Genomic DNA, 72,089 nt, shown 5'->3' with positions numbered 1-72,089 from the left:
TATGGAAGTTATGGGTGTGGCCCTTGAGGGGGCACATTTCCTAGCTTCCGGTCTCTCAACTGAGGTTGTCGAGACCATCCTCCAATCCAGAGCTCCCTCTACGGGGAAAATGTACATTGGGAAGTGGAATACGTTTATCCTTTGGTGCAATCAGCACCATATTGACCCAGTTCACTGCCCAGTAGGTTCAGTGCTGGACTTTTTACAAGCCCGCCTTACGGCCGGTAACGCACACTCTGCGTTTAAGGGCTACATGGCGGCCATAGATGCTTTCCATGCTCCCTTCGGTGCTACCTCCCTCGGGAGACTTCCCCTGGTGTCACGTTTCCTCCGTGGTGCGCTGAGGCTGAGGCCCCCGGTGCGCTCAAGCGTCCCCATGTGGGATTTGGCCGTGGTGTTAGAGGCTCTATGTAATCCTCCTTTCGAGCCCATTGAAGAAATCTCGGACAGACTTTTGTCTTTTAAAACTGCCTTTCTTTTAGCTATTTCCTCTCTAAAGAGAGTTGGTGATTTACAGGCCCTCTCAGTGGCCCCTTCCTACTTAGACTTTGCCCCTGGCATGGTCAAAGCTTTTCTGCACCCTAAATCGGGTTACCCGTTGAGCTCCAGGCCTTTTGTCCTCCTCCCTACACTGAACCGGGACAACATACGCACTGGACACATACGTCCACAGAGCTGCCCTGTGGAGGAAGACGGACCAGTTATTTGTTTGCTTTGGTCCCAATAATAAAGGTCTTCCAGCTTCTAAGCAATCTCTAAGTCGGTGGATTTCGGATGCCATTTCTCTCTCCTACAAGTCCTTTGGTCTTCCATCTCCCTTGGAAGCCAAGGCTCACCCTACCCGCAAAGTTGCGGCTACGAAGGCTTTCCTGGCAGGTTTTTCCCTGCAGGATATCTGTAACGCTGCGGGATGGTCCACGCCACTTACATTTGCGAGGTTCTATGAGTTTAGACCTCCCTCATACCCCGGGCTCTCAGGCCCTTCACTCTGACGCTCCTACTACCAGTAGGACTCTTTAACCGGGGCTCTTGCCCCCTTTTTTCTCTGCTTTACCAGCAGTTACTTCCCTGGGCTAATTTCGCCCTTTCTATGAGTAGGCTGAGGCCGCTCTTTTAACTCGGGCTACTTCGCCCCTCTACTAGTGGGTTGATCCCCCCCTCTTTCCTGCATAACAAGCAGTCACTACTCCTGGGCTACTTTCGCCACTTTCTACAAGTCGGCTGAGGCCGCAGGTACTCTGGGCTACTTTCGCCACTTTCTACAAGTCGGCTGAGGCCGCAGTTACCCTGGGCTACTTTCGCCCTTTTTACGAGTGGGCTGAGGCCGCTCGTTTCACTCAAGCTACTTTTGCCCTTTTTCTCTACCTGCTTCACACATAGCAGGGCTTTGATTCTGGTGGCGTGGGTATATCATTCCCAAAGCGTTCCGACGCAGCTCGACGTTCCCAAAGGTGAACGCCTCGGGTTTCGCATGAAACCCTAGTTCCTCGAGGGAACGAGAGGCTGCGTCGCCTTCCACAATTTCGGCATCCCTGCAGCGCTCCTGGTGGCAGAAGCTGCCGGCTGCATTCACCGCATGTGCTTTATAGCTTCCTGGTTCCTGACGTCACCCCGTCCGTGACGTCACACACGCTTCTCTATTGGACTGATTACACACGTGATTCAGAGCGTGGTCAAGCTGGAGGCGTTCCCAAAGCGTTCTGACGCAGCGTCTTGTTCCCTCGAGGAACTAGGGTTTCATACGAAACCCGAGGCGTTTCTGATGTTATCAGATCTTTGTGTAAAAGTATCATAAACAGATCTATGTAACTTTTTTTCTGTTAAATAAATGCCTTGGATACCAGTTGATATTTTTTAAGCTCCACCTCTTTATTAATCATAGATGTTCTGTTTTCAAAGGTATATTTTCTTAAAGTGTCCAAAATAGGCAAAAATTAAATAGTGTTCCTCAGGTCATGTGATCTCAACATGACAGCCACCATGAAGAATTCATTTTTCCTAGGCCACTGATGACACAAGTCTTCATGTACATGAATGTACATAATTTGAAACATATTTGTACTAATCATTTTTTATAAGTGTAATCTTTTTTCTTCATAATAACAAACATAAAGAAAATACAAAATAATTCATTGTTTAGTATTTAATCAGAATAACAATGGAGCTACTTTGAATGCCTATTTTTATGTGCAGAACTACTTCCTTTTGCCACGGATTCAAATCTAAAGTTGACAGTTTAACAGCTGAGCCCAAGCCTCTGTTATTAATTCGAAAACACAAAGGAACATAGAGTTGCTACATTAAAAGTTTATTGTATTACTTTTTTTTAAGATTTATTTTTGGTTTTATTATGATAGGACAGATCAGTAATGACAAGAAGTTAAGTGGGAGAGAGATAGGGGGCGGGATCGGAAAAGGTCCTTGAGTCAGGATTTGAACACAGGATGCCATCTAATGGCATAACAATGTAACAAAAGTCACCATCACGAACACACATACACTGTTTCCCAAACACTATTATTAATTACTACAATTATTTATATAAAATATTATTCATTGAAGAATAATATTTAATAAACAACAACAACATTGAATTTTCCTAAACATGATGAGATTTTGCCAAAACGTTTTGCTCTGGAACAAATAATAGATTAATGAGACAAAAGACTACCCATTAGATTCACCCAAAAAGAAACTTATCTCATGTTTAACCACTATAGAGACATTAGAACCAGTGGTAAATTCCAGAAGATCTGGCCAAGGTGAGGCGCTCTCGGGCGGATTCATGAGCCTTGAATGGCCACTGTGCTCTGGAGCTCACATGTCCGAAAACGTCCAAGCAAATTTATAAATAGACGTTATCTTTATTAACAAACTGCATATTTAAAATCCAAAAAAGGACATTCTTGCCTAAAAGGCTTTTAAAACTACATTCGGTGACACAAAACATTTTTATTTTTACAATTATAGTGGATTTGTGTGTCCACCATGACACTTACTGTCAGCAATTTCGGCAAGCAGATTGATACAAATGGTGAAATGGCTGTTGGACTATGATATCAACACTCTTACAAATTTGTGGACCAAAAAGAACTGTTGTATAAATTGATTGAAACCATGATGTTATAGCATTTAATATCCCATTTGCAGACTGTTTAAATAGATAGTTCAAATAAAAATTTTAATGTTCTGAAAATGTACTCATCTTCAGGTCATCCAAGATGTAGATGTGTTTCTTAATCTACACAGATTTGAAGAAATTTGCATTACATCCCTTGCTCATCAATAGATCCTCTGCAACAGAGTACTAAATTAAAATATATTTTATCAGTACTAAAATTAAATGATATTTAGGGAAAATAAAAAAATATAGGGTACAACAGGGCCAAAGGTGCCCCGGAGTAAAAGGTGCCTTTGACTTTATTTTAATCTAAACCACTAAATGGCAATCTAAGATAATTAAATCAACAGTTTTTAAATAACAAAAGAATATGCAAAAGTATGGTATTTTGTGTAAAAAGCACCCCTGCTGTTGGTGCTACAAGGCACAAAAATTAACATGATAATTAATAGATGGCTGACTTTTCCTTTTATTGACTTGAAATGGTTACTGGCAGCAGTGGTTGCCAGAATTTTACCGTAAAAAAATACGGTATCAATGTTTTACAGTTTTCACTTAAATTTACAGGTAAATACCGTAATTTCATTAACTGATATAATGGTAATGTACCAACCTTTTGAAGTACTAAAATGTGTTTTGTACCTTTGTAATACACTTATAACCACCAAAAGCAGGTGGTGATGACAACATCACATGATGAACCAAAGCCCATCACAAGGAGGTTTTAAATAATAACATATATAGAAGATGCACAGTGTCATTCACACAAACACTAAACACCATCATCATGGTCACACACATAAAACTGAAATAATGCAAAATACATTAATTTAACAACATTAGGGCCCGGTTTCACAAACAGGGCTTAGACTAAGCCAGGACTAGGCCATAGTTCAATTAGGACATTTAAGTAATTTTTTTTATAAATGTGCTTAGAAAAAAAAAACATTACTGGTGTGCATCCTGAGACAAAACAAAGGCACTGACATATTTTAAGATCAATCTGTCACGAATTGAGTCGTCCTGTCATCATAAACTCTTGCACTACACATCATGGACTTCATTCCCCACAAGCCACTGCACTAATCACTGCATTCACCTGCTCCTTGTTTCTCACTGCACTGATTACCGCTCACACCTGCACCTCATTTCTAGGACTGCATATAAACCACTCTCACACCTAGCTCTTGGCGAAGTCTTGTATTGCCCCGGCTGCATTTCTGAGCGTTTCTTCCCGTGTTTGATTCCTGGACTCCCTCCCGTGCTTGATTCTCGCTGCCAGCCCCGACCTTTCTGCCTGTGTTTTGACTACGATTTCTGCCTGCCCCTGTGTGTTTGTTTTGTTTATTCTTAATAAATGCTGCGAATGGATCCGCTAGTCTCTGACCGTCCTTGTGACACAATCAGTGCAAGTTTCTTTCAGCTGAAACAGCTCAGACTTAGGCCCCGTTTACACAAAGGGAAGACGCAGATATTTCCCTGCGGTTTGGCCTCTCATTTACATGAAAACCCTGTTTTTATCACAGAAAACAATTATTTCTAAAAACTCCGGCCAAAGTGGATAAATTTGAAAACGCCGCTTTCACGTTGTAGTGTGGATGTGAAAACTGAGGCTTTTGAAAATGATGACACATATTTATAGTCATGTGACGCATATTTAAACCAATAGATATCTATGTTTACACCAGCAATTGTGCCTGTGCTATTCACTGTCACACTGCTGCTAAAGAAATTTACCTTGTACACTCTTCAAATTACAGTCCTAAAATGATGACAGAAAATTTACTCACAGTGGCTGTAAGGCAAAATATGACGACAACTGCTTTTCAGATAAAATATGAATGAGCGCGATATAGACACGTCAGTTGATGATGAGATATTTCTGTAAATTATCCCGCCAGAAGAATTGCGTGAAAACTTATGTCTGTATAATTTTGGAGGCTTTATGCATGTGCACTAAGGCGAATTTGATGTTTTCCTACGTTTCAATGTGGATGAGAAACTTTTGGAAAACGCTTGGAAACGCTACTGTGGACGGAGAGCGTTTTAAAATGAAAACTCCGTTTTTAAATGTATGTGGATTAATGTAAACATAGCCTTACATTTTAGTTTAGGACTAGGCTTAAGCCCTGTCTGTGAAACCGGAGGTAGATGTAACATACAACCCTAATGTACAAAACTACCAAGAAAAAACTAAGAAGAAAAACTTATTTCAACAAAAAAACATCAAATAAAAAAAAAAAAAGCTAACACAGGGGATTCTGGGAACGTCAATTTACGGTTATTCACTGTAAAATGACATGCTATGTCCAACACAGTTTTCCACCGTATATAGAAGGGAAACTTACCGTTAACCATTTCACAGGTTTTTAACGTAGCATTTTTACAGTTTTTTACCGTTAAATTCACGGCCATTTGTTCAGATGGTAAATATCATATATTATGTTTGGTGTCCTTATTAGAGATAATCACGATTTTTAGAATGAAACCATCAAATTTAAAAACGTGATATTAATCATATCGTATAATAAAACATCATTTGTTGTTACTACTGTAAATCTATATTATATTACTATGGGATCTCCTTCAGTACTTTCAGAAATTTATTTTGTTTCTGTATTTAAAAACTTTTGACTTAAACTGTACATTGTAGCAGGTCCGCTGATTAATGATCCACGTTTGTTTAATTAAATTTTAACTAACGCTAATGAAAAACATTATCAACTATGGTTTTGTGATAAATGTTTCAAATAATGCTTGATTTTTCAATACTGACTATAGATGAATAAAAATGAATGTATAGTGACTGAAAACAATAACTGTCTGTGAGGAAGAGGCTCTGAATAATAAAATATTATCAAAAAAGTTTTATTATGTCATCTTTACACAAGTATTTTCAGATACTATTTATCTTACTCTTGAAACAGGTGAGGATTTTCTGTCTGATCTCTTGAGTTTTAAAACCATACACAAGTGGATTTACAAGGGGAGGAAACACAAAAACTGTTATAGAAAACAGCCTGCGTATGTAAGCAGGAACACTTTCAGATCGATGTGCAACTAGAGGAAAAAGAGTGTTGAATTCCAAGAAAAGAAAGACGACCAAATGAGTACCACATGTCTGTAGTGCCTTATTCTTTGCATCCGATTGCTTATTAGTAACACAGGTGATTAATATATGAATGTATGTAAATGCCACAACAGACAATGCAAGAACATGGTACAAAACCAGGGTAAACAATCCATAGATATTGTTCACTCTTGTGTCTTCACACATGAGTTTCATTATCGATGGATTATAGCAGATGAGATCTGTCATGTGCGTCTGGCAAATCTTATAATTCAGAAAAAGAGAGAAAAGAACAATTATGACAGTAAAATGAGAAAGCCACATCCCAGTTATGATTTTCACCAAGTTATTGGTATTCATGATGGCTCCATATCTCAGCGGAGAGCAGATAGCGATATATCTGTCAAAGGCCATAGCAGTAAGAATAACATACGATGCACCACCATACAAATGTACAATAAAGCCTTGAAGCAAACACGCAGGATATGATATTGATGTGTCCTGAGACCATATACTATACAGCAGCTGAGAAAAAAGATTTGTAGCACCCATTGCATCATTGATAGGCATGTTAAGCAACAGTAGGTACATTGGTTTGTGAAGATTCCTGCTCAAGCAAATGGTGACAACAATTGTGAGATTGCAGAGTAAAATGAACAAGTATGTTGTTAATCCAATTATGAACGCAGGGTACATACTCATCTCAGTCAATTCCAAAGAGTGCAAAGTCAGGACCAGTGAGACGTCAGATCCATTTGGATACATGGTGAATGTTGCTGATTGATGGCCTGTTTAAAAAAAAAATTAAACTAAGAGAAAAAAAATTGAATATAGAATAATTTACATTTTCAATTTAAATATACAATAATTCATCATTTAGATTAAATCTAAATCTTACCAAACCGTTCAATCTATGTTGTTGTCCAAACTTGAGCTGTCATTTTTCATTTTGCCTTGATGCATCTCATACATCCTTGAAAACTCTACATTTGATTCTTCACAACATATTACAATAAGATAAAATGATCGAAAAACATCAGAAGCTAGTTAAAGACGGCAGCTTATGTGGTGTTGGAAAGCACTTCTTGCAATCTGATTTATACTTGTGCTGTTTACTATGGGAATGGGTGATGGTATTTAGCATGCGCACATTAGATTCTAATCAAGTGACATGCTCTACAAATTAAAATTTTCACGAGACAGAAGTATATTGCCCTCTGCTGCCTATATTGTAAAGTGCAGTTATATATCCAAATAATGTATTTAATTTTCAAATGCATAATTTTAAACTATTAAATATTTGTTTTGGTTCTCATTAATGAATAGTTTAATTTATTAATTTAATTATAATTGATTATTATTTCATGAATATTGTTTTGTGTTGTTCAGCTAACTACAGTTGTAGTTAACAAAAGTCAAAAGTTTACATAAACTTTGCAGAATCTGCAAAATGTTAATTATTTTTACTAAAATAAGAGGGATCATACAGCATTTTATTTTTTATTTAGTACTGACCTGAATAAAGTCTACAAGAGAAAAAAAAATAGTTGAATTTATAAAAACGACCCCATTCAAAAGTTTACATACACTTGATTCGTAATACTGTGTTGTTACCTGAATGACACAGCTGTGCGGTTTTTTTTGTTTTTTTTTACTGATCATGAGAACCTTATTGATACCGAACAGTTAAACTGCCTGCTGTTCTTTAAAAAATCTGTCAGGTTCCACAAATTTTGTGGTTTTTCAGCATTTTTGTGTATTTGAACCCTTTTCAGTAATGACTGTATGCTTTTGAGATCCATCTTTTCACACTGAGGACAACTGAGGGAGTCATATGCAACTATTACAGGTTCAAACGCTCACTGATTGTCTAGAACGAAAAACAATTCATTAAGACCTGGGTGGTGGAAAATTTTGGAATTTTTATGATCAGGGTCACTTTAACTTATTCTGTCTTCTGGGAATCATGTAAGTATCTTCTGTAGCTTCTGAAGGGCAGTACCAAATGAAAAAAAAAAGATTCTGAGGCAAAATAAGACAAATGTACACATCTTTATTCTGTTTAAAAGTTTACACCCCTGGATCTTAATGCATCGTTTTTTCTTTCTGCAGCATCAGTGAGTGTTTGAACCTTTTGTAATTGTTGCATATGAGTCCCTCAGTTGTCCTCAGTGTAATGCTGTAGGACTTGAAGGATTTTTCTGAAGTACAGCAGGCAGTTTAAATATTCAGGACAAACAAGGGACTCATGAACAACTATCACTAAACAAAAAAAAGAATCAATCAATTAAGAATCAAGTGTATGTAAACTTTTTATAAATTAAACTGTTATTTTCTCTTGTGGACTACATGTAAATGTCTTTTATCTTATTCAGATATTTCTGATCTTTTATGGGAAATACCTTCGTCAGGTCATTAATAAATAAAAAAATAACATGCATTTTGTATGATCCCTCTTGTTTCAGTAGAAAAATTTACATTTTGCAGATTCTGCAAGGTGTATGCAAACTTATGCCTTTAACTGTATAGTCCTATTTTATAGTCACATTATTTTTCAGATAATCAGTCATTATACTCAACAAACACTGCAGATGTCATCATGGGTGGAACATGTCTCTTGTGACAAATTTACACTGCAGAAGTGGCACAGAAACACGTTTAAAGTGACATTTTGGTGACTTTAGTTTTCAATTAATATACATTTATTTTTAAGGATCTAGTCAGTAGTCAAAAATGCTACATTATATGAAATCCCGCAAAACAGTTAGTATATGAATTTTTTTTAGTATTAATTATTAAAATTAAATTACTTTAAAGTAATGAGGATGATTAATCTGCTGACCTGTATACAGTATAGTGTACATCTGGTACATTCTGTTATGGATTTATATTTTCCTTTTCTTTTTCTTTCTTTCTTTCTTTCTTTCTTTCTTTCTTTCTTTCTTTCTTTCTTTCTTTCTTTCTTTCTTTCTTTCTTTTTGTGTGTGTCATGTGTCATTAAGAATCTAATCTTTTGTTGATAAAAATTGTGAAAAAATATTAAATAATTTAGCTGGTGTCAAGCCAAGACACCATACCACACCCTAAGTCAAGTCAAGACTCAATAGCACTCCCAGAGACACATCAAGACACAGCAGCACCTCCTGAATCACGCCAAGCCACTGCTGTTCCAGCTAAGTCAAGCCAAGTTGCAGCTGTCCCAGCAAGGTCAAGTCAAGTCACAGCTGTTCCTTCAAAGCCAAGTCAAGCCACAGCTGCTTTTCCAACGTCAAGTCAAGCCACAGCTGCTCCCTCAAAGCCAAGCCAAGCCGCAGCTGCTCCCTCAAAGCCAAGTCAAGTCACAGCTGTCCCCTCAAGGTCAAGTCTAGTCACAGCTGTCTCTTCAAGGTCAAGTCAAGTCACAGCTGCTCCCTCAAAGCCAAGTCAAGTCACAACTGTCCCTTCCAAGCCAAGTCAAGTCACAGCCGTTCCAGCCAAGCCAAGTCAAGTCACAGCCGCTCCAGCCAAGCCAACTCAAGTCACAGCCGTTCCAGCAAAACCAAGTCACAGTCGTTCCTTCAAGGCTAGGCAAGGTCTCACCAAAGCGTCCGGAGCCAAGTCATGTCTCACCCGAGCGTCCAGGGGCAAGTCACGTCTCGGCCGAGCGTCCAGAGCCAATTCACGTCTCGCCTGAGCGTCCTGAGCCACGCCACGCTTCGTCTGATCTGCCAGAGCATTTCTTGATTGCCAGTATAATGGACCCTCCTTTAATGTCAGCGCGGGCTGCAGGCATACCAGTAGAACCTACGCTCCCAAGCCTTACACCCTCAAGCCTCATGTGCATCCCATAAACCACCGTACTGCCCATGATGGCCATTGCCATTTTAACTGTGTGGGCTGCACACTGTGCTCCAGAGGCCTCATCTGCCTACGAGTTTGATCCGGAGGCCTCGTCTGTCCACGAGTCTGCTGCGCCAATGCTTCTCATCGAGGTGGCGTCCATGGCGGAATTCCCTGCTCTGCCTGCACCGCCAAGGCTCCCTGTCTGGAGGCCGTTCCTGAAATCCCTGTCTGCCCTGTCACGGCTATGGAGGCCGTTCCTGAAGTTCCTGTCTGCCATGTCACAGCTATGGAGGCCGTACCTGAAGTTCCTGTCTGCCCTGTCATGGCTATGGAGGCCGTTCCTAAAGTCCCTGTCTGCCCTGTCACGGCTATGGAGGCCATTCCTAAAGTTCCTGTCTGCCCTGTCACGGCTATGGAGGCCGTACCTGAAGTTCCTGTCTGCCCTGTCATGGCTATGGAGGCCGTTCCTAAAGTTCCTGTCTGCCCTGTCACGGCTATGGAGGCCGTTCCTGAAGTTCCTGTCTGCCCTGTCACAGCTATGGAGGCCGCTCCTAAAGTCCCAGTCTGCCCTGTCACGGCTATGGAGGCCATTCCTAAAGTTCCTGTCTGCCCTGTCACGGCTATGGAGGCCGTACCTGAAGTTCCTGTCTGCCCTGTCATGGCTATGGAGGCCGTTCCTAAAGTTCCTGTCTGCCCTGTCACGGCTATGGAGGCCGTTCCTGAAGTTCCTGTCTGCCCTGTCACAGCTATGGAGGCCGCTCCTAAAGTCCCAGTCTGCCCTGTCACGGCTATGGAGGCCGTTCCTGAAGTTCCTGTCTGCCCTGTCACGGCTACGGAGGCCGTTCCTGAAGTTCCTGTCTGCCCTGTCACGGCTACGGAGGCCGTTCCTGAAGTTCCTGTCTGCCCTGTCATGGCTACGGAGGCCGTTCCTAAAGTCCCTGTCTGCCCTGTCACGGCTATGGAGGCCATTCCTAAAGTCCCTGTCTGCCCTGTCACGGCTATGGAGGCCATTTCTAAAGTCCCTGTCTGCCCTGTCACGGCTATGGTGGCCGTTTCTGAAGTTCCTGTCTGCCCTGTCACGGCTATGGAGGTCGTTCCTAAAGTCCCAGTCTGCCCTGTCACGGCTATGGAGGCCATTCCTGAAGTTCCTGTCTGCCCTGTTATGGACATGGAGGCCGCGTGTGATCCTTTATGTTATGTGTTGTCTCAATCCACCATGTTTCACTCTTGTCTGTGTGTCTTGTTCTGATTGGTTCCCCTGTTTCATGTGTCAGTTTCCCATTCGTTGGTTTTATCATGGCCACTCCTCCCCCACTGTGTTTGCTGATTGTTGTTTAGCTGTACTTTTTGCCTTGTTCCATGTTTATTTTTCCTAGCCTTGCCCGTGTGTTTTAATCTTGGAATGTTCTTTGTAGTTTTTGAACCTTGCCACCTGCCCTGACCATTTTGCCTGTTATTTCGGATTACGCTTTGGACTTTCTCTGTTGTTTCTGTTTGCCATCTCTGACCCTGCCTGTTTGACCATGTCTTTAAATAAAGCTAGCATTTGGATCCACACCTCTGTCATCCAGACTTCCATCATTACAGGCTGCATATGCCAGGATGAAATTATTCATTTTGGAAAGCAACAAACCATCTAATGACATTTAAATAATTTATTTTATTTTTTAAAAAACAATTTATAATAATGTAATTACTGTTTTTTGTTTATGCAAACAAATTCATGGATTAAAAAAATTAATTATTTATTTGAAATAATATTCCAATCTTTATATACATTTGAAAAGGAAGATCATTTCCAAAGACTTAGCAATTTATTGCAGTTTGATGAAAACAAAGAAAAGTGTTTGTTCACAAACATAAAAACAATCTTTAACAAACATTAATTCTCATACTGATCTTCATTCATAAACAATTTTGCCCAATTTGTTTATATCACGTACTCGTCTGAGAGCTAGAGCATAATCAATAGCCTGAAGCTTGGAAATGTACTTTCTCGCTTCTGCCAGTGTGCACGACTGTTTTTTCATGAAATTACAGAGTTATCAGTAACCTATGGGAACCTGTACACATGTACAAACATTTTTCTTCATAAAAAATGTGCAGCATGTCCTCTGAGCAGCAATAAACAGTCTGTGAAAACAATAACTATCCGTGAGGAAGAAACTCTGAAGTATAATAATAATTAATAATAATAAATAATAACAATTTAAATCATATGAAATATTTTTCAGACACTATTTATCTTACTCTTGAAACGTGAGAATATTCTGTCTGATTTCTTTAGATTTAAAACCATAAATGAGTGGATTTACAAGGGGAGGAAACACAAAAACTGTTATGGAAAACATCCTGCGTATGTAAGCTGGAATAATTTCAGATCGATGTGCAACTAGAAGAAAAAGAGTGTTGAATTCCAAGAAAAGATGACCAAATGAGTGCCACATGTCTGTAGTGCCTTATTCTTTGCATCAGATTGCTTATTAGTAACATAAGTGATTAATATATGAATGTATGTAAATGCCACAACAGAAAAATGCAAGAACATGGTACAAAACCAGGGTAAACAATCCATAGATATTGTTCACTCTTTTGTCTTCACACATGAGTTTCATTATAGATGGATTATAGCAGATGAGATCTGTCATGTGCGTCTGGCAAATCTTGTAATTCAGAAAAAGAGAGAAAAGTAAAATTAAAAAGCCACATCCCAGGCAAGCACCAGCCTGACCTGCTGCCATGTATTCCTTAACCACAAGCCCCAATGTTGTTCTTAGGGGCTTTGAGGGCAAGTTAGGAGCCTTCAAGGATGATGCCACATCAGGGGACAGATAGCTGGCCAATGTCTGTTCCACCCGGGGCATCATTATATCCCCTCTCAGTCAGCCCCGCCACGTTCCCATAATAGTCAGAGGTGGGGACAAAGATCCGAGAGGAGAAAGGTCTATTCCATGACCTCTCTACCTCAGTATGGAGGTCGGGGAAGAAGGGAAGGCTCCTACGTGGAGGTGGCGTTTTAGTCTGCAGAAAGCGTTCACCTAATTTGCTTTTCTGCGGCTCATGATGTTTCTTGGGGGCCATTTGATGTTCAGTTTAGACACCACCTCCAAAATCTCCTCGTACTGGGGCGACTAAGGGGGCGGATCCTCAGCGGCGCCTGCCACATCCTCCTCCTCAGAGGAAGATAGGCGGAGCACCGAGCCCATTTCCTGAGGGGAAAAAAACGCAGAGCGGGCTTCCGTACCCTGAGAACGGGATGTGGATCTGGCGGGTGAGGAAGGAGATAGGGGGTTACCCATCTCCAATCCCTCCATCAGATCCAACTGCAAACGCCACAAATGCAGTCGCCACTCTGCCTCAATGGAAGCGGGACCAGCACCGTGGGGAATGCTAGTGAAGGCTCCCTTCTCAAAGAGAGCCTTCCAGGATCGGAGCACTCGCACTGGAAAGGACTCACAAGAGCTGACTGAGCATGCTCCGATCCCAGGCAGACCACGCGCAGACTGTGTGTATCCCCATCAGTAATGTAACGTAGTGTTGGGCGATATGCTCAATTTTCATATCGTCCTATCGTCAGCCTGAGAGATCACGGATACATGATACTATCGTGCTATTTAACTATCTATGTACTAAATTCCTTATTCGTTTTGTAAAGGTAGACTTGCTACTGGGCATGTGACTAAGTTGTGTTTGTACAGAGCGCTGACGGTAGTTCTGCCAGAGAGGTTCAAGTTTACTTTCGGTTTCATTCTCTGCTATCTTCAGTGAGCGGTAAATGTACGTGCATGAATGTAAATGAATGTATCTTTCTATAGGCTACCCGTCATATTGCGATAATGTTACCACTGTATGTCTGACAGTTGTCATCAGGTGATGTTGTAGTTCAGTTCATATAGAATGTGGAGAAGTGATGCCCGTGTAATTCATGTGCATATGTTTAGCGCCATTTGATCGCATCGTAATTCTAATTAACGCATGTAGATGTTATTGAGGTGAATGTTGCACTGTACACGACGTGGCCACTCTATGTTTGTGTTTATACCGCGGCAAGTTTCTGAAGCATCCTAGAAACTGACTATCTGCGCTGCATCGCTAAAGTTAGGTGCCTTGTTGACGGATAATAATAATCGGCTTCTTATCATCAAAGGCATCAGCAACAGGCGATATCTCTGACTATCGTCGATACACGATAATATTGTCTATTGGCACAACCCTAATGTTACGCTGACAGGGAGGAACCCACAGTCTGTAACGCGTTCTGCCCTCACTCACACTTTTGCCCTCACTCTTTCTAAAAGACATGTTTTACAGTGAAAAGAAAGCTTGTGCAAACTAGCACAAAAACGTGAAACATCAGACACAGAGCACTTCGCTAAATGACAGAAGCTGACGCCGTTGCCGGCGCACGTGCTTTTATAGCTTCCTGGTCTATTGTTATCTACCAAAGAAGATGGGGCAGTCCCATCTTTTATACAGCACCCTTACAAGCCTTCATGTAGGCGGGGGTTCACATATCATTTAAGAGAATACTTCTACATATGGGAAGGAAAATTACAGATGATCCAGGGTAACTATAAGGAAGAGAGGAAGATAGTGCAGCCGCACTGAACTGGTTTCCTGCCGAGAGATAACCCTGAAACAGACAGACAAAACATTCCAAGACAGAACCTAATATCACACTCTTAAATGAAGCAAACTGTGAAAGACAAGAAAACTACAAAATATTAACTCAAGGAAACTTCACTGCAAAACACATTAATTCTTATAATCCCCTCTTCCAGACTCTCTCTAGAGTCTGGATTCTCCAGTATCCTTCTGTGGCAGTGGGCGATATCCTGCAGAGATAGCAGACACCATAGTATACATACGTTGTGTGAAACATTTCACAATGCATGGACCAAAAATACACAATAAAAACAAAATAAGTAATACCGGTATTATCATTGAGACATAAGGTGCAAACGTGCCAAATAGGCTAGAGAGAATACCCCAATTCCAATTGTTAGTTCTAGACTTTAGCTCATCCTCATATATCTGTGATGAGATTTGCTTCATAGTAGCTACAGCAGTGCCAATTGATCCCTCGGGCTCATCATTTGCAGGTATATATGTGCAGCATTTGTCACCTACAACAGAACAAACCCCTCCCTGCTGGGCAAGAAGCATGTCCAGGGCCAACCTGTTTTGCACGACCACCTTTCTCAGTGCACGCAGCTCGCTGTGTACCCCTACCAGTGCAGCTGTGGTGCTGTTAACAAATGATGCCAGTCGATAATGCATGATGTTCTGTTGTCTCAGTAGGTCAGAGACGCCGAACTGAGGTACCATAGACTTCCAGAACCGAGTCCAGTGTGACCTCATCTGATGTTCATCAGGGACGTCCTCGTTGTCCACTGATCGTTTGCTCCTGAAAGACAAATCACGTTGTGTATGCATAACAGTCACACGATGTTGCAGCTGCACTGGTGCACAGAGGCCTGTCCAGTTCATCCTGTACGTGTTGTTTACAGTGTCCTCACCACAGTACCATTACCAGTCATCAGCCAGCACTGCACCTTTCGCTGGCCAGGGGGACTCACAGTACATTAGTAGTGATACACAGGCAGTGTTCGTGGAGGTGTAACAAACAGTTGTATTATTTCCCTTAGCACATGCTGCGGTGTTCTTCTCACATGAGCCCCTCTCGAACCTTGGACAGTAGCTTTGCAGCCACCTGTCTATACCCTGCCCTTGGTTTATTATTTGTTTACAATTTGTAGCACTTATACCTGTCACGCTTTCACCTGATGTCCCATTAAAACAATAAGGAAACATAAAACCTTCTGGTAACACCAGGCTAACTTTTACATCAACAGTTTCAGTTTCATTTTTACTTGATGCACTACCTTCTTTCTTGCACGTTTCATTCATATAATTATACCGTTTAGTTTCATCAGTATAGGGTGTTGTTACCCTCTTTACACACCTAGGAGACCATACATACATTTTCCCTGCATAATATGTACAGAACACAGTAAAATTGGGGGGTTCACAGTTATAGACAAATGGTTTCAAGGATACAGTTATTATGGTGCGGAATAATTCTTGACACACCACACATGATTCATTGGTCAGTTGATGCGCTGTCCAGTTGGCATACTGCCAGAAGAGGTTTCTTTTGGCCTCCTCCTTTGAAGCGTTGGGTACCAGGAGTCCCGCTAGGACAAGATAGGTTATTGCTCTGGAAAACAAAAACAGTTAGTACATATAATACACTGTTCTTCATTTCAAGGGTTTCACTCTGGTTGCATGAATCCACTGTGGAAAAAGATCAGTTAAAATAGCAGTTCTGGTCACCGCTAGTATCTCTGTAGGCCCATCATACAGAGAGTCATTGAGGCCCCCGGTTTTTAGTTTCTTTATCAATACTTGATTGCCCACTTCAAAGGGGTGTGAGTTAGCTTTAGGGATCTCAGGGTGTTTCATTTTAACCCTTTCCCAGAACTCAGTAAATTTTTCTATTAGGCCCACAGAGTACTCAGACATATGATCAGTTAACACCACACCTATCCCTACCATTCCGTGGCGCCAAGGGATGGGGAAAGGTCGGCCCATCACCACCTCATAGGGTGATAAGTTGTCTAAATTTGGCTGAGGCATCATTCTTAGGTCTGCTAAGACAATTGGAAGTACCCTTGTCCAATCGGATGTATTCATACTGATCATTGCTTTTCTTATCTTTTGTTAAGATACTTTTGATGTGAAAGGTGTGCCCTTATCGGAATCTATTGATACTGGGATACCATATCTGGGTGTGATTTCTTTGTTTAAAAACTGCACGACCATATTGGCGTTTTCTTTGGCACATGGAAAGGTCTCTACCCACTTAGAAAATTTGTCCAGAAGCACCAAGAGGTATTTAAAAGGTCCCCTCTTGGTCATGTGTGTAAAATCAACCTGCCATTCAGTAAATGGTTGGTTAGGCCTCGGCAGGTGTTGATGTTTTGCTGGAGGTTTGCTTATATTATTTTTAGCGCAAATTAAACATCTGTCAAGAATGTCATTAATCGTTTGCGGTAATTGGTCGACGCAAAATAGACCTCGCATTGTATCTAGTACCCCTCTTCGGCCGCGATGAGTGATACCATAAAATTCGCGGACGAGAAACGGTAAAACAGACGTAGGTAAACACAGTCGACCCTCCTTGTCACGCCAGAGGTCATCAGGTCCCTGAGACGCAGAAAAAACTTACCAGAATTGACGGTCAGATTCACTGGCTGCTTTCTGAACAGCGACAAGGTCAACATCTGGAATTAGTGACGACGTCATTTTTGAGGTTGACACTAGAGCTACATTAACATGGGGACTTGGAGGCCCCTCTTGAGTGCACTTTTTGCATTTAGGTCAGCCAGTGAGTTACACTTAGCCTCATCTGTGTATAAATTCGAGTGACCCTTTGTTTTTACTATAGCTAAAGAGCGAGGTAGAAAAGAGGCCTCAATAAGTGTTTCAACAAGATTCTGTTGTTTACTGAAGAAAATAGTTTGCAGTTTCATCAGCAGAAGTCAGCTTCAACACTCTCGATGGAGTGCAGACAGAGACTGAGTGCAGATAGAGACTGACACACACACACATAGAGGCTTTATCTATCTTCAAGGTTTTCTTTGCCAGGCAGTGTGTTGGACACACACACTTAGGTCGATCATTTTCTGGTTTTAGGCAGGGAACAACCTCGAGCAGACGCGTCTCAACAGACTTATTACCCATTTTGACATTATGAATTTATAATCTGCGCCAGTGAAATGGCTGTTACACGACAATTTTATCAACATTTCCACAAAGTGTAATGGTTTGCCCACTTCTGGTAACATGCTCAAAATGTCTTTCAAAGTCGAGACGGACGGCGGAGTTATCTCCCTCGCCCTGTCGTTTTGTTATCCATAAATGAGCTTCATTTATTTTCTCGACGGGTGCTGCTGGGGGCGCGCGGCGAGCTGCGGAAGTAAGCGCGGGCACGACAGGCGCGGGTACAGGATAAGGCGGCGGCGCGCATGGCGAGAATGTGAAAACAGACTGGATAGAGTTTGTTTGTAAATTGAGTCGCTTTGGTCGTTTTTTTTTTTTTTCAAATTGGACTCTGCTTCGTCTAATAATTTTTTCTCGTTCTTTCCTGTCGGCTTTTTCGGTACCACATTCCTGACAGATTTTGGCAGTGAAATACCCTGTTTATCATTCCATACAGTTTGCATTTTTAACCAAACATCATACCCGTCTTTCATATATTTTTGGTCCCATTCAGGGTCACCTTCACCTTTATATGTCAATCGAAAAGCTTGTGCCATATGATTTGGGTCAAAAGAACCCATTCGCGGATATGTAGGATACATCCCATTGGCTTCGGTCCAACCCGCTAAATTATTCACCAAATTATTAACTAAATTAAAAACCCCAACTACATCTATTCATCCAATCATTTGGTGTTTCGCCAGGATTTGGTTTAGGATAGGTGGCTCCCATGATAGATATATAGATAATATATACAGATAATATATACAGATATTCACCTCACCACTGGACAGACCGAAACTCGTGACCCACACTTTTGCTTTTAATTTATTTGAGCGCGCTCTCTCAGTTTAGCTGAGAATATTGCGGCGGCCTTCAGATAGGCAAACTATACTTCGCCTTACCTGGTCCTCGCAATGTATTTGCGGCAGCCTTCAGATAGACAAACTATACTTCATCTTACCTGGTCTGCGCAATATCTAGATAGACAAACTATACTTCATCTTATCTACTCACAACACGAACAATAATGTAACTAATCAGGTAGACAAACTATACTTCATCTTACCTGATCAGAGACATCACGTCGCGGTCACCAAATTGTTAGAACCTCGTTTCTGGGTCACTGCAGTTTCTCAGGCCTTTCTCAGATCTGTCGAGTGGATCAGCAACAAGCGCTTGGGATAGACAACAACACACCAAAGTCTAATACAAGTTGGTTTATTGTTATCTACCAAAGAAGATGGGGCAGTCCCATCTTTTATACAGCACCCTTACAAGCCTTCATGTAGGCGGGGGTTCACATATCATTTAAGAGAATACTTCTACATATGGGAAGGAAAATTACAGATGATCCAGGGTAACTATAAGGAAGAGAGGAAGATAGTGCAGCCGCACTGAACTGGTTTCCTGCCGAGAGATAACCCTGAAACAGACAGACAAAACATTCCAAGACAGAACCTAATATCACACTCTTAAATGAAGCAAACTGTGAAAGACAAGAAAACTACAAAATATTAACTCAAGGAAACTTCACTGCAAAACACATTAATTCTTATAGTGACGTCATCAGGCCCGTGACGTCGCACCCTCCTATTGGATAGTCGATACGGATTCAGAGCGTGGTTCACCAGTGGCGTTCCCCATAGCGTTTCAGACGCAGCTCGAGTTCCCGGGAAGGGAATCTATGTTGCTCTCCAAACTTGAGTTGTAATTTTTTCATTTTGCCTTGTTGCATCTCATACAACCTGGACAACTCAGCGGTACTTGTAACTAAAGTACATTAAATTCTCCACAGCATATTCAATAAGACTAAATGATTGCATAAAATTCACACATTAGAAGCAAGTTAAAGACGACATCCTTTCTTCAGTGCTGTTGGAAAGCACTTTGTTGGCGTCATCTGAAGTCATCTGATATATACTTATGCTGTTTGCTATGGGAATAGGTGACTGCATTTAGCATGTGCCCATTTAATTCTAATCAAGTGACATGCTCTACAGATCATATTTGACATGAGACAAAAGTACACTCAGAATACTGCCCTCTACTGCCCACTGAGATAGAGTGCAGTTACATACTATAATGTACGTATATACAAATAATGTATAATTATAATTATAATTATAATTATGTATAATAATAATTTCTAAATAAAGCTAGAAATTAGATAAAGTCTATGTTTTTTCCAATCCAATGTAAATTAATGTTTCTCTCATTTCCAGGTTAAATAAATATTACTATCAAAAAACTAAGTGAATGCAGTAACACATTATCAGACTTGTATATTTTATTTGTGAAATTATGTTCAACTAATAAACTTGTACGCAACATGCTTTCAAATCATCAGTCATCAACACGACAAAGAAGCACTTCTGAAGTGACATTAGTTTCTTTTCAGAAGTTCATGAAGAACTTACCAAGTTGTGATGCACCAGGGCTTTTTTAATGGCAGCAGCATGAGCTTCAGCCTCTGTGAAAAGCTCTGACCCCTCGCCTCCTGAAGTCAAACTTGGGAAGCCATCCCAGGCGTGTCAAGCTGGGTCCTGCAAACAGTAAACAAAGTTACTCACTCCAAATCTCTCACCTCCCAGCTTCAGGCATAAACTTCAATCCAGGGCAGTGAGCTCACAGATCACTTCCTTGTTCCAAAGAAAAATAGTTGCCTCAGTCCCATTCTCAACCTAAGACACCTGAACAATGCCCTGATGAAGCAGCTATTCAGGATGTTAATGTTGAAACTGGTCTGGCTGGATTTTGTCAGTAGATCTAAAAGATGCTTATTTTTATATCCAAATAGCATGAGGATTCTCTTCTTTTTATATCCAAATAGCGTGAGGCTCCTTTCCATCTTTCAAATCTTCTTCTGTTTTACATTTCTACACATTCTTTGAGATCCTCTACAGACTTATTGAGAGTTCCAAATTTCAAGTTCCTTTGGTGGTAGGGTTTACATTACTCAGATTACATATTATCTGTTTAGAATAGCTTTTAGTGATTTGACTGTTTGATTTTTTTATGGCCTTGTATTTGTATAGTTTTGTATTTTATTGCTTTCCTTTAATTATATCCTTGAGTGTCTTGAAAGGTGCCTAAAAATCAAAAGGTATTTTTATTATCAATAATATGGTGAATACATACATTGAGGGGGGCAAGACTGGTAACAGGCGGCATCTTACATAATGGACCATTTTCACAGATTGTGATAACATGATTCCACAGTTATTAACATAGTAAATCTAGCAACGCTTTTACTTTACTTCTACTTTGTTTTTCATTACCTTGGCCAACATTTTAAAACTGAGACCTTGTTTCATACCAGAAGTAACCTGCTCTGTGTTGTCAGTTTCCTCTGTTCCGTGATGTATTTTTCACAGCATGAGAACATGCTATGTAGTGTCAGAGTGGGGTGTTTGTTGAACAGAGCAACAAAGTAGGGCAGGTTTTTGTGGTCAATGGACAAAAAACCTCTAGCATATTTATGTTGATGCAGCCAAAATCTTTTGCACTTCTAGTACAAGCACTGGGTATGTCACTGTTTTACATTTGTGTGATGCTGCTTAGGCTATATCATGTGAATGAGCAGGTGACTAGATTGTTTTGTGCTTATATCAACATAGGCTCATTGGAAATTATTTTAATGCATCTTAACTATGAACACAGAGGTTTGTAGTGCAAACAGTTTTACTGTTTACTGCACGTTGTTATTCTTCTCTGTATTTCCCTGTATTTCTCACATATAGGCTTACTTCCATGTTAAAGAAACAGGTGGATAAAAGTTTACCAAACTATGACATCATCTGCTTCTGAGAACACCCCAAATGTAAAAAGGATCCATTTGCGTACAGAATATTTATTTAAATTTAAATTAGCACCAAACTTGTAAAAGCACCTTTATAAGCAACATTACAGATCTCCAGCTATTCATGCAATCTACTAGAAATGGATATGATACCTTTCATGTCAGAATTGAAAACATGATTAGCCTAACCTCCAGTTTCTCTTCCTCTGATTGACCTGATGACAACAAGGATTTGTTTGAACTAGACAATGATATTGTCATAGTGGGGATTTTCCCTCATGAGATTTATAATCCACACAGACTAATAATTCAAAGACAGTATAAAAGACCCAAGACATAAGCATACACACTTGTTAGGACAGGTCAAGCTGCTGCATGACTGCTTAGTTAGTCAGTCAGACATTAAATAACGTCATGTTATCGAAAGCAAATAACAGTCACTGTGCCTTTTGTAGAGGAGCAAAGGATTGATGTAAGTATTTTTAACATATATTTAACATTTACCCAACATATAATTGATCAAGCTGTATTATATATGTTATATTTGCTCTTTTCTGCTTTGTTTAGGACAATAGCATGTCTTCCGCTGGCAATATCTACAATGTGTCAACTGATTTGTCTCTTCAGGGCTTCGATCTGTCCCCTGAGAAGGCCGTCGTTGCGTTCGTCTTTGCCGCTCTGAATTATATAATCATATTGTTCTGTAACTCCTTCCTCTTGTTCACTGTCATAACCAATAAGGGTCTACATGAGCCAATGTATATTCTCCTGTTAAATTTGCCCATTAATGACCTAATAGGTTCTACATGCCTGTTCCCTCACGTCATGCGGGAGCTCCTGTTTGACACCAGGACCATGCCGTTCTCCATCTGTATCACTCAGGCGTTCTTCATACACGTATACGCTGTATCAGCGGTCTTCATTTTGACCGCCATGGCATACGACAGATATGTCGCCATCTGCCAGCCGATGAGATACACTACCATTATGAGCAAACTTCACCTCACAAAGATCATCTCATTGGTTTGGCTGTCTAATTTGACACTGATGGCCATCCTTTTCATTCTCCTTCTGCGTCTGCCTCGCTGTAGGTCTTACCTTACCCATCCGTACTGTGACAACCCTTCCCTGCTTCAACTGGTCTGCGCAGACACGACCATTAATAACCTTTATGGACTTATGATAACAGCTCTCTGTCAGGTGTTAACAGTGGGCCTGATTTTGTACTCATACCTACGGATCCTCATAGCCTGTTTCCACAACAAAAGCTCTGACACAAGGAGTAAAGCTCTGCAGACGTGTGGCACACATCTAGTTGTCTTTGTCTTGTTTGAGTGTTTGGGTCTTTTCACCATCATCTCATACAGGATAAAAGATATTTCTCCTCACTTAAGAAAATTCATTGCAGTTGGTGCTATGATATTGCCACCAACGATGAATCCTATTATATATGGATTGAGAACTAAAGAAATCCGAGTCAAAGGGATCAAATTTTTCAAGCGAAAAGTTTTCACATCATGAACAAATAATACTGCGGTGTCATGCTAAATTTTAAAACTTACTTTGCAAAGTTTGACAGTTATATGCATTAATGTGATATACTAATCTGTTTTTTTGTCAAATCTTTTTCTCTCTAACACACACACACATTTTACTAGCAGCATCAGTTTGCTTATTTTTCTATTCCTTAACAAAGTCAGTCCAGAGTTTTTTTATTAAAATCCTACACTCTAAAAAAAGATTTTTCTAAAAATTCTGCTCAATTAATGTGAATGAATTTTCCATATGTATGTTTTTATTTTTAACGTGTTTTACCTGTATTTTGAATTTGAGTTAAAGAAAATGTTTTTAAAATAAATAGATAATGTCCCGGTAATGAGCTGCTAGTACCTTTCCTGTTATTTTACAGATTTATTTTTACAGTGTAATATTATAGGCATATTTTATATTTTTCATTCTCTCACTGTCTTTTCTCAATATCATGTCTGTAAGATGTTTAAAATACCCACCATCTCTTTTTGACAACCTGATTAGATTCCACTATATGTTTCTAAAGTCAAAATATGTTGATTTGGCTGATCTACTGATTCATAATACTGATTCTAATAAAAACCTGATGTGGTTAAATTAAAGTTAGAAGAATTTTTGATTAGCATTTTAATTTTTAATTTAGCATTAATCTGTCCCACACTGAAAAAACAGTGCTTACTTTGAGAATGCTTTCAATTGTCTCTGTAACTGTGGGAAAACATAAAAATTTATTTGGTTAATATGATATCCTGACATATAATTTTCTGCTGGAGTCCATTTGCTTCATATTTAAGGAAGGGCTGTATGCGATTCTAGTTCATGACCACAAGATGGAAATCTAAACCAATTTTTGCAATGTTACCATTGGCAATATATAAAAAAATGTTATATACAGTGTTGCTTGAAATTTTCTATATTTCTAAATATAACTGAAAAGATCATCATATTGTCACGGAAGTCCTGAAAGTTGACAAGGATAACAGAATCAGAAACTTTGTCATTTATTTTTTGAGAATAAGGATCCAGTGTTAAATAATTGTGAGTTGCAAACATATGTGAATCTCTAGGATTAACATTAGGATTAGTGTGAACCCTGTTTTATTTAAAGAAAGATAATCTTTTGTGAGTAAATCATGGCATGAACAATAGAGATCCCTGAGGACCTCAGGAAATTAGTTGTTGCTCATCAGACTGGAAAAGGTTACAACCATCTCTAAAGAGTTTGGACTCCACAAACCCAGTCAGATGGATTGTGCACAAATAAGGAAATTCAAGACCACTGTTACCCTCCCCAGGAGTGGTCCACCAACAAAGATCACTCCAAAGCAAGATGTGTAATAGTCTGCGAGGTTGCAAAGAACCCCAGGGTAACTTCTAAGAAACTAAAGGCCTTTCTTACATTGAGCTCTCACTATCATGAGAACATTGAACAACCATGGTGTGCATGGCAAAATTGCAAGTAGAAAGACTTGGTCTGCAGTGTGATAAAGATCAAGTAAGAAGTCTATTGGAGAAAGGATTTGTGGACCAATGAGACAGAAATAGATCTTTTTGGTCTGAATGAGAAGCATTAATGAATGATGGAGAACGAAAAACACCGCATTCCAGCATAAGCATGCATATTCCATCTGTGAAACATGGTGGTGGTAGTATCATGGTTTGGGCCTGTTTTGCTGCATCTAGGCCAGGAAAGCTTGCCATCATTGATGAAACAAAGAATTCTGAATTATACCAGCAAATTCTAAAGGGAAATGTCATGACATCTGTCAGTAAACTAAATCTCAAGAGAAAGTGGGTCGTGCAGCAAAACAAAGACCTCGACATAACACAAATTTGCCTCATTTAAAGTGTGAAACTACTTTACCAATTTACTCCATATTTTTCCATACAAAATCTACATTTATTCCACTAAAATACAGAAATTCTTTATTAAAACCATACTGTTGATTGGTTGGGATGTGGGAAGTTCTTAATAAAAAATGAGAGCACATTGTTTTTAAAAATCTACCTAAAGCCCAAAGAAATGCTTTGATGGAGTTAATAAATGACAAATCTTTGATTGTTAAACCAGCTAATAAGGGAGGATTGATTGTTGACATTTATCGACAACTTGAAAATCGGTCTTTTTATATGAAATTGAGAGGAGATCCAACAATAACTTTTAAGAATGAAATATATGAGATGTTGCAAGATATTTTGAAAAATTTATTAGAATTTTTAAAAGATGATTATCCAGTATACACCTGTGATATATGTCTTACCTAAAATACATAAAGGTCTTTTTAAACCACCAGGTAGACCTATTATTGCAGACATGGGTTCATTACCAGAAAAATTATCTGTTTATTGTCTAATTTTTTAAACATTTATTTCTGAGTCTTCTTTCAATTGTGCAGGATTCTATGAATATGATTAAATACTACAATCCATTAAATTGCCTCACAATAATGTATTACTTGCGACACTAGATGTAGAATCGCAATATACTAACATCCCACATTATGGTGGTATACAAGCTGCTCAGTTCTTTTTACGTGTTTTATTGATAAGAGTCCTAGTATTGATTGTTCAAATGAGTTGACAAAATTGGTATTGACGTTGATTTTTTTTTACATATACCTGTGGCGTTTGGTATATTGATAATATTTTCTTTTATATGGTGTGAGAATGAGAATGAATTACTTGAATTACAATTTTATATGGTACCACTTGTCTAAAGAAAATCTTCTGATTAGTCAGTTCAGCAGGATTTGCACATTTAATTAAATGTATGAAAAACAATGCAAAGAGGTAATCAGAGGTTTCATGACAGAGATTATGCAGATAATTGGATTATAATAGCTGTGGCACAATTTGAAAATATTGATCAGAAAGAATGCCTTGCTAGAACACATTTGAGATTGACCTCTGAGTCTCGTATTACTCAATAGTGTGCTTTAAGTAAGGAGTTTGCACACATAGTAAGTAAACACTGGCATATTCTGAGTTCGGACTCTGTAATTAATTATTGTTGTAAAGATCCTCCTCAAATTGTGTATAAATAAGCTCCTAATATAAAACAAATTGTGGCAAGTTGACCAAGTGTTGAAACATTCAAGTCATCCCTTTTGAGTCACTGATGGTAACTATAGGTGCAGACAATGTGCACAATGTAAATTTCACAACTAAATGTCATACATTTAGCCATCCTCACTCAGGGAGACTAAGGAAATTAAGTAAATTATTTAGTGTAACGCCAAAACCATAATTTACTAGATTAAATGTCCATGTGGTTTTGCATATATAAACACAGCACTGTCTAAAAATATTGAGTGACTAAAAGAACCCATTGCTGATTACTTCAATGCTTTTAAACATAATTTGTTGACTCTTCGATATTTAAGTACTGAACAAGTAAGAATACCCAGAAGGGGTGGTGATATTAATAAGATATTATTACAGAGAGTACATATACAAATATTTTTTTTATTAGTTTTTGTTTATTGGATGATTGGGAAATTAGTTGACTATTCATGTCAATTGTGATGGATCATGTTGCTAAAAAAATTTACTCTTCTGAGCACTTGCCTGAAAAAGACCTTAGGGTCGAAACATTGTGTTGATTTTAATAAATTGATTTTTGGGTGTTTTATTAACAAAACAACACTGAGACCACTGATGCGCAAGCCAGGACTACAGCAATTGAAGGCTCGGTACCTTGCTCAATGGTCTCACCTCAGCTGTGGTATCAAGGGTGAAAGAGTTAATCAATCCTGAGACTCAAACCCACGATCTTTGGGTTACAAGTCCGACTCTCTAATCATTAGGCCATGACTGCCTCAAAAAATTCATCCATTAGGCCATGACTGGCCCCCAAAATTCAGACCTTGTTCATGAGTTAGAAAGAGCCAGAAGGGTAATGACTTGTGCTGTAAATGGAGTGGAGTGCACCTTAGGCACATAGCTGTGTCTTAGTTTGAGGACGACCCTACAGTCGTTAGGCCCAAACTCAAGGCATGAAGCACTGACTGACAGTGCTTGTAAATTGCCCACTTGCTTGACTGATGCTAAAGCTAGAAGAAGGGCGGTCTTAAGTGACAGGGGCCACAAGTCAGCCGACTAAAATAGCTCAAAAGGAGGGCTTTGTAGGGCTTTAAGGACAATTGTCAAATTGTCAAAACGTCCCATGTTGGCACAGTATGATGATGAGGTGGATTCAATCTCTGAGCTCCCCTCAGGAACATAACAACAAGGTGATTTTTGCAGACTGACTGCTGACACATAAACTTTGAGTGTGGAATGGAAGTGCCCCTTGTCAAGCAGCTCCTGCAGAAATGTTATCAGGATGACATGTCACAAGAGGATTGGTCCCCGCTGCATACCTTTCGTGCTGCATACCAGTCAGATAAGACAGACCATTTAAAGACAGAGGCATCTTGTAGACTGGGCTCTAGCTTCCACAATGGTGTTAGTGACCCTCACTGGGAGCTGTAAAGACTCCCATCAAGGGGCCAAACATAAAAGCTCCGCAGCTCATGCCGGGGATGCCAGATGATGCCTCTCATCAGTGGGCTGCCGACAGCAGCTGGATCAACTTGGGGAACCATGTCCATGCCTCTCTGAAACAGGCGAGGAGCCTTCCAAGGAGCCACAGCTCGCCCTTGAGGCGAAGATGTCCCAGGAACCAAGCCTTGGATGGTATTCAAGCTTTGAGCCAAAATTGGAGGGGCTGTATATGAAGCCCAACAGAATCACAGAGAAGGCAGCTGACACGAGGCAGAACATCCTTTTGAAAACTCTGAGAAACTATGCACTGAATTGTCAGTGAGCATTCCGGCATAATCCAGGCCCGCATCTGGGCTAAATCGATAACTGTCCCCAGGAAAATGACTCTCTGGCTGGGAGACAGAGAGCTCTTGGCTAAATTGATTTTCAGCCCAAGATGCTCCAGCTGGCTGAGCCACAGTGACCTGTGAGCATGAAGTTTTGGTTTAACACAAGTCAATCATCGAGGTAAGTCATAATGCAGATTCCCCTCTGAGGCTGTGTCTATGCACCTTGCAAAGGTGCTGTGATGATGGACTATCTGGTCCTGAAAGTAAATGTCGTTTTGATCCAGCGATAAAAAACAGTCCCTGCAGCCCCTTCTGTAAGCAGTCTGTGCACTTTGGCCTGGAGAACGAGAGAGTCATCATCCTGTACTGAAGTGGGTGAAACCTCTGAAACGAGGGGGTCTGTGAGTGAACTGGGCCAAGTAACCTCCTTCTGTGGTCTGCAAGACCCAGCTTGACACACCTAGGGTGGCTTTCCAAACCATCCCAGGCACTTGGCAAAACCAAGGGCCGAACAGTCCTGTGGGGGAGACAAGGAAGTCGAGTAAGGCAACTCTGATCTATATTAAATTCAACAAAAGGTGGCACTTCAGCGCCACAAACACTGCACAGTCGATTGACAAGGCCATGGCCTTTGTAGTGCACAGAGCCATGTCAGCCACTGTTCACAACTCCTTAAAGGAGCAGAACTCAGGCTGAGCTCGTCCATTGTGTCAAGAAGTTTGACCTGGAGCACTGCATCCTACGTAGCACTGAGCCAATCTGGCCAGCCGCCGAATAAGCCGTTTGTTAGGGTAGAGGTGGTCCTGCAGGCCTTAAATGGATGCACCGCATGGGCCTTCAATTCCAGGGCTTCTGTGGCTCAGGGTCTAACCTCACTTCAGGGTCCCTGGCATTAGTGAAACATGTAGCGTATAGCTGTCTGAGGGTGCAGTTGGAGCCCAGGCTGCTGGGAGGAAGGAGTCCTCTGGCAACTTGAACCAATCATTGAGCTGGAGTGCTTCAGCAGGAAGTGACACATATCCTGCAACGACTTCTGTGCTGCCATGAAGTGCTTGGCAAAGCCAAATAATGGCATGAACAAACAGTCCTGTGGGGAAGACAGACGAGTTGAGGAAGGCAACACACAAGTTTGGCCATGGCGTTGCCTGCGCAGTGGCCTTTGTAGTGTGCAGAGCCAGGTCAGCCACTGTGCGCTGCTCCTTAAAGGAGCAGAACTCAGGCTGAGCTCGTTCACTGTGCGCAGAAGTTTGGCCTGGAAGACTTGGAGCACTGCCATCCTGTGTAGCGCTGAGCCAACTTGGCCAGCCATTGAATAAGCCCTGCCTGCTAACGCAGGGCTTAGATGGATGCACCGCATTGGCCTTCAATCCCAGGGACGATAGAGGGCAGAGATGCAGAATGATGGCCTCTTTCAGAAAGGAGAGCTTGCTATAACCCTTTTCTTTAGCACTGTCAACAGAGGTGAGAGAGGCAAAAGTGGAGGGAAAAATGCTCGCTGAGTAGGGGGCGTGCCACATCCTGGTGAGTGTGTTGTGAACCTCTAGGAAGAACTGGCCTCCCGGTGAAAGGATGTTTGATGGCGTCCCTCTCATCTAAGAGGCTGCAGGCAGGCTCTTTAGGAGCCGACCAGTTCAGGCTGAGATCCTGCATGACTTTTATAAGGATCCTTGGGAGGAAGGATGTCGGGAACACGTCCACTCCTTTGAATTCGCAGCTGTCAGACAATGGAGTCACCGGGGACCTTCCTCCTCAGATCTGTCAAAGGAAATCAAGACACTCACTGCAAATAAGGGGCGCTCACGTATGAAATACACCGGCGAGTCGAGGCATTGCGTGAAGAGTGAGTTCACCCAAGCCTGACAATTCAGACGTGTTGCCCCACTGTTTCTTTCTCCGAGGCTCCTGAGAGGGGAGAAATGGGAGATCAGATGGGGAAGGACTGCCTTCATGAAAGTAGACAATCTGCGAGCGAAGCAGGGTGAGACTCATGCTCTTGTAATGACAGCACTCTGTCTCGGTGAGCGCAGCCTCAGTGTGAGGGCTGTCCAGGCAAGCGACCCACTCACTGTGCCTGTCTGGGTCACGCAGGGATTTCCCTGAGTGAGCCACACTCATGGCGCAATATTTAAAACAATGTCACAAAGAAAGTTGCTCAGGAAATTCTCTTTTGTATGGCCACAGAGGCAATCTCTTCTACAGCGAGTAGGCTTTCAGCTTCTTTCTGGTGTTTCCTTTACTTATATAGCATGCGGCTCCATCCCTATTGGTGGGCTGAACTGCTATTTGTTTGTGCAGCTTCACGAATGTGAACAAATCAGGCTTCAGGGTATTCAGAGTAAACAGGAGTTTCTCAATGGTTTCCCAACATGCTACGCAATGGAAGAGACATTCAAAAGGGAATTGTTACTTCTGTGAATCTCACTTGTGGAGTTTCTCTGCGAGGGCGCCCTCTGGCTATGAATATGAATGAAACAGACATGTCATTACATGTGTACTCACTGATGTTCACAACACCTTATTTTGTGTAAAATTAAGAAAAAAAAAAACACTTTTCCCCACCCCACTTTATATTAGGTGGCCTTAACTACTATGTACTTACATTTACATTAATCATTTAATACAATGCACTTTGTATACCTTTTCATACATTTTTACATTGTAATTATATATATTTTTTAAAAACCTGCTTTGTAATTCCATCTGTAATTCATTTCTATATTTACATTTACAGTTACACTGTTGACCCTTCCCTTACATCTTAACCTACCCATAAACCTGCCCATACCACCAAACCTGTCCCTAACCTTACCCGTATCCCAACTCAATAGCACCAAAAGTGTTTTACAATATGAACACAATAAGTACATTGTACTTATTTTTTATGTAAATACATAGTGATTAAGGCTATCTAATATAAGATGGGACCTTTTTCTCTAAAGAAATTGGAAGTAAACATCCATATCCATATATTTTTCTCCAGTGTAGAGAAGTGTACAGGAGTTATTTTTTCTCTCAGTGGATGCTTAAGATTTCCTAACAAAAATTAAGAAATTACCTTCATTACCCTTTTTATCATAAGAATATTTTATAATCAAACCTTAGATATTTAGGCCCCCTGCATGTTAACAAGGGTAAGCAAGTGTAAATTATGCTTGCACTCTAATTTTATTTCTGTTTGCGTTTCAAAAAATGTATAGTATAACACCTAAATGTTGCCATATTTATAGCATCATAATAATTTTGAGTTGTTTCCTGGAACAAGAGGCAAAATCACTCTACAATCTAGGATGTGGCCTACAGTAGGTGATGGTAAATGCCTTTTTTTCCTGTGAGCCTAGCTCTCTGCTTGTGTTCTATATAGAGGCTGTTCAGCCTGGATTTATTCATTAGCTAACAAAATTGTAAATGTAGGTCTTTTAATGTATTAATATGATGTTAGGTCCAGTTACCAGTGTGACCTTGAAACAGGTACTGTAGTAGTAAAGGCTAGTTTTGACTTGTCAAGTCAGAGCCCATACTTGTTTACTTTAACTTGGGTGAAAATGTATAGTCAGTTTTTAAACATTTAGTCTTTTTAAACATGAGTATCTGGACTTCTACTTGAGTGAAGGATGTGTGTACTTTTGCCAACATAGGGGGAACATGCAAACTCTACACAGAATGGCCTCCTGACTGAGCTGGGCCTTGAACCAGGGACATGCTTGGTGTGTTGCAACAGTGCTGTTATACTCAGCCACCATGCTTTGTTTTATGTTCTCTGGCCTTAATTTATTTTTATTTTTCTGTGGGAAACATTTGAGCTCTTTAGTGACCCATTTAAAAAAGGCCTTATATTGTGATATGTGTAGAAATGGCCTACAGTAAGATGCAGGTGATCAAGGAATAAAGGAAACCAAATGTATCAGGGCCATGCAGCACAGACCTCAAAAACACTCATTTCTAAAATAATAACTTGTAGATTCATATTAATACAATACATGAAATATATTTGTAACTATCAGAGGAAATTCGAACTGACACTTTAGTCAGTTGTTATGTCAGACAGAGCAAAGTGGTCCACACTCTCAGGAAAAAAGGCACAAAGCTGTCACTGAGATGGCACCATTAGGTACAATAGTTAAAAGGTACATATTTGTACCTTATTTAACCCTAAATTATACATATTAGTACATATTGATACTAACAGTGCATATTAACACATTAAAGTACTAATACAAATAAAATACAGCATATTAATAAATTTTGAAAGGGTACCACCACAATGACAGATTTGTAGTTTTTTTTCTGAGAGTGGATTATACAGCATATTAAAATGACATTTAAAACAAGGTCTGTGCTTGTAAAACCTCAGGGCAAATGGTTCACAAAAAAAAAAAAAGCAGTTTCAATTCATTTGTTTCATAAACAGAAGTGTACCTAAGCATATGATAGCACTGACAGTAATATTGACCCACTTTACAATAAACAGCGGGCCTTATTTGCACAAAGATATTATTGCATTGAAATCATATTCATACAATTTTAAAATGCATTGAATGATTCTTTTTTCATTTCATTATTGTTGTTTTGGTGTGTGGTTTATACACATGGGTAAAACAGCTGTTAAGGACATTGCATGCAATGTTTCAAGATTTTGGTGTGAGCTTTTCTAGTGTCCAGATTTATTCTACCAAACGATCCCATGCCACACCAGACTCTTCTCTCATTGGCTGTCAAACATTCTGTGTCATCATGAGCTCATCTTACTACCTGGAGACCCATTAGTTGTTAGTCTTGCAGGTCAACCTTTTGTGTACTGTAGCAACCGTAATTAGTCATTAGTTTAATGAATGTACTTAAATTAGTCATGTTTGTTTCTGGTGTCTCTACAAGGAATTACAGTAGGTTTGTCAAAACAAGATAATGAGTCTCCGAGGGATGTGCATGATCAAAGTTTCATAACGAATTTATTCTTATACTTTTTATACTTTTATATTACTATTAGATGTTAAATCTGATATGTTTAAACAAACATCTATTTTAGTTATTATCTTTATATCAATTAAAGATTTAGGTCTGTAGACCAAGTAATGAAATTTTGATGTTTTGTGGATCTGTATAGATCTTTTTCTAGCAATAATTTAACCTCATAACATAACAGTAACTGGGACATAATTGACAGTCCATTTCATTTGACAATTCACATTTTTTTGGTTACATATAGCCATATACATTTGTGTAGCTTAAAATGCCAATTATCTGGAATATACTAATGCAAATATAGTATGTAAAACATTTATTTGTACTTCCTTTAAATATTTGAAAATTAAAGAGAAGTTACAGATATCAATAGCTTTTAATAGCATACACTTCTAATTTTGCACATTAAGAAAAGGACAAAAACTTTTGAGAACAATTAATCTTATTTCTTTCTATTGAAGTTTCTTAATTTTCAGGCCTTTGTCTTGACCTCAGTTATTTACTTACGTACTTACTTATTTTAAAAAGTATGAATATCATATTCAATATTGAAAATGTTTACAATGCTTTTATAATATGTTATTATTGTCTTACATGGTGGTGACATCTTGCCTTTTTTCCATAGAGCAACACATTTTTGTTTTGAATTTGTATGCCTCTATAGGTCAAAGTGTATACACCATCAAAAGCTTTATTTGGACATAATTAAACTAACTAAATACTCATGAGAAACTTATTTGCTACTAACAAGACTTCAATTAAGGTAATTAGATTTTTGTTTGTACAAAAGTGGATAATTAGACCCATTAGACCCTGGTCATCAGTTTTAAAGCCCTTTAAAAACTACTTTCCTTTCACACGGCCCGATTCCAATCCAAAGCGAGATTTCGAGAGAAATCAGTAGGTATTTTATTTGTTTGTTCACTTAACTTCTATTTGCAATTAATACTTCTAATGGTGTTGTCACTATTTTCTGTTACAGTTAAACATTGCACTTTTTTATGAATGTATGACTGTGTGGAATCAATGTGAGGTTGATTTTATACCACTTAAAATGTAAAATGTAACATTTTTATGTTAATTCACCTCCTAAATCCACTAATACCTTGGTAATGAAAGACGCCAGCTTTTCAAAGTGGCTTTTCCTACTACTTTAACAAAAACTGAAACTCTTATGGCTGCAAATGTTTTACTTGTGTAATATTCCTGCTTTTTCGGTTTCCTTTTTTTTTCAGATTTGGAGTTTAAATGAATTTTTCAGTTGCTTTCAGCAATGGAACTAATTCTTTCAATGACGGATTTTATTTAACTGCCTTTCGCACTTTGGCAAACAAAAACTACCTCATTTTGGCCTTGGCGATCATCTATATTGTCACCTTGCTGGGTAACCTTGTTCTTCTGACTGTCATCCTAATGAACTCCAGCTTGCAGAACCCTAAGTATCTTGCTGTGTGTAACCTAGCCATTGTCGACATTTCAATGAATAGTGTTATTATTCCTCAAATGGTGCCTGCTTTTGTGTTCAATCAGAATTATGTTTCATTTAAAGCCTGTTTTTCTCAAATGTTCTTCATGCATTTTTTTGGTGACATGGAATCTTTTTCTCTTGCTCTTTTGGCATATGACCGTCTGATCGCGATCTGTTGGCCTCTGCGTTACTCTATCATAAACACCAACCTGAGGATGCTGCTCATAATAGCAGGGATTTGGTCTCTGGTTATTTTGCTGGAGATATTCCCCGTTATTTTTGCAGCCAGACTTCCTTACTGTGGTTCAAGAAATGTAAACAGCTGCTGTTGTGAACTCAGCCCAGTCTATAGGCTGGCTTGTTCGGACATTTCTTACAACCGACAACTGGCTACAGCTAAGACTCTAACTGTTTTACTAGGCCCTTTGTCTTTCATTATTTTTACCTATGTGATTGTAGTGGTTGCTGTGAAGCGGATTGCATCTGTATCACAGCGCTGGAAGGCCTTTCACACATGTCTCACTCACCTGCTGCTGGTGCTTTATATGCCTGTCATGGTGGCATATGTACTAGGAAACCTGCCATTAATTGGTAATGTGGATCTTTTCACAGCAATTCTGACTATTTCTGTTACCGTCCCGCCAATGCTGAACCCTATAATCTACAGCTTAAAGACTGATGAAATTCGAGACAAGATAGTCAAGCTTCTAGGGAAGACAAAAGTGGCCAATGGTTAACAAATGTCTTGTTTATCCCATAGCAGGAGATATACTTTTTTTAATATTTCACATTATAATCCATGCTAAGCAGAATGCACTTCTAAACTATGATTATTTAAAAAAATTATCTTTTAAATGCTGTGTATGATTTTTGCTTCATATGTTGCACAGAATTAATGCATGTTCAACAGGCCAGATCCAGCAGTTTCTCAAGCATAAACCATCTTTAAATATTCACTTGATTCAAGCTAAATTCAAATGGTTAAAGAAAATCTTAACAATTAATGTTTCATAATTTCATAACATTCAGAGGTCACTGTAAGACCCACTGTTCACAGAGACTGTGAAAATATATAAACTATATGGTTATTTTTTGCCAGTTATTGTCTGTTCATTTTTTTGGAGTAGATTTCAAATATAATTTGCCGTAAAGGACACCAGTGGTCAACAACATCAATAAAGACAAACAATAAATATAGGATACGCTAAAAATGAATAATAAAAATACACAACAATACAAACAGTTTTTTTTTTTGCATATTTCACTAAAAAACATGAAGATGCAACTCTTTCCCACTAGATGGCAGAGCAAGGCAAGACACTCATTCACTGCAATTGATAGATTTCAATATGTGAATATATGTGAATATATGTGATTGTAGATTGTACTGGCAAACTGTCTAAAACAATATTAACAAGGTGTTTTCAAGGATATAAAAAAGAACTGAATTTTCAAACCTAACAGGTAAATAAGCCAATATGACATGAGTCAATTAAATGCCCAGTAATGGACCTCTCAGCACAGCAATGGACCCAGGAGAAAAATGCTCACTCTTACACAATCAAAGGACATTCCATTTACTGTACTTGATTCTGATAAGTTAGTCATAGCATTCAGCAGTCAGATATTTCCTAACAGTGTATTAGTCTGCCCGTCCAGGATAAAGCTGACTGTACATTAACCTCTGTATGAAAATAACAATAATATTGTTTTCTTAGAATAGTTGCCAGAGCCATGGTTCATAATATGCTTTCCATACATAAAGGCCGTGGTGCTTATTTAATGAGACCATGCAACATAATTTGATGCCACTGATCTGTTTTGCCGTTTTAACTGTCCTATACAGTCAAACCAAAAATTATTTAGAAACCAGATATAATGTTTTATTTTTTTTTTTTACTAGTGGGTGCATGACACTTTAATTCATTTATGTAAGTAAACTGTGACATATTATACTCAAAAAATTCCTCATACAGTGGGCCACCAGTAAAATTGATAGAAATTTAGGACCAAAAATTATTCAGACACTTTGACCCGACTGTGTGTGTTTTTTTATTATTATTATTGATAATGTGACATTTTTACACCACAGATTGAACAAAATTAAGCATTGCTTGGTAATTGGTCAACACAGTATTGATAGTTGTTGTAAATATTGTCATACTAACAGTTGTCTGAATTTTTGGTTGATTGTAATCCATTACATACCTTTCTATCAAGTTCTTGTTATATTTTATCACACATTTTCTAAACTACAGCGAATAAACTGTGATAATGTGAGAAATGTTGAAGGTGTCTGAATAGTTTGACTGTATAAAAGGAATACATTAGATGGACCTAGTTAGGGCAGACACCATAATGAAAACAAGGCTGTGAAAGATAGACATACGGTTTGTTTAGTGAGTCATAATATGAAACAGAAAATGTCTCCTTCCAAAACAAATGACACATATTTAATAAAGACATATCGTGAATTTTGACATGAACCAGCCTTAAAGGCCCATTCACACCAAGCACGATAACTATAACTATAAATATAACATTCTAAAAATCGTTTCAAATTTAAGAAAATAGCAGTGTTCACACCACAACTATAACGATAACAATACAGGGCAACGATATCGTTGGGATCACTTTCAGAACGATTTTTTTTTTTTTTTTTTTTTTTACAGCTGATGAAGATAAAACACTGACAGCTAATCAGACTTCATTCAAATTTTATAGGGCTTGTGCATTTGAAATAGCAGCCCACATTGTAGAGAAGCCAACAGACATTGCAAAGCAAACAGAGTAACATAAAACATAAAATTACCTCAGGAATTCAGCGCTAGTTTGGACAACATTGTCTTTGCTCATTTGAAGGTGCAGTAGAAAAGAGCCCTTATTGTTTTTATTTCTTATACATTGACTACGTTAGAGATCAGATAGTTTACGCTAGATTCACTGTTTAGATGCGGTCGAAACGTGCGTGCTGAGGACATCTACTGGTTGTAGTCGTGTAAATGCAACAAAAACAGACAGTTATCGTTCACTAGTGTGGACGCAAATATAGTTATCTTTATCGCTCTTGGTGTGAACGGGCCTCAACCTTGTAAAGCTTGAAATAACAGTAGAAAAATCTATTTGTTTAAATTGAACAGTTTAGACAAAATATACAAGAAAATAAAAAAAGTGTTTCCTTAGGTGTTTTATATTTTGTATCACATCTATACATCAGAGTTACATGACTCACATAGTATGATATCATGAGAAGGTACTCATTAGATTTATGATCAAAGCTCTGTAGTTTTAATTGTGAGGGGCAAAACATAATGCAATGCAATACAGGCGATTGAGAGATAAACATTCCTCAAAGCCAAAATTCTGTTAAGCAAGTTTGCCATTTTACATGTTTGTGAGTTCACAGCATGAATAAATGATGCAGTTTATTGCTTTGCTGTTTGCTGACATTAGGCGAGATGTTACTCAGAGAATATTATGTAACAAAAAAGTTCACATTAGGTCACTTTTTACTCATCATTTGTACTTTTCTATATATATGATTTAGATTCGCTTTTATGCATACTTCTGCCACAGTATACAGACATCAGATTAATAAGACATGAAATTTCATTAGACAATGATGACATCTTGCCTTTGTTATCTTTTGTTTTTACCTTGTTTGCCTCTGTGGGCCCAGCATGTAAAACTCTAATACATAAATACAACTACAGCTTTATGGGCATAATTACAACAGTAATTAAATACTCATGAGAAACATTTTTGCTAAATAACAAGACCTCAGGCAAGGTAATTATTTCTTTGTTTGTACACTGTGGATAATTAAACCCATTAGACCCTGGTCATTAGTTTAACAGCCCTTTATAAACCCATTTTTCCTGTAACACTGCAGGATTTCAATCCAAAGCAAGATTTACAAAGTAGTTGGTGGGTATTATGTGTATGTGTTTAATTTCAAGTTGTAAATGAACTTAATAGTTCCAGTATTTTTTCCCACTGTTTTTCTGTTGAAGTGCTTGCATTTATATGAGGCTAATATGAGAGAACGTCTTTATGTTTTTCCTACCTTAAACTGAATCTTTAAAAGCTGAAAATGTATTAATTGTATATTTGTTTCAGATTTGCCAGAGTTCAAATGAATTATTCAGTTGCTTTCAGCAATGGAACAAATTCTTTCAATGAAGGTTTTTATTTAACTGCCTTCCGCACTTTGGCAAACAAAAACTACCTCATTTTATTCTTGGCGATCATCTACATTGTCACCTTGTTGGGTAACCTTGTTCTTCTGATTGTCGTCCTAATGAACTCCAGCTTACAGAACCCTAAGTATCTTGCTGTGTGTAACCTAGCCATTGTCGACATTTCAATGAACAGTGTTGTTATTCCTCAAATGGTGCCTGTTTTTGCATTTAATCAAAATTATGTTTCATTCGGAGCATGTTTTTCCCAAATGTTCTTCATGCATTTTTTTGGTGACATGGAATCTTTTTCTCTTGCTCTTTTGGCGTATGACCGTCTGATTGCAATCTGTTGGCCTCTGCGTTACTCTACCATAAACACCAACCTGAGGATGCTGCTCATAATAGCAGGGATTTGGTCTCTGGTTGTTCTGCTTGAGATTTTCCCAGTCATTTTTGCAGCTAGACTCCCTTACTGTGGTTCAAGAGAGGTAAACAGCTGCTGTTGTGAACATGGCCCTGTTTCTAGGTTGGCTTGTACAGACATTTCTTACAACCGACATCTGGCCACAGCTAAGACTCTGACTGTTTTACTAGGCCCTTTAACTTTTATTATTTTGACCTATGTGATTGTAGTGGTTGCTGTGACGCGGATTGCATCCGTATCACAGTGCTGGAAAACCTTTCACACCTGTCTCACTCACCTGCTGCTGGTAGTGCTCTATTATATACCTGTCATTCTAGCATACATACTAGGGAGCCTGCGATTAGTTCAGAATATAGATGTTTTCACAGCCATTCTGACTGTTTCTGTTACCATCCCACCAATGCTGAATCCCATAATCTACAGCTTAAAGACTGATGAACTTCGAGACAAAATAGTCAAGCTTCTGGGAAAGCCAAAAGTGGCACAACAGATCATTAAAAATGAGGCCAGTGGTTAACAACAATAACAATTTTGATTCATTTCAAAGTACTTGCATTTTGTAAACTCGTCAATTATATTTATCATGTACTGAATGTTTTGCATTATGTATTATTATTGCATTGTATTCATCTTTCAGTGTAAAAAAAGAAAATAAATGACGGAAATATTGGTTGATTTAATTTTATTTGCTACTATGTCTCTTGCCCAGCATTTTCATTCACTTATTTCTAGTGTTAAAATCACATATTTAGATGATTTATCAATCCATTCACAAACAATTTGAGGTTATGTGACTTCAAAATAAATAAAAACATAGAATAAAACACAAACACACCTAAAGAACTGTTCATACAGTCATCACCTTCACATACACATCAGTGTATAATGAATTTGAAAAATAGGAATATATCTTGTTTAAAAGTTATTTATGGGAGAATCATGCGAGCTGTTTTTACACTTAAGAATGGTAGAGGTCAAAATAATTCAAATGAACATATCTAATGAAAAAAACACAGCCAAGGATATTTGCCTGTGTAAGTCACTGGGTATTTCAATATGAGATTCTGAAGATTCACTGTCTCATTTACCCACTAGATGGCAGAGAAAGACAAAAACAATGCAAAGCAGTTGACCTTTTGCACTTGCAAATGGCATAAATGCCCTTTGAATAAAATGTTTCTCTGTGTAAAATAAGCAATATCCTTATAAATCAACTGACAACTGAGTTTTATATAACTCCAATATATAGCTTTATTACAATGCTATATTATTTTTTAGTTATTAGAGACACTCCTAGAAATGTAATAGTGTCTCCTCCCTTTTGTATGAACAATATACTTCAAAATTTAGTTATAAATTGCATACAAAGAGTTGTTTAATCAAACACCTTCATATTAGAGAATGTTTTAAAATGTCAAGGGTTTGCAAAGCTCCCAGCATGTATGGTAGTTTGAATGAATGAAATGATGTGGCTACTGTTATGAGATTATAATTAACTGATTTGCTGTTGTTTTTGTCATAATTTTTTACAAGTAATTACCAGTTTTATTCAGCAAGAATACATTAAATTGATCAAAAGTGACAAAGATTGTCATCAAGAATCCCGACAAATGCACCATCGTTTTAACAAACATATGCAGCACCATTGTTTTCAATATTTATAATGATAAGAAATGTTTCTTGAGTATCAAATCAGCATATTATAATGATTTCCGAAATATTGCGTAGCACTAAAGATGGCTTTCCTATTTCAAGAATACATTACATTACATTTTAAAAAATATTAAAATAGAAAACAGTTCTTTTAAACTGTAATAACATTTCAGAACAGTACAATATAGTGCAGACTTCTTTCAAAAACATTTTTAAATCTTTTAAACCTACATGATTGCATGTTTATACTTAGAAAAATGCAGTGCGAAAGACCTAAAAACAAATCTGCTGTGTGTGTGCTTCATTAAGACTTTATTCAGGTGCAACTTTTGAAACAAGTCTAAGTATTTTGTTTCTGACCTCTCTGGAACAACATATGAAAGGATTTACTAAATAGGGGTCAAGAATGACCCCTACCATTAGTCCATTACGTTCCTCTAATATTAAAACCACACCAATCCGGATCAAGACTATTCATACTAACATCGAAGCATAAACTATTACTAAAAAGTGAGTAAAGCATGTACACTATTAAAAATAAAGGTGCTTTAAAAGGTTCTTCACAGCAATAGAAGAACCATTTTTTGGTTCCCCAAAGAACCATTCAGTCAAAGGTTCTTTAAAGAACCATCTCTTTCTTTCCTTTTTAAAATCTGAAGAACTTTGTTCTGTTCTGTGAAACAGAAAGGTTCTTTAGATGTTAAAGATTCTTTATGGAACTATTTAGACAAAAAAGGTTCTTCTATGGCATCGTGAAGCACCTTTATTTTTAAGAGTGTATGAAACATTTTCTTCTTGTCGCCATTTGAGGTCATTCTCAAAACAGCGATTACTAGCCGTATATAAGACAAATGAATGACAACGTGCCAAACAGAAGTACAAAAGTCACAATGGATATCATATTAAAATAAGGATTTTGATTTACACAAGTGGCTTTCAAAAGAGAAGCATATTCACAAAAAATTTACTGAATAGTTTAAGAACAAAAAGGCAGAGGAAAAACAGTAGCCCGGGACGATGGTCAACATAGTTTGTGCTCTACAGTGTCAAATCCTGAAATCGCTAACTCAGAAATGATTTTTCAGAGGTCATGGTCATTAACAAATTTATTCTTGTAAATAAATTAATCATTTTGTGGTATATTATTTCATTTTCAATCACAGAGATGCAAGGCTTCTCAAAAGATTTGCTTTTCTTCTCAGTTTGTCACTTGGCTTGCTTGTCAATTCATTTTTCCAGTGTGCAAATATTAGATGTACTGTATGGGTGATATATATACAGTAGTCAACATTTGAAGTGGATCAAACCCTTTTATCAAAGTTGTCCTAAAAAAAACCAATACCTGTTCTTGTCTGAGAACAACTTTGATGAACTTTTTTGATCCACTTCAAATGTTGACTACTGTATATACAGTCGTGGCCAAAAGTTTTGAGAATGACACAAATATTAGTTTTCACAAAGTTTGCTGCTAAACTGCTTTTAAATCTTTGTTTCAGTTGTTTCTGTGATGTACAGAAATTGAATTACAAGCACTTCATACGTTTCAAAGGCTTTTATCGACAATTACATGACATTTATGCAAAGAGTCAGTATTTGCAGTGTTGGCCCTTCTTTTTCAGGACCTCTGCAATTCGACTGGGCATGCTCTCAATCAACTTCTGGGCCAAATCCGGACTGATAGCAACCCATTCTTTCATAATCACTTCTTGGAGTTTGTCAGAATTAGTGGGTTTTTGTTTGTCCACCCGCCTCTTGAGGATTGACCACAAGTTCTCAATGGGATTAAGATCTGGGGAGTTTCCAGGCCATGGACCCAAAATTTCAACGTTTTGGTCCCCGAGCCACTTAGTTATCACTTTTGCCTTATGGCACGGTGCTCCATCGTGCTGGAAAATGCATTGTTCTTCACCAAACTGTTGTTGGATTGTTGGAAGAAGTTGCTGTTGGCGGGTGTTTTGGTACCATTCTTTATTCATGGCTGTGTTTTTGGGCAAAATGGTGAGTGAGCCCACTCCCTTATGAGAAGCAACCCCACACATGAATGGTCTCAGGATGCTTTACTGTTGGGATGACACAGGACTGATGGTAGCGCTCACCTTTTCCTCGCCGGACAAGCCTTTTTCCAGTTGCCCCAAACAATCGGAAAGAGGCTTCATCGGAGAATATGACTTTGCCCCAGTCCTCAGCAGTCCATTCGCCATACTTTTTGCAGAAGATCAATCTGTTTTTTTTTGTAGAGAAGTGGCTTCTTTGCTGCCCTTCTTGACACCAGGCCATCTTCCAAAAGTCTTGAGGTGCGTTCCGATCGACAGGGTCCCTATGCAGTGTTCACTGCTCCCTACTCCCTTAGCACGGTATATCCGTTGAAGTGGACTTCGCTGACAATAATCGCTCATTTGGAATGCCCTGAAACGTCATCAAAGCAAATCAACGGCAGGGTCACGCAGATTATGATTTAACATAAATAAATATTGTAATTTGTTTTAATTTCAAATTTAAATACATATAAAATGCATATAAACGTATGTATCTAAAAAATATAGTCCAAATGTATATGTTTAGACCGTTAACAGATTAACAGATTTTTGTGGTCTTATCTCACGCACTTTTTTCCCCACACACACAGCCTATATTTAACTATCCTGTGGTAACATTAAATAAAACAAAACAGATCTTCACCTCGCCAGATTTACTTTCATTCATAAAATACAATATGCAAATGTAACATTAAACGCCATAACCATTCATAAACACTCTAATTTGTATAATAATAACAACATTTATTGCAACCGCTCCATTTCAGAGCCTTTAAAAAAACTCCAACGGCTCTGCTCCATCATTACTTTAAACTGGTGACGCGGTGCGCAATGACAGTTGGGTAGTTTTCCCCGTCCACTTCCTGTGAAGTGAAGTACCGATGTTCCCTTATTCCCTATGCCGTTCGCAGTGCCCTTCGAACTGAACATGTTCGCTCCCTTCGATTTGGAATCTCACTTAAGATGGCGGAATACCCTGTGAAGTCCACTTCGCAGTCCACTTACGGTCGAATGGAACGCACCTTTGGCCTCACTGTGCATGCAGATGCGCTCACACCTGCCTGCTGCCATTCCTGAGCAAGCTCTGCACTGGTGGCACTCCGATCCCGCAGCTGAATCCTCTTTAGGAGACGATCCTGGCGCTTGCTGGACTTTCTTGGACGCCCTGAAGCCTTCTTAACAAGAATTGAACCTCTTTCCTTGAAGTTCTTGATGATCCTATAAATTGTTGATTTAGGTGCAATCTTAGTAGCCACAATATCCTTGCCTGTGAAGCCATTTTTATGCAACGCAATGATGGCTGCACGCGTTTCTTTGCAGGTCACCATGGTTAACAATGGAAGAACAATGATTTCAAGCTTCACCCTCCTTTTAACATGTCAAGTCTGCCATTCTAACCCAATCAGCCTGACATAATGATCTCCAGCCTTGTGCTCGTCAACATTCTCACCTGAGTTAACAAGACGATTACTGAAATGATCTCAGCAGGTCCTTTAATGACAGCGGTGAAATGCAGTGGAAAGTTTTTTTCGGGATTAAGTTCATTTTCATGGCAAAGAAGGACTATGCAATTCATCTGATCACTCTTCATAACATTCTGGAGTATATGCAAATTGCTATTATAAAAACTAAAGCAGCAACTTTTCTAATTTCCAATATTTATGTAATTCTCAAAACTTTTGGCCACGACTGTATATATAGGTTGCCGTGGCCTCATAACAACAGGATTCATGTTTTTTTGGGCATTTTTTCCCTATAATAGAAACTAAATAGATTGAATTATGTGTGTTTGTGTGTGCACACTGTTTAAAAGTTCAAAGTTCAATGCTGTAATGATGTGCCCTGTCCTTGGAGAATACTCAAGGGTTGTGTTACTTTAGGGCTTCATCCACAAAAGGGTTTCAGCTCATCAAGAGAAAAAAAAAACAGGTAAATTAATACATTGGGGAAACAAGACTCATTAGTGTTTGTTATTGTGGCAAGTATACTTGATTGACAGATCACACAATGCACTCATCCGTGCTATTCACTGTACATCAGCCGGTGCAGTCAAAAGACTTAGTGATGTTTACAATATTAAAGAACAAAGAATAGAAATTAAGCATTTTGATGCTAAATACTCAAGACATTTGTTATTCATTACATTATTAAACCACCATATGAAACCCATTCCAATTTCAAGCAGTGACCTTCCAAAATATTTAATAGTTTATACATAATACATTTTCATTAATACTGTCCAGAGATGTAGCACTGTTGTTTACTTGACAAGCATGGGAAATGTGCATAATTGTTTTAAATCATTAGTTGAATTGCGTTTAGGGATTTGACCTAGAGGCCTCTAAATAATCTCTATGGAGAATTTATTAAGAGAGTCTCCAGATCTCAGGTCCACTTTTATATAATCTTTTGTTCCATATGGACTATTTCATCATGTCAAAGATTAACATCTTTGCGAAATTTAATTTGTGACATCAGGCAGGCCTTTTAGTTCAAAAGGCCTGTTATTTTCTGAGTAGGTCCTGCTTCAGGTGGTGGTACATGTATTTTTTTGATGTACAATTCACTTAAATGGACTGCAGCAACTTGTTTATTTGATTATAATATTTTTTAAGCAATTATGGTCAAATGTGAGTTTCAAATATACCTCAGCCTTTTGAGTAGCATTTATTATATCACTCAATCATCATTGTGTTGATTCCATCCATCCATCAAAGCATATTTTTAGGAGATCCAGAGTGACAACTGATATTTATGCGCTTAATGTAAGTAGTTTAAGTAGCTATATAAAGATCTCATTGATTTGCATTACAAGCTATCAAAATCTTTTTGAAATCAATCTGAAATACCCTGGTCAATGGATGCAGACATTTTTTTAATCACTGTTCGGATGAAGTTCTTAACTTCAGCTGTGTTTAAAACATAAATCATGGGATTTAGCATCGGCGGAACAGCATATGCCAGAGATGTGCTGATGATTCTTACATTAGGAGACAGAGAAAGCATGATTGCAGCGATATATGTGCAGATTATGGGAAGGAAACACACTCCAACTAACAACAGGTGAGAAACACAGGTCTTCAGGGCCTTAATACGGCCCTCCCATGTTGTAATTTTACTTAAAGCATAAAAAATGCAAAGATAAGACAGGAATATTATCAGCGGAGCAGCAAAGTAGACAGCCGTGTTGAGTTTTGCCAGAAACGAATTCACACTGTTGTCATTACATGCCATTCTATACATAGGTCCATGGTCACAAAAATAGCTCTGTATCTCATTAGACTTGCAGAATGAAAGTCGGGTGACCGAAGACACAGTCAAGCCCACCAGAAAAGTGCTAAGCATCCACAATATTGAGAAAACTGAACACATGACAGCATTATTTACAATAGTGTGATATCTTAGTGGCAAGCAAATAGCAACAAAGCGATCAAATGCCAAGACAACAAGACTGACACACTGCATTGTATTAAATAAGTAACCAAAAAACATGTTTGCCAAACAAGCATTGTAGGAGATGTACTGTGACTCAAAAAGGAAAGTCTTTATCATGTTAGGAATCATTGCATTAGTTTCACCAATATCAGCCAAGGCCAAGTTAAACACACCAATGTACTTTGGACTGTGCAGACTCTGGTCAAGAGCTATAATGAGAATGACTAAAGAGTTCCCAAGTACAGCAACAATATAAATGAAAAACAGGAACATGTAGTAATAGCTGCAGTGTTGGCATACCTGAAAGTCCACTGATGAAAAAATATTCGGGACGCACAACAGAGAGATTTTGGGAAAAACTGGTATTTAAGACATACATGGCAGTTTTTTTCTTTGGCGTTTTGTCTTGCTGAAATATTTTACACAATTTCAACGTAACGGACGTGAACGTAAACAATCTAAAGGACGTCAGAAAGACGTAAAGAAAGTTATTTATGTAAACTGATATTTTTGCACTGACGCCATTTAGTTTAGCTGTAGCGTGGGCACTAAGTTAACTACGCTACCCTAAGTTTTTGAGTGTTAACTTGCGTCAGTAAAAAGTTACAAATTAACCGTATATGTTTAACTCCACGCAGACACAGACAGCAGGTAAAATTACTGTCCTCAGTCAATAAAAAATAAATCACAGTCGGAAAAGACAGTCCTGTTGACCACGTCTCGGACGAAAGGTGTTTGCTCCAGCCTCCAGATACGTTTACAGTAGAGGATTTAAGGCTTTTTCCCGTTTATACGCGCCTTGTCATAATGTCTAAGAAACCAGTCATGAAGTTGCCTACTCTGTGCGCAAAGTAGGCCTACAGGTGCGAAGACACACACACAAAAAATTCTGCGGTTATTATGCGTCATTTTTGCGGTACACTCGGACTTATTACATGAATAGCGTTGGGCGTGATTGGAACATTGGGCGTGACTTCTAATTGTGACACCGATAAGAGGGCGGGGCTTTTTACATAGATCACAATAGGCTTTATGCCGAACGTCACATGACCAACCCCGGAAAACAGGTCTCATTGCTTCCGCTTGTCGGAGAACGTGTTAATAGCCGTAATAAATAATGGCGATATCGACGGACTTTTAAGGTAATCAGTTAAACAAGCCAGCTGTTTATTGTGGACGTTTCATTCGATATTTATATATAAATGTTAGTGAAAAGAATAAAAATTTAAAACTTTTATATATCAATCCACATATGTGATGGACATTGGTTATGATCATTTTTAGTGTCTACTTTGAATGAATCTTGAGTAAATCATGTTCATATTTAAAGAGGGATATGCAAAACGCGTGAACCGGAAGCAACGAGACCTGTTTAGCAGAAAACGGAAGCCTGTTGGGCATGAAGCCTATAAGGTCAGTGTGGGAAAAATACAACCAGAAACAAATAAAAAATTGTTACATTGAATATAAGGTTACTATTTTGTTGCTAAGTTAATGAAGGAAACTTAACTTAACAAAACTTAAATTCTACTGTCTATTTCATTTTTGTAATTTTTAATACTTATTTTTAAAATAATACATACAAATACTTGCAATATCTGTTTTTTTCTAAGAAATATATATGAGTCATAAAGCAAAAGCAAAAATGCTAAAATGTGTATAACAGATACAAAACTGCATTGCTTTATCCTGCTATCTTGCTTGTCCTTACTGAACTTTTGTTAGTTCTTTTCGATTGCTACAGAGTCACTGACTCAGTATGACAGTGTATTCCAATTTATATCTGCTGACACATCTCTTGAGAGCATGAATACAGTGACGCAATATATGTTTTGTCCTTTTATGAAATTACAATTGCAAAACAGTAAAACAAGACAAAAGATAAAGGATGCAAATTTCGAAGTAAATTCATATTAGGTTATTTTTTTGCTAAAATATTACTTCTGTGAAAAGTACTGATTTAATTTTTGTGCAGCAAATGATGTGAAAAAGCTTGTTTTAGCCTAAAAAAGTAAAAAGCTCTGTTTGGTTGGATCAAAGCTGTATTTTGAGTATGTCTGTGTGTGTGTGTGTGTGTGTGTGTGTGTGTGTGTGTGTGTGTGTGTGTGTGTGTGTGTGTGTGTGTGTGTGTGTGTGTGTGTGTGTTATTGCTATTATCACTATTGGTCCCAGATGGCATTATAATAATCTCTCTGGAGTGCAAAATATCATGAGATATTATGTGAGATAATGAAATATTAATTTTGAATATTAATGACCTACATTCTCAGCTGAGAATTCACTTAGTGATATAAACGGCATGTTATTTTATACTGATTTATTTACAGATTAATTTTATCATAAAATACAGCTAAGACTAAGGTTTACTATATTTTATTAATTAGATTGTTGCATCAAAAAAGAAAAGTTATCATGATAATTTACCAAAAAAGCACAACCAAAATCAGTCACATTTCACATTTTTTTTTTAAATTCTGATATTAAACATTTTATTTCTAAAATACAAGGAACAAATGGTTTGTATATTTATGTAGGATAACTATTTTCAGTAAGAACAGAAGTTTTGTTGCTGTTTATGTAAAATCATTTAATCTCTGTATATATACACACATCACCATGTAGTATACGTGATTATGACGTTAACGTTTGCTACCGATGGCACATTCACAAAGGCATGCATGGAGTAGAGACAAAACAAGTTGCAAATGAAGACTATGGGAAAATACACATCATTAGTTTATTTAATGATACAATGTATATTTGTATTTCAAAAGATAATCTGAAGATCATGTAAAACAGTAATCTGAAGGCCTTTTTATACTCTCATATTATTTGAAGGACACTCATGCTGAAATTTGACACCCTGAAAATTAAAGTTCCCAAGAGGTCAATGACATGAGAGCATGTGTGCCATCAGATTAAGACTTCTGTCATAAAGTATGTCATCTCTTCATCATTATTTTATGACTAAACCACCAAAAGTTACATTTAAAAATTATAAAATTAAAGCATTGACGTCAACACCAAATGCTAAATTAACAGCAATTTATAAATGATAATTTATACCTGTAGCTTTTCAGTTGATAACCAATGATCAGTACTACTAATATTACTACTAATTCTAATTCTAATAAATGTTTATTTGCCATTTAGTTACTAATATACCTTTAAAGTAATACCAGTTTGTTTTAATTTCTATCTATCTATCTATCTATCTATCTATCTATCTATCTATCTATCTATCTATCTATCTATCTATCTATCTATCTATCTTTCTCTCTCTCTCTCTCTCTCTCTCTCTCTCTCTCTCTCTCTCTCTCTATATATATATATATATATATATATGTATATACAGTCAAGCCCGAAATTATTCATACCCCTGGCAAATTCTGACGTAAAGTTAAACTTTTATTCAACCAGCAGATTTTTTTTGGACCGGAAATGACACAGGCTTCTCCCAAAAGATAATTAGACAATGTACAAGAGGCATCATTGTGGAAAAAAATATTTCTCAGCTTTTATTTACATTTGAACAAAAAGTGTCATGTCCAAAATTATTCATACCCTTTGCAAACTGTCACAGTCTATGGAAAAATCCAAAGTTCTATACCATTCCAAATAGTCCAACCTGATTCATTGGGAACAGCTGTTTTAATCAACTCAACAGGTGAAAAACAGAAGCTCTCTGCTGTTGGTTTGTGGACAGTCAAGGCTAAGACAAAGGAGCTCACTGAGGACCTGTGGCTGCGCTTGGCCTTTGCAAATGCTCATCTGGACAAAGAAGAAGACTTCTGGTCTTCTGTTTTATGGTCAGATGAAACAAAAATTTAGTTGTTTGGCCACAATGATGTAGCCTTCATTTGGCGTAAAAAAGGAGAAGCCTAACCCTTCATCCCAACTGTCAAACATGGTGGTGGGAACCTAATGTTTTGGCGGTGTTTTCAGCCGGTGGACCAGGGAACCTAATCACAGTAAACGGCACCATGAAAAAGGAGCAATACATCAAAATTCTCAACAACAACATCAGGCAGTCTGCAGAGAAACTTGGCCTTGGGCACCAGTGGACATTTCAGCACGACACTGACCCAAAACACAGCAAAAGTGGTGAAGAAATGGTTAGCAGACAAAAACATTAACGTTTTGCAGTGGCCCTGCCAGAGTCCTGACTTAAAATACCAGTGGAGACATGCAAAAAGCTGGTCAGCAATTATAGGAAGCGTTTGATTGCTGTAATAGCCAATAAAGGCTTTTCTATTGATTATTGGGAAGGGTATGAATAATTTTAGACATGCCACTTTTTGTTCAAATGTAAATAAAAGATGAGAAATCTTAAAAGTAACTTTAAGTCAGAATTTGCCAGGGGTATGAATAATTTCGGGCTTGACTGTATATATATTTTATAAATATCAGTTTCAAGAATCATTCTGATGGACACTCCCACACTCCTACAAAAACACTTGTTCTGGGAGTGTGAAAGTTTAGTGAGCCGGTATTAAATTCCACAAAAAGGGGTCAAAGGGCCTGGTTAATGGATAAGGGGGGGCTGGCCCAAAAAAGGTTAAGAACCACTGAAATAAAGATATATATTATACAAATAAGGTACAAAAGTTTATCTTTTGAAAGGGTACTGCTTTTTAAAATATTTTCTTCTGAGAGTGTAGAACTGATTATCCCTGGAGCCTGTGCGTCATCTGTTTTACGTCATTCACTACTATATATTTGTAACAATTTGTTAACCCTGCATATATCTGTGATTGAAGCAGAATGCACTTCTTGGTACCTTGTGAAAGAGATATGCAATATGTTCAGGCTGATACCAGAATTCTCTAACAAAATTGATTGCAATATCAAAATTTCCTGCTTTTTTATTTTCATTCAAACTGTGTCATGTTAATTCTGAATTATGTATTGTGTGCATACAGAACTCTAAAACTCTTCTAAGGACTTTAACTCATCATGTCAGTGGGAAACGTCAGCTTTATGAAGGATTTTGTGATAGTCGGCTTTCCTGGACTTCAGCCTCATTACTATGGCCTTGTATCAGCACTTCTGTTTTTTGTTTATGTGTTTACAATTGTGGGAAATGCTGTATTTTTTGCTTTGTTTGTAATGAGTAGGAGCCTTCAGAAACCTGTTTATTACTGCATTATAAATCTAGTCGTGTGTGATGTACTATTCAGCACTACAACATTACCAAAGATAATTGGCAGGTATTGGTTTCAAGATGGAACCATTTCGTTTTTGGGCTGCTTTCTTCAGATGTTTTTTGTGCATTATTTTGGCTCAGTCACTGCGCGGTTGTTGGCAGTAATGGCTATTGATCGCTATGCAGCAATCTGTTTCCCACTTCGGTATCATAGTATCATGACAAACAGAAATGTATTCATCCTGATCCTAGGCTCTTGGTTGTTGGGTTTGGTAGGCCCTTTGATGATGATCATTCGAGCTTATCCTCTCCCTTACTGTGCGAGTAACACCATCGTGCACTGTTACTGTGATCATATTGCCATCACAACTCTGGCGTGCACTGACAGAGAACAATATAGTTACCCAGCATTCATTCATGCTATGATAGTACTGCTGGGCTCTCTTGCTGTTATTGTCTTCTCTTACTGCGCCATCATTGTGGCAGTTTTGCGCATATCGAATGCTCAAGGAAGGATGAAGACTTTCTCTACCTGCAGTCCTCAGCTTATCATAATTGCCCTTTTTTTCCTACCCAGATGTTTTAATTATTTGTCAAGCAATATTAATATAAAATTCAGTACTGACTTGCGATTAGTCATTATTATGATGTATAGCCTTTTACCACCCATGATCAATCCCCTCATTTACTGTTTGAGAACAGAAGAGGTAAAGAAAGTTTTAATGAAAATACTTCAAAGGAAAAAAATAGACATTAAATCAGGGAAGACCTGACTGCAACTTTTTGTCTGTAGTTTGTAATATTTTATTCATAGCCTATACTATAGAGTATATATTTTCTTAAATTTACATATATAACATGAGCAAACTGCAATAATATTTGTTATTTTAAAAATTCATTATTTTGTATATAAAGTCCTTTTTATGTAAATGTATATGACGTCTAAATGTTTAAAAATCTATGTGCTAAATAAAATAGTGGCATGAAAACTGAAACTTTTTTTTATTTGGCTGCATATAATTACAACATATAATGTTCAGTAATGAATTCTTAAACATTACTGCTTTTGAAAAAAACAAAAGTAATTAAGTCTGTACAGATATCATGACTTCATCCAGTCAGTGTGTTTTAAAGTAACAGCATGTACTTTGCTTTATAAATATTTATTTTGTGTCACACATTACATTTATCACTTTACAAATAGACAATATAAGTAAAATAATGTTCTAGAGGTATTAAAAAGTATTAGACCACCCTGGTCAATAATTAGATGCTATAGCCAAGGAAACATAAACATTACATGACCAGTTACACCAATACATCCAAATGAATAGAATTTAGATTTAAATTTTAAAGAGGAAACATAAAGAAGTTATATTTTTTGAATTACACTGTCCAGCTTTTGATCTCAGGATTTCATACACAGTTAAACAACATACACGTACTTGAATTAACCACTAGATGGCAGTAAAAGACCATTTATGCAGCTGAGATTTTACATAAACGTGGCATGGTTTTTCTCATAAAGTGTTATTTAAAAATAATAAAATAAAATAATATTTCATTTTATTTTCTACTTCATTGTTTTTTCTTAATATTATGTTACATTTTCACAATTTGTGACATGTTTGAATCAAATCTATAAGGATTTGAAAAGGTTGACACAATAAACAAACATATGCATATGGATTAATGCTTATTTTCTTTATTCATGACTAAATACAGGAAAATAACAATTTTAGAGAAACAAGACCAACATGTGCATGTCAAAATGGACCCCTAAACAAATTACAAAGAGTAAAACATCATGAAATATAATTTTATTTTGCCAGGTGTCTTGTAGAAAATTAATCAAAATACATTTATATATGACAGTGAACAATGTGTTTAAGGTCAACATAGTAATGACTTGCACAAACAATAAAAAACACTTCAAATCAGCTGGATTAATAAATAAAGGTAAGAAAGCAGGCCTGACAATATAATCTTAATATGGGTAATTTATTTCTCAATCATTAAAAGTAAATAAATGGACATTTCAGTCATTTAAAAATGTTCTCTCTGGTGCAGATCTGTTTTTAAGTATTTTTCGAATAATGTCTTTAATTTCACCTGTATTTAAAACATAAATGATGGGGTTTAGCATCGGTGGAATAGCATATGCCAGAGATGTGCTGATGACTCTGGCATTGGGTGTGAGAGTAACCAACACTGCAGCAAGGTATGAGAAGCACATAGGTAGGAAATATATCCCTACTAACAGTAGGTGAGAAACACAGGTCTTCAGAGCTTTTAAACGTCCTTGCCAAGTTGTAATTTTGATTAAAGCAAGAAATATTCCAATATATGAAATGACTATAATGATCAATGGTGCTACAAGGTACAAAACTGAGACAAGAAACGCAAAGATCACACTAATGCTATAGTCATTACATGCCAACCTAAACACTGGTCCATGATCACAAAAATAACTTTGTATCTTAACGGAATCACAGAATGAAAGTTTGCTGATAAAAGACACCATCAAGGCCACAAACGAAGAATTAAATGCCCAAAGTGCTGACATAATTAAAACCATACTTGTATTGTTCACAAATGCATGATATCTTAATGGCAAACAAATTGCAATGAAGCGATCATATGCCAGAACAACAAGAGTGACACTTTGTAGAGAACTGAAGAAGAACACAAAAAACATGTTTGCCAAACAAGCATTGAAGGTGATGTACCGCGAGTCAAACAGAAAAGTCTTCATCATGTTAGGAATCAGTGCATTGGTTTCACCAATATCAGCCAAGGCCAAGTTAAACACACCAATGTACTTTGGACTGTGCAGGCTTCGCTCAAAAGCAATAATGAGCAGGACTACAGAGTTCCCAATTAAACTAATGATATAAACCATAAATAAGAATATATAGTAATAACTGCTGTACGGTATACCTGAAAGTCCAATGATGAAAAAGTATTCAGGACGAACAATGGAGGAATTCTTGGAAACACTTGCATTTAAAAAACTCATTGCAGCTTTGTGTTTGGTGTTTTGAACAAGCTGAAAATAGAAATGACCATAAAATAAGCACACTCTAGGAAATTTACAAACCTGTAACTGCAATTAAAATGATGAAAATGTACCTTCATGTCACTTTGCAGAGCCTAATATTTAAATCACACACACACACACACACACACACACACACATATATATAAAGCTTTAGAGTCTGAGTAAACAATGACAATAAGCTACTTGAAAATTACTCAGCTAGAAATGTAGTTCCTTATCCTCTCATTCTACAAAGATCACTGGATGTTTGTGTCATTGAATCGTAATATATCTTTTCCAATTCATCTCATGAGAGTTTTCAGACAACAGAGTGATGTAATATGCTGCAAATGTTTTGGCCACAACAATTGACTGGTCTACAAACATTCCTCACAACAGTGTTCTCATTTCACATTTATTGTCACACAACAATTATAAATATTTAAGGATGAACATTAGGCCTGTCACTGACTATTATTTTGGTAATCAAGTAATCTGTTGATTGTCCTGACGATTAATTGAAAACTTATAGCAGCCTAATAAAATTACACCTAAGTGAACAACAGCCTTTAAAATTACTTAAAATACATATATAATAGCAATGAAGCAATAATAATTCAAATGAAGTATCAAAAGCAAGAAAACATATTGTTTTATTGAACAAAACTGTTAAAATACATAGTGTATTATAAACAAGTGCTAATGTACATTACGCATTATATCAAATGCATGTGGGTGCCGTTGTTTTTACACTTTACTGCACAATCTAATCCGTGTTTAATAGACAACAACATTTAATTCAAATGTCCACTTAATCTTTAATATATGGCAATTTCTTTATGATGGAAAAGCTACAGCCACTTCAATTTCTTGAATAACTGCCTTCACGTGCTAACGGAATTTTCATATTTTCCACTTATGAAGTCGGGCTTACCAACTTGTGGTATTCAAGTGCTTTAGTATCGGAAATAATAAAATGTAGCATCTCATTGGATTGAACACATCACAACAATGCTTTGAACGACCCTGATCGCAACACACAGCTGTACAGTAGTTCAAAACAATGTGGCCAAATAAATGAAACACATTTCGACATTCAGAAAAACACTCCCCTCCCTCCACACACAGCTCTCATAGAACACGAGACTCATAAACGAGCCAAAATGCTGTACATTTCTTGGAATAATTTCTGAACATTAAACATTGATTGTCAGCCTTTATTCACCTGTTTCTTGTGGTTTCTTATCAAAATCCTTAGAAGTAAGTTTAAATTGCATCGCTGACACAGTGTTACAACGTTCCCCATCTGCGCGACTAGAGTTTAAAACAGGTTTTCTGCTGGTTTGCGAAACATTAATAAACTATCTAAACTGATAAATAACAAATTGTAGATTAAAATAATAGCAGATTTGTGTAATTTTAAAGGAATACTAAAAACTGAAATGAAAAGTTTACTTCAGCCAGAAATGTACTAAATATTCAGCGATATCTTAAAAAGGCTTTTGAATTTTGGCGCTCTTTTTTTCTCTGCATAGTGTTGCTATGGCAACTAGAAATACCGTAAATTTGGTTATGCTAGCACGTGTGGAAATATTTAAACCACGTGTGTTACAATTAACCCCGTGTTAGGTTGTGCCCCGCTCACCCCTACACAAACGTTAACAAATCAGGCTTCAGTATTGGAGTAAACAGGAGTTTCCCCATAAGCAGTCGTCAAAAATTACGACGCAACGAGAGTTACCTATCGTTTGGGAACTATATTGCTCTCTGTCAGTGCATGCCAGTGTTCTGATGGCAATATGATCACAGTAACAGTGCACAATAGTGTTACTCAGATTTATATGTTTTTTCATAGGCTAGATATGAACAGTCATTTGAAGCATATTGTATGTTTTATAAGAAGTGAAATATTTGACTGTAATTCCAGAATTCCAGAATCAGCAAACTGCATGTATAGCATGGTGAATGTTTATATGATTGTAAACCAATATACCACCTTGTCGGTTGATGTATGCAATGGTTGCAGTGTTGTCCATGTGGACCAACACATGCTTGTCTCATAAGTGCTCTTTGAAACAGTTCAAGGCAAGGCGCACTGCTAGCAACTCTAGGCAACTGATGTGTCAGAGTACCTGAGGACCCGTGCAAACCACCGACACTGCCTCCCCGTCGTACATGGCTCCCCAGCCGGTAGTGAAGGCATCCATGTGTATCACAGCATGCCTGGAGACCTGTTCCATGGGCACTCCTGCCTGCAGAAATGCGAGGTCTGACCACAGGGTGAAGGTTTGGCGGAAGTGGGGTCTGAGCGTCTGTGTGTGAGATGCTTACCTGCATTCGGGCAGATGGTGCATGAGTAGTACATTTTGCAGCACTGTCCAACCACCCACTGCCGCTCATTGGTTAGAGGGGAGGGTGAGTGAAGTCCAGGGTTGGCCCGTCCAACACTCCTCTTGCCCTTTGGAGACCCAGAGATAAATGAAATTACTCTTTTGTCGAGAATTTGGGTACAATAACAAAAAAATTTTGGCTGGTGAATTTGGCAGGAAAACAACAACAAAAAAAGATTCTCCACCTGTGCCTTTCTACGGGGGAGGGTTGTGGTGCATTCAATTCAATTCAATTCAAGTTTATTTGTATAGCGCTTTTTACAATACAAATTGTTGCAGAGCAGCTGTACAAAAGTTTTAGGCTACTACAATATATTTAGTAGCTTATTAGTGGTGAATACTGTATGTTGAGTCGATGTACATATGATATAAATATTAAAATCAGTAAGTGTGTAATCAAACAGATGATGAACATTAATTGCAATGGTTATGTGCTGTAATCGACTTGTAGGAAAATTATGTAGTGCTGTATGTTGTTTCAAGGCTGGCATCATCTGCGGTCCTCTGAGGGGTTGGCATCATCTCTTCTTCTGAATCCGGGCTGAATCTTGTGTAAACCCTAGTTACCACGGGATGGAATCCCGTGGCAGAGACAGAGAAACAAAGAAATAATTAGCGTAGCTGCTGTTCCAACTTCCGACCAAACAAAAATGATGTGTTTAGCCCAAGCTGAGGAATATTAATGTGCATTTGATCAGATGTAACTGAAATTACAACGTTATGAGATACATTATGTGAATGCTTGGCTAAAGAGATGAGTCTTTAATCTAGATTTAAACATAGAGAGTGTGTCTGAACCCCGAACGTTATCAGGAAGGCTATTCCAGAGTTTGGGAGCCAAATGAGAAAAGGCTCTCCCTCCTTTAGTGGACTTTGCTATCCTAGGTACTACCAAAAGTCCAGAGTTTTGCGACCTTAGGGAGCGTGAGGGATTGTAGCGTAGTAGGAGACTAGTTAGGTATGCAGGAGCAAAACAATTTAGGGCCTTATAGGTAAGAAGTAATATTTTGTAAGTGATACGGAACCTAATAGGTAGCCAGTGTAGAGACTGTAAAATTGGGGTAATATGATCATATTTTCTTGACCTGGTAAGGACTCTAGCAGCTGCATTTTGGACTACCTGTAGCTTATTTATTGAAGAAGCAGGACAACCACCTAGTAGTGCATTACAATAGTCCAGTCTAGACGTCATGAATGCATGAACTAACTTTTCTGCATCAGAAACAGGTAACATGTTCCGTAGCTTAGCAATGTTTCTAAGATGAAAGAATGCTGTTTTTGTAACATAGGAAATATGATTTTCAAAAGACAGGTTGCTGTCTAATATAACACCCAAATTTTTGACTGTAGAGGAAATAACAGTACATCCATCTAGTTGCAAGTTGCAGTTTAAGAGATTCTGTGTACTGTTTTTTGGTCCAATAAGTAATATCTCAGTCTTATCTGAATTTAACAGTAGAAAATTATTGGTCATCCAGTCTTTCACATTTTTAACACACTCTGTTAACTTTGCTAAGTTAGAAGTTTCATCTGGTCTTGTTGAAATATATAGTTGGGTATCATCAGCATAACAATGGAAACTAATCCCATATTTCCTAATAATATTACCAAGGGGTAACATGTAAATTGAAAATAGCAGAGGACCTAGGACAGATCCTTGTGGCACTCCATACTTTACTGGTGATAACTGCGATGACTCCCCGTTTAAATAAACAAAGTGGTAGCGATCGGACAGGTATGATCTGAACCATCCTAAAGCCTGCCCTTGAATACTTGTATAGTTTTGTAATCGATTTATGAGTATTTCATGATCTATAGTGTCGAACGCAGCACTAAGATCAAGTAAAACTAGCAATGAGACGCAGCCTTGATCTGACGCAAGTAGCAAGTCATTTGTGATTTTTACAAGTGCAGTTTCTGTGCTATGATGGGGCCTGAAACCTGACTGAAATTCTTCAAAGATATTATTATTTTGCAAGAAGGAGCACAATTGAGCAGACACAACTTTTTCTAGAATTTTAGACATAAATGGAAGATTAGAAATGGGTCTGTAATTTGCCAATTCACCAGGGTCTAGCTGTGGTTTCTTAATAAGAGGTTTAATAACCGCTAGTTTGAATGGTTTTGGGACATGACCTAAAGATAACGATGAGTTAACAATATTAAGAAGCGGTACTTCTGCTACAGGTAACAACTCTTTTAGTAATTTAGTGGGTACAGGATCTAATAGGCATGTTGTTGGTTTAGATGTGGTGATAAGTTTATTTAATTCTTTCTGTTCTATAGTTTTAAAGCACTGGAGTTTTTCTTCCGGTGTAATGACTAATGTTGAAGTATCAGTTGCTGTGGTATCTATATTAGTTATTGTGTTTCTAATGTTGTCTATTTTATCAGTAAAGAAATTCATAAAGACGTTACTATTAAACTGTGCAGGAATATTCAGGTCAGGAGGTGTTTGGTTATTTGTTAATCTAGCCACTGTGCTAAATAAAAACCTTGGATTGTTTTGTTTTTTTTCTATGAGTTGGTGGATATACTCGGCTTTAGCAGCTTTTAAAGCCCGTCTATAGCTGGACATACTGTTTTTCCATGCAATTTTAAAAACTTCTAAGTTAGTTTTTCTCCATTTACGCTCAAGATTACGAGTTTCTTTTTTGAGAGAATGGGTATTACTGTTGTACCATGGCGCAGTACGTTTTTCTCTAACCTTTTTTAGCTTGATTGGGGCAACAGCTTCTAATGTGTTAGAGAAGATAGTGCCTATGTTACTAGTCATTTTGTCTAGTTCATGTTTATTTATGGGTGCACAGAGCAGTTGAGATAAATCAGGCAGGTTATTTGCGAATCTATCTTTGGTAGCAGGAACAATAGTTCTGCCCAGACGATAGTGCGGAGCTATATAGTTAACATCAGTGATACGCAGCATGCACGATACGAGGAAATGATCAGTAACATCATCGCTTTGAGGTATGATATCTATATCAGTAAGATCAAGTCCGTGCGATATAATTAGATCTAGTGTATGATTAAAACGATGAGTGGGCCCAGTGATGTTTTGTTTGACTCCAAAAGAGTTTAACAGGTCATTAAACGCAAGTCCTAACGCATCATTTGTATTATCAACATGAATGTTAAAATCCCCAGCAATTAATGCTTTATCAAAATTAACCAATAGGTCAGAAAGGAAATCTGCAAATTCTTTTAGGAATTCTGTATATGGCCCTGGAGGTCTATACACAGTAGCCAGAGCAAGAGATAGGAGAGATTTATTTTGCATATCTGACAGAGTAACATTGAGTAGGAGTACTTCAAATGAATTAAACCTGTACCCTGTTTTCTGGGTAACATTGAAAATATCACTATAAATTGTTGCAACACCACCGCCACGACCAATCTGACGGGGCTCATGCTTATAACAGAAGTTTGGTGGAGTAGACTCATTAAGACCAATATAATCGTTTGGTTTTAGCCAAGTTTCAGTCAAGCAGAGTACATCAAAACTGTTGTCTGTGATTATTTCATTTACAATAAGTGCTTTGGGTGCGAGTGATCTAATGTTTAGGAGCCCAAGCTTTAAAAATTGATTTTGTTCATTTATTGTGCATTTTTTTGGTCTAATCACGATTAGATTTGTTCTAGATCCTGCATTAAATTTTTGTTTTGACCTCACTATTCGAGGAACAGACACAGTCTTTATAGGTTGGACAGCACCAATACTATCGTTTAAATGTGCATAACAAAAGCCATCAACGCAACTATTTGAAGAATTGCTTACTAGTCAAATGGAGCGCAGCGTCCTGGAGATGTTGTCCGACAGGAGTTCTGCTCCGACTCTGCTGGGGTGCAGGCCATCAGCGCGGTAAAGCCTAGGACGCTCCCAGAAAAGATTCCAATTATTGACAAAGAGCAGTTTCTGTTCTTTACACCATGACAACAACCATTCATTTAGAGCAAAAAGTCTACTGAACCTTTCGTGTCCACGTCGATACGTGGGAAGCGGTCCTGACACGATGATTCTCGTCGCGGGCGCTGTGCTGCGAACCGTCTCGATCAGGCTCCTGAAATCCCTCTTCAGGACCTCCGTCTGCCGCAGCCTGACGTCGTTCACCCCTGCGTGCAGGACGATCGCGCCGACGCTCACATCGTCCTTCAGGATGGCAGGTATCTGTGAAGAGACATCAACAACGCGAGCACCAGAGAAGCAGCGAGTGTGCACTTTACCGTTAGCTAAGTTAGCACGAACGTACCGGACGATGGAGTCTCCGACGATCACAGCGTCGCGTTCCGTCTCGCGGAGGGGAGCGAAGCGGTTCCGGGTGGAGATCTCGAAGACCGGGGGCGGCGGAGGGGGAGAGGTCCTGGCTCGGGGTCTGGCTCGCGCTTTCCTCTGCTGCTGCACCCAGGGTCCGTGGTGTCCCGGCGCCGGAGTGAACGACATCTGGGAGGATCGCGTCCTGGGTGCGGCGGATCTGTGCAGAGAATCACACGGAGTAGAGGTTATGGGAGTGTTAGGATCGAGCTGTACACTTACCCGGACAGATTCCAGAGCATCCTTTCGGATTCGCAGCTGAATCTGTCTTGCCTGGAGCTCCTGGATCTGCTTCTCCACTGCCTCCAGCTCCATCAGAACCGAGTGCAGCTCGAACGTGTCTTCACCTGCACTCAAAGGTAGACACAAATTCGCCATTAAAGCAAGTAACAGTGAGTAAGCAGTTTAAGTGTTTGTGAATAGAGAATAAACGATGTATGCAAGATTAGCCGCGACCACGCTGGCAAAGCTAAACGGGTTATAAGCTAGCTTAGTAGCAGACTCGGGAAAGCAAAAATAAAAACTAATGATAACAAGGCGTTCCGATTGTTTTTGTTGTACCACACGACGGGTATATTCACATGTTATGAAAAACAAGAACGATGGTGTATAGAATTGTTTTTAGGTTTAAAAATAGAAAATAGTAATTTGACTCGACGGAGCTTCAACTCAAGGTGCGCGCTAGGACAAACAGGAAGTGACGTGTCAATAAACCGATGAAAGCCAATTCACCCACTCACTCCACAGCACCGCTGTGAAGGCTGCTGCAATGGCTGTGGGGAGCGGGGTGGAGGCAGGGGGCCACCCTCGGCGACGAGCAGACTGAGGTGCCATTAGCGGCCAGGTGGAGGCAGCAGCTGCACGCTGGGGCAGGATATGACTGATGGCCTCAGTCATCTTCTGTGCTGGCGGAAAACTGCTGGGCAAAGTTGCGTCGCAGAAGAGACCTGTCGGGGACATGGGGGCATGGGGGCCTGGTCTTGTCAGTTTCCCTCATGTCGGCCAGACACAGCCAGAGATAGCGTTCCTGGACCACCGTGGCATGACCCAGAGACCGCGTGGTCACCTTTGTTGCTCGTAGCACGAGGTCCATAGCAATACTAAGTTCTTTGAGAACTTCTGGGTCGTGACCATCCTCGTACAGGTCCTTCATTGCCTGGGCCTGATGAACCAGCTTAATAATAATGTAAATACTGTTCAGTTTTTTTGCACAGACCGATCGTTTCATGTCTTAAGACCTAATTGTATCATCCGAAGCCGCATGGTTTAATTTGGTTTTGTCTGTGTATTTATTTTTACTCTTATAGATTTGATAACCATTGTCTGCCATTATATGACTAAGAGACCCAGTACCGCTGCTCCCTATACGCAGAGTACGCAGTCTGCGTAGGGCACCAACTCCCAGGGGGGCACCATCCCAGCTGCTAAAAAAATATATATTATAATAATAAATTAATATTAATAATATACATATACAAATAAACAAAAATATAAAAATATAATATTGCATTTTACGGTAAGCGCAGACTAGGCTAGTAAGCACATGTGATGACACGCAGCATCTGCGCCGCGACGCGCCCTCACCTCTGTTTGCAGCTGCCTATTTGGCCAAAAATGATGATAATAACTGATGAACAATATGCCTGGTCCTGGAAAGAGACATCAACAGTCCGGCGCCGAGAAGTGAAAGAAAAAAAAAGCCCAAGATGAAGCCCGTGTATCACTTTCAGGTGCGTTCATAATCCTGTGAAACTTTATTTTATTCTGTCAACGTTAATAATGTGTTTTAATGTCGGTAATAATTTCACGACTAACGCATCTTTCTTAATATGAATACAAGCAGATCTAAGTAAACACAGTGACTTAAAATGCATTTGTCACGTATCTGGTCTATCCTGTCATCATGAACTCTTGCACCACACTTCATGGACTTCATTTCCCACAAGCCACTGCACTAATCTCTGCACACAGCTGCTCCTCGTCACCCATTGCACTGATTAGTTCTCACAGCTGCACCTCATCACACTGACTGCATTTAAGCTTCACACACACACAGCCACCTTGCGAAGTCTTACCGTTCCCTATGGTCGTAATTCCGAGCGTTTTCCCTTGTGTTGGTTTCTCTGTGTATGACTCTGGACTGTGTACCCCGTTGACGATTCCTGCTTCCTGCCATTGCGACCATTAGTGATGGGAAAATGAAGCTTTTCGAAGCACCGAGGCTTTCCCCTCAACTGTATCGTAAAAAGGTTCGTTACTCGAAGCTTTTCAACATGGTGCACACTAATGACATCTTGTGGACAAAGGTGGGAAAAGTTGCTTTCGCGTCCCAGATCTTAAAGCGATTTTGGACAGTTTCATTAAACACATCTATTTGTGCTATGGCAGAAAAACAGTAATTTTACTCGAATTGATCTGTAAATAAACGTTTTAATAAAATTATACAAGTATAAGCATGGTTCATGTAGGCATATATGTTCAAAGTAAATTAAGAATAATTTTGACTAATATTAGTGTTAATTAGAAGTGCTTGTGAAGCAAGGATAACTACAAAATGAATATGCACAAAACTACACATGTACATATTTATTCGTATTATGATTTATTCTTAACAAAAAGTGAATGACACTTGATACTTGCACAAGGGGTTCGCGTTATTTGAATCAGAATATGAAGCAGTCACGTGGTTGTGTGCGAAAACGAAGCTTCGGACGTCACAGGTCACGTGGTTATGGACAAAACGAATCAAGCTCCGGTACAGTGCTTCACTGTGAGATGTTTCGTTTTATTGATACAAGCTTCGAAGCTTCGGTGTCAAACGTCACATCACTAGCGACCATTGCCTGTCTATTGAACTGTTTCCCGGATTACCTACGTTGTTCCTGTTTTCTGGTGATTATTCTGGCCTGTTGACGATTCTCAATAAATGCTGCAAATGGATCCGCACGTCTCTGACTCTCCTTGTGACAGAAGACTTCGCCCCTACAAGGATCCAGCAGCGAGTATGGTGTCATCCGGTTCCAGCACGAACACCACTGTACAGATCATGCGTCTCAAGCAGGATGAGCGGACTATTGAGGAGTATGCTATGGACTTCATCGAATTAGCTAATCAGTCGACTATGGAGGAGCAGTGCCTGATGATTTTCTTTCGGGGAGGACTCTTAGAGCCATTGGCTTCCCTCATGCCAATGTGTGAACCTGGCTGGACTCTGCAATATTATATAGATCTTGCTCTTTTGTTGTGTGGCTCTCCTTTTACTGTGGGAATTGTGGAAGAGAACCATCTTCCCACTGTAAGTTCCAGCTCAGAGCCACAGCATAAGATGGCCGCCCCTCCCGAGCCTGTTCACAAGATGGCCACTAGCCCAGAATCACAACACCCACATTTCACCACGGCTTGGCAAAGATTCACATCCAGCCTAGAGGACCCACCACTACTGTCAGCACGAACAGTCGGTCTCTTACGGTCAGCACCTGCCAAAGCAGCGACCTCATATCCTGAGTCAAGCCAAAACACGACCGCACAGTCTGAGCTTCCTCCAGTGACTGCGCCGCCAGAGCGCCCTCCAGTGACTGCGCCGCCAGAGCGCCCTCCAGTGACTGCGCCGCCAGAGCGCCCTCCAGTGACTGCGCCGCCAGAGCGCCCTCCAGTGACTGCGCCGCCAGAGCGCCCTCCAGTGACCGCTCGCTCAGAGCCTGCTCTTCCAGAGTCTCCGCTGGAGACGCCCAGCCCTCCTGAATCTCCGCTGGGGTCGTCCAGTTCTCTAGAGCCCGCTCCTCAAGAGCGTCGTCCAGAGCCCGCTTCACAAGAGCGTCGTCCAGAGCCCGCTTCACAAGAGCGTCGTCCAGAGCCCGCTCCTCAAGACAGCCTTCCAGAGCCTCCGCTGGTTCAGCCCAGCCTTCCAGAGCCTCCGCTGGTTCAGCCCAGCCTTCCAGAGCCTCCGCTGGTTCAGCCCAGTCTTCCAGAGCCTCCGCTGGTTCCGCCCAGCCTTCCAGAGCCACCGCTGGTTCCTCCCAGCCTTCCAGAGCCTCCGCTGGTTCCGCCCAGCCTTCCAGAGCCTCCGCTGGTTCCGCCCAGCCTTCCAGAGCCTCCGCTGGTTCAGCCCAGCCTTCCAGAGCCTCCGCTGGTTCAGCCCAGCCTTCCAGAGCCTCCGCTGGTTCAGCCCAGCCTTCCAGAGCCTCCGCTGGTTCAGCCCAGCCTTCCAGAGCCTCCGCTGGTTCCGCCCAGCCTTCCAGAGCCTCCGCTGGTTCCGCCCAGCCTTCCAGAGACTCCGCTGGTTCCGCCCAGCCTTCCAGAGACTCCGCTGGTTCCGCCCAGTCTTCCAGAGACTCCGCTGGTTCAGCCCTGCCTTCCAGAGACTCCGCTGGTTCAGCCCAGCCTTCCAGAGCCTCCGCTGGTTCCGCCCAGCCTTCCAGAGACTCCGCTGGTTCCATCCAGTCGTCCTGAGATTCCTGTCTGCCCGGTTCTGGTCACGGAGCTCATGCATGGACTGTTCCCACCCACCCTCCCTGCTGCTCCAGTCCCGCCACCTCTGTCTCCTGACAGTCCCTCTGCTCACCCACATCCCACCTTCGGTGCAGAGGACTTGCCGTGGGACTGCCAGTCTCCATCGGTGTCCAGACTGAGGGATCCCTCACCATCACCTCCAGTCTCAGAGTCCTGGACTCCACCTCGGCCCTCCGACCCGGCGGCTCCACCCCGGCTCTGTGCTCCCTCGTCTCCGTTGTCGGCCGTCGGCCCACCAGCTCCTCCGGGCTCCATCGTCTCTCCGGCTCCGCCCCGGTCAGTCGTCGCCCCACCTTCGCCTCTGGACTCTACTCCTCCGGCTGCGCCTCGTCACTCCGTCCTGCCGGCGCTGTGGACCTCCTCCCTCCCGTGGGCACAGCCTCGATCCTCTGTCACTCCGGCTCCGCTGCGTACCTCCGGACCTCCATCTCCGCCGGGGTCGCCAGAGCGTTGGGCTCCGCCTTGGCCCTCCGGATCCTCGGTGTCACCTAGGACCATCGACTCTCCGGTTCCGCCTCGGGCTCCACCGGCTCCACCTCCGTCGGTCGGCCCCATGCAGGAGCCAACCCTTCCTCCGCCATGGCTTCTCCCTCCGTCGGCTCCGCCTCAGTTCGTGGTTCCAGTACCCCTACATGGACCTGGCCCTCCATCCCTCCCCCTGTTCCGCCTCCGCTCCACCACCCTCCAGGTTGTATTAAGTGGTTAGAGCGTCTGGAAGCCGCTCCTTGGGGAGAGGCTCTGTCACGTATCTGGTCTATCCTGTCATCAAGATCTCTTGCACCACACTTCATGGACTTCATTTCCCACAAGCCACTGCACTAATCTCTGCACACAGCTGCTCCTCGTCACCCATTGCACTGATTAGTTCTCACAGCTGCACCTCATCACACTGACTGCATTTAAGCTTCACACACACACAGCCACCTTGCGAAGTCTTACCGTTCCCTATGGTCGTAATTCCGAGCGTTTTCCCTTGTGTTGGTTTCTCTGTGTATGACTCTGGACTGTGTACCCCGTTGACGATTCCTGCTTCCTGCCATTGCGACCATTGCCTGTCTATTGAACTGTTTCCCGGATTACCTACGTTGTTCCTGTTTTCTGGTGATTATTCTGGCCTGTTGACGATTCTCAATAAATGCTGCAAATGGATCCGCACGTCTCTGACTCTCCTTGTGACAGCATTATATTAAAACACAGAGGCAATTATGATTATTGATTAATAATGACCATATGGTGTCATTAAATAACAGTGTTAAAATACATAATCTAATACAAAATTAACAGTTTACATTACAATTTTAATATAAATGCCTGAAAAGGGCACCAAAGGCCTGGTAAATGCAGTTGTTACACTTACATGATGATCAAATTCCTTGTTTAATATTGACCAAACATTTAAAATATCCACATAAGCTTTCCTATCATTTCCTCAACAAAAATATGTTGACATCATAACCCTTGTCTGCTTTATTGTCAAATTCTGCTTTATTGTAAATTTTGAACTGCTCCAGCAGATGACAGTGTTGATTTTATTTCAGTTTATTATTGTTTATTTTATTAAGATTTCACATTTTTAAAAGTTTTATTTAAAGTGTAATTTTAGTTTGTATTTTTTGCTGTAGAGCTACAATTGTAATTTATAAATGATACAATTTATTTATGTATTTACTTTTACTTGAATAAAGTTCTATTTTGGCCCCTATTGTAGGTGTTTTTTTTTTTTACTTCCATAATATTTGGGGGAAGGGGCACAAAAGTAAATTTTTGCTTAGGGCACCCATTTGGCCAGCAGCGGCCCTGAAGAGACCGCAACGGTTTGAGTTAAAAATATTAGTTTGTGTTCTACTGAAGAAACAAAGTCACCTACATCTTGGATGCCCTGGGGGTGAGCAGATAAACACCAAATTTAAATTTTTGGGTGAACTATCCCTATAAGCACTTTTTAATAGGTCTTTGATTTCAGCTGTATTTAACGCATAAATTATGGGATTCAACATTGGTGGAAAAGCAAATGCCAGAGATGTGCTTATGACGCTTGCATTGGGTGTAAGAGAAAGCATTGATGCAGCAATGACAGTGCAGAATATTGGGAGGAAATTTATCCCTATAGCAACAGGTAAAAACATGTATTGTATTGTATTATATTGTATTGTTTACATTCAGAGCTCGAAAGCTGTTCCAAGGACTTTAACTCATCGTGTCAGTGGGAAACGACATCTTTATAAAGGATTTTGTGATAGTCGGCTTTCGTAGACTTTTTTGTTTTATGTATTTGCACTGGTGGGAAATGCTGTATTTTTTTGGCATTGTATGTTATAAGAGTCTTCAGAAACCTGCAGTCCTCAGCTCATCATAATTGACCTTTTTTCCCTACCCAGATCTTTTAATTATTTGTCAAGCAATATTAATATAAAATTGAGTAATTATTTGCAATTAATCATTATTATGACCCTTTTACCATCTATGATCAACCCCCTCATGTATTGTTTGTAAATAGATCATGTAAGAAGGTTTTAATAACAAAACTTAAAAGGAAAAAAAAAATACACATTGAAATTAGGGCTGACCTGACTGTATCTTTTTATCTGTAGTTTAATCATATTTTACTTATATATTGTATATATTTTCAGAATCGAGTATGATTGTGAATGTGTATGTTTACATTTTATAATCACAGACAATATGGTTGATAACTATGTGCTAAATAATTCTCAAATATGAAATACATGAAAATAATATGGAAAACAACAAAGTACGTTTTCTTAAAAGTACACTGGATACACTTAATTAAATTTACCACTAGATAGCAGTAAAAGACCATTTATGCAGCTGAGACCTAAACGTGTAGCATTGATTTTCTCATGGAGTGTTACTTTAAAGACTTTATCTCTAATTTAATTTAATGTTAATTATTATGCTACATTTTCATGTTTGAATCAGTCCTAATTAATAATACTGATCACCTGAAAAAGAGTGACACAATGAACTGAAATATACAAATATTTATGTGTATATAGGTTTATGTTCATTTTTTTTATTCATTACTACATAGCAAAGAAGAAAAACAGGAAAGCAACAAATGCAGGGCAACAACAGCAGATGTCAGACCGTGAAAAATGGAACCCTGCTGTACAAATTCAAACAGGAATACAGTATGAAATATTATTTTACCTAGTCACATCTCAGCAGTTTTTATTCTTAAAAAAAATACTAATAAATAAATAAATAAATAAAACACATTTCTAGGTGACCATGTACAATGTGTTTAGTGCCAACATAGTACATAGTAATGACTGATCACAAAACATTGAACAACTTTTTTCCTGTTCATTTTTCTCTACATACACATACACAAACATTTTTTCTATACATACACAAAAATTCATACAATCACACAAAGATACATACAATCAAAAATTACTTTCAGAATTTTAAATGTCCATAAGGGAATACAAAGAAAGACAAAGATTGGTTACTCTGTCAAAATATCATTTTTCAAAGCGTGCATTTCTGAAAAGATATTGTTCACTGACATTATTTTTGTACTGCAGAATGTAGTCTTCATATGTGTAGTTTAACTACAACTAATAACTAATTATTAAATAATTTCACTCATTTACAAAAGTTCTCGCTACTTGGTGCAGATCTGTTTTTAAACATTTTTTGAACTATGTCTTTGATTTCAGCTGTGTTTAAAACATATATGATGGGATTTAGCATTGGTGGAATAGCATATGCCAGAGATGTGCTGAAGACCCTTGCATTTGGAGCAAGAGAAAGCAAGAGCTGTGCAAAGTATGTACAGAATAAGGGAAGAAAATATATCCCAACTAACAACAGGTGAGAAACACAGGTCTTCAGAGCTTTTAAACGTCCTTGCCAAGTTGTAATTTTGATCAAAGCAAGAAAAATGCCCAGATATGACAGGGATATAATGATCAATGGTGCTACAAGGTATAAACCTGTGATGAGAAACGCCATGAACTTATTAATGTTTTTGTCATTACATGCCAACCTATACACTGGTCCGTGATCACAAAAATAACTCTGTATCACATTAGATTCACAGAATGAAAGTCGGGTGATCAAAGACACCATCAAGGCCACAACAGAAGAATTAAATGCCCAAACTGCTAAGAAAACTGAAACCATACTTGTATTGTTCACAAGGGCATGATATCTCAATGGCAAACAAATTGCAACAAAGCGATCATATGCCAGAACAATAAGAGTGACACTTTGTATAGAACTGAAAAGGAACACAAAAAACATGTTGATTAAACAAGCATTGTAGGAGATGTACCGTGAGTCAAACAGAAAAGTTTTCATCATGTTAGGAATCAGTGCATTAGTTTCTCCAATATCAGCCAAAGCCAAGTTAAGCACACCAATGTACTTTGGACTGTGCAGACTTCGTTCAAGAGTAATAATGAGAAGCACTATAGAGTTCCCGATTATAGTAATGAAATATGTGATAAATAAGAAAATATAGTAATAATTGCTGTACGGTATACCTGAAAGTCCAATGATGAAAAAATATTCAGGACGAACAATGGAGATATTCTGGAAAAAGCTTGCATTTAAAGAACTCATGGCACCTTTGCAGTTTTGTTTTAAACAAGCTGACAACAGTAATTACCACAAAAACATAAGCGATATCTAGGAAATGTACAAATTTGTCATTTCAAACATGTAACTACAATATTAATTTCTGACAATATACATGTAACTTTAGATATTATTTGAGCCACAGACCTGTATTCTCTCATCTAGCAGAGATCTGTCTATCTGTCACTGCATCCAAATATATCTTCTGATTCATCTCTTGAGAGCCTTTAGACAACACAGTGATGTAATACTTTGTATTACATCTATTTTGTAGTAAATTGTAGATTAGGCTACATTCATTGTGGGGTTTTTAATGAAAATTAAGTGAAATTTAAACAACTTAAGTATAAGTGTCAATGCTTTTAAGAAAAATAAGACTTCTACACTGACCAAAATTATAAATGTAAAACTTTTGATTTTGCCCCTATTTTTCAAAGATCTAAGACTTTTTCTATGTACACAAAAGGCCTATTTCTCTCAAATACAGTTCACAAATCGGTCTAAATTTGTGTTAATGAGCACTTCTCCTTTGCTGAGATCAGTGGTGTCAAAAGTATTCACATTCATTACTCAAGTAAAAGTATAGATACTAGGATTTAAAAAGACTTTTGTAGAAGTTGAAGTATCAACTCAAGCTTTTTACTCAAGTAAAAGTATAAAAGTACTGGTTTCAAAACTACTTAAATTAAAAAAGTAAAAGTAATGTAAGGAAAAAAATGCCATTAAGGACAAAAGAATGGGCTGCGCCACAGGGGCCTATTGTGCACTACCCCACCTCCCCAAAAAAACATTTCTAAAGGCCATAGTGACTATAGGTGCGTTCCATTCGACCGTAAGTGGACTGCAAAGTGGACTTCACAGGGTATTCCGCCATCTTAAGTGAGATTCCAAACCGAAGGGAGCGAACATGTTCAGTTCGAAGGGCACTGCGAACGGCATAGGGAATAAGGGAACATCGGTACTTCACTTCACAGGAAGTGGACGGGGAAAACTACCCAACTGTCATTGCGCACCGCGTCACCAGTTAGAAGTAATGATGGAGCAGAGCCGTTGAAGTTTTTTTAAAGGCTCTGCAATGGAGCGGTTGCAATAAATGTTATTATCATTATACAAATTAGAGTGTTTATGAATGGTTATGGCGATTCATGTTACATTTGCATATTGTATTTTATGAATGAAAGTAAAACTGGCGAGGTGAAGCTCTGTCTTGTTTTATTTAATGTTACCACAGGATAGTTAAATATAGGCTGTGTGTGGGGAAAAAAAGTGCGTGAGATAAAACCACAAAATCTGTTAATCTGTTAACGGTCTAAACATATACATTTGGACTATATTTTTTAGATGCATACATTTATATGTATTTTATATGTATTTAAATTTGAAAGTAAAATAAATTACAATATTTATTTATGTTAAATCATAATCTGCGTGACCCTGCCGTTGATTTGCTTTGATGACGTTCCAGGGCATTCCAAATGAGCGATTATTGTCAGCGAAGTCCACTTCAACGGATGTACCGTGCTAAGGGAATAGGGAGCAGTGAACACTGCGTAGGGACCCTGTCGATCGGAACGCACCTTATGTTATATTAAAATGTTAAAGGTGCAGTGTGTAGATTTTTGCAGCATCTAGCGGTGAGATTGTGAGTTGCAACCAACGGCTCCCGTCCACCGCTCACCTCTCCCTTTACAGAAGCTACGGTGGCCCACACGGGATTAAGATGTCATCGTTTTAGACAGCAAAGAGTAATGAGGTTTCTTTTAAAACGTAAATTAAGTAATTATATTTAATTAAATAAAACGATGTTATTGTGAATATTACAGTTACTTGTTCATCATTGTGTCAGTGTTTTTCAGCTAGAACAACAGTGATGAAACGCGATCTGTAGATCAGTTTGTTCGCTTAGGGCTACTGTAGAAACAATACGGCGACTTCCATGTGAGGGGACCCGCGGTGTATGTAGATATAAACTGATAATTCTAAGGTAATAAAAACATAATGGTTCATT

General features: G+C 38.9%; 7 protein-coding genes and 1 pseudogene across 7 annotated transcripts; 4 read left to right on the top strand and 4 right to left on the bottom strand.

Annotated features, from left to right (window-relative positions):
- Positions 1-6,017: 6,017 nt before the first annotated feature.
- On the bottom strand, positions 6,018-6,956 carry LOC141285216 (olfactory receptor 52J3-like). The gene has a single exon (XM_073818256.1). The coding sequence runs from the start codon at positions 6,954-6,956 to the stop codon at positions 6,018-6,020; it is 939 nt and encodes a 312-aa protein (XP_073674357.1).
- Positions 6,957-22,155: 15,199 nt separating this feature from the next.
- On the top strand, positions 22,156-23,100 carry LOC141285214 (olfactory receptor 52B4-like). The gene has a single exon (XM_073818255.1). It carries the CDS (start codon positions 22,156-22,158, stop codon positions 23,098-23,100), a length of 945 nt encoding a protein of 314 aa, XP_073674356.1.
- Positions 23,101-34,127: 11,027 nt separating this feature from the next.
- Positions 34,128-35,087, top strand: LOC141284305 (olfactory receptor 1L4-like). The gene has a single exon (XM_073817314.1). It carries the CDS (start codon positions 34,131-34,133, stop codon positions 35,085-35,087), a length of 957 nt encoding a protein of 318 aa, XP_073673415.1. The 5' UTR covers positions 34,128-34,130.
- Positions 35,088-38,485: 3,398 nt separating this feature from the next.
- Positions 38,486-39,472, top strand: LOC141284806 (olfactory receptor 1f45-like). Its single transcript, XM_073817824.1, has one exon. The coding sequence runs from the start codon at positions 38,486-38,488 to the stop codon at positions 39,470-39,472; it is 987 nt and encodes a 328-aa protein (XP_073673925.1).
- Positions 39,473-45,479: 6,007 nt separating this feature from the next.
- On the bottom strand, positions 45,480-46,458 carry LOC141284304 (olfactory receptor 52E8-like; annotated as a pseudogene).
- Positions 46,459-51,035: 4,577 nt separating this feature from the next.
- LOC141284303 (olfactory receptor 4B13-like) lies at positions 51,036-51,982 on the top strand. The gene is given in 2 exon segments (XM_073817313.1): positions 51,036-51,945; positions 51,948-51,982. Coding segments are annotated over 2 exon segments (945 nt in total).
- A 1,134-nt stretch (positions 51,983-53,116) lies between these two features.
- LOC141284573 (olfactory receptor 1M1-like) lies at positions 53,117-54,309 on the bottom strand. Its single transcript, XM_073817558.1, has one exon. The coding sequence runs from the start codon at positions 54,242-54,244 to the stop codon at positions 53,264-53,266; it is 981 nt and encodes a 326-aa protein (XP_073673659.1). The 5' UTR covers positions 54,245-54,309; the 3' UTR covers positions 53,117-53,263.
- Positions 54,310-68,595: 14,286 nt separating this feature from the next.
- LOC141284953 (olfactory receptor 1C1-like) lies at positions 68,596-70,544 on the bottom strand. The gene has a single exon (XM_073817985.1). It carries the CDS (start codon positions 70,064-70,066, stop codon positions 69,086-69,088), a length of 981 nt encoding a protein of 326 aa, XP_073674086.1. The 5' UTR covers positions 70,067-70,544; the 3' UTR covers positions 68,596-69,085.
- Between the last annotated feature and the right edge of the window lie 1,545 nt (positions 70,545-72,089).

The sequence above is a fragment of the Garra rufa genome, chromosome 14, assembly GCF_049309525.1.
Source record: "Garra rufa chromosome 14, GarRuf1.0, whole genome shotgun sequence".
In the NCBI taxonomy this organism is placed as follows: Eukaryota; Metazoa; Chordata; class Actinopteri; order Cypriniformes; family Cyprinidae; genus Garra; species Garra rufa.
The sequence above is the reverse complement of the archived record's forward strand: the minus strand, read 5'-3'. Positions and strand labels throughout refer to the sequence as shown.

Bases quoted from the DNA above. Each gene is read 5' to 3' on its own strand.
- LOC141284953 (XM_073817985.1), bottom strand. From the start codon at position 70,066: ATGAGTTCTTTAAATGCAAGCTTTTTCCAGAATATCTCCATTGTTCGT.
- LOC141284305 (XM_073817314.1), top strand. From the start codon at position 34,131: ATGAATTTTTCAGTTGCTTTCAGCAATGGAACTAATTCTTTCAATGAC.
- LOC141285216 (XM_073818256.1), bottom strand. From the start codon at position 6,956: ATGTATCCAAATGGATCTGACGTCTCACTGGTCCTGACTTTGCACTCT.
- LOC141284806 (XM_073817824.1), top strand. From the start codon at position 38,486: ATGAATTATTCAGTTGCTTTCAGCAATGGAACAAATTCTTTCAATGAA.
- LOC141284573 (XM_073817558.1), bottom strand. From the start codon at position 54,244: ATGAGTTTTTTAAATGCAAGTGTTTCCAAGAATTCCTCCATTGTTCGT.
- LOC141285214 (XM_073818255.1), top strand. From the start codon at position 22,156: ATGTCTTCCGCTGGCAATATCTACAATGTGTCAACTGATTTGTCTCTT.